Source organism: Beta vulgaris, chromosome 3 (assembly GCF_026745355.1).
Source record: "Beta vulgaris subsp. vulgaris cultivar EL10 chromosome 3, EL10.2, whole genome shotgun sequence".
NCBI classification, from domain to species: domain Eukaryota; kingdom Viridiplantae; phylum Streptophyta; class Magnoliopsida; order Caryophyllales; family Amaranthaceae; genus Beta; species Beta vulgaris.
The window spans coordinates 56131011-56197153 of record NC_079204.1 but is presented as its reverse complement, the minus strand read 5'-3'; the positions used below and the strand labels follow the sequence as shown (position 1 = coordinate 56197153).

Sequence of the window (66143 nt, the reverse complement as noted above, 5' to 3'; positions counted from 1 at the left end):
CCGAATCTCCTGGTTGGAAGGTTTTTTTCTTACCGTTTAGAGGAAAATGTTCCGTCATCTTGGAGCTAATATATAGCATATACTGAAATTCCAAAATTAAGGGAGTACTTAGTAGACTATAGTTTCTAGCCTTTTGCTTTAATTTTTTTCAGTCATATAATTATATGATACATATTGTATAATGAAACTTTACAAGTCATGTTTGTTTTGAAAAATGACACAAAATAAGTTAAATCCTAATGCGAAATGTCTCTGTCAAAATTTATCCTACACTTTCGACTCTTTGAGTGATAATAGTAGCGCTCAGTTTGTCCGTGTGTAAGTAGCTAAGTGTAAAGGTTGATTTTATTTTTAAATGTAAGATGAAGGTGACTCACTTTATGGGGGATAAGGGAAAATCCTCAAATGAGTTTCATGAGATTTAATCCCTAAAATTCAGTGATATGAGGTGTGAAGCGATGTTACTATTTCACCACTTCAACCTCAAGTGCAAAGGTTGATATTTGTCCTCAAATGCATATAAGCATGCATGTCTAGGGTACGTATGCAAGCATGCACAACACTCGTCCAATGTAAAGAAAACTACAAGTATTTTATCAATAAAAGAATGAATTTGACCTCTTATTGCGCTTAAAAGTTTGCAAAAGTCTGTCCTAATCCAAAGAAACCTGGAAATTCTTCTTTATAATGCTATAACAATTCCTCAACTCTTAAAATTGACGATTAATTCATTTGACACTACTTATAGGTTTTTTTTTTTCCTGAAAACAATTTGTACAATGTTGCATCTATGTGTGTGTTTTGTACATATGTCCACACATGCTGCATACATAATTTTACTTGCATGTATGTGGACATGGTTCCACGTGCTTGTATTTGGTTATGCATGTATAAAAAAATATTTTTGTGTGAGTATATGTGTGTAAATGGGAAAATGCAAATATTTATACCTTCTCATTTCGTTGAATATACTTATAATCATCTTTATTTGTGCCTGTATCTCTCTTTGTAGTAATAGAGCAACAAATGAAATTTTATTAATAAATATCAAGTACTTTTTTGAAATAAATACCTAGATTGTCTGAAATTTTATATAAATATCAATTTTTTGTCATTTCTTTTGGAATCACTACCATTTAATAGATTTTTGCAAAATCGTTAGTGACATGTGAAGTTACCTTCCATTAATCTCCTCCTCCACCACCACCACCACCACCACCCAAACCCTATGAAACTCGATCACAACCCTTGCAATCCCCTTCTCTCTCCTAACCACCATTACGAGGTTGTGGTGGTTTCGTAGTTAGTTAGTATTAAGGGGTGGGTCGATTTTTTGGTGGGTGGAGGTGGTGGTGATGGTTTCGTAGGCGTCATACGGCTTAAAAATGCGTTTTATGCACTCCCTTATGCATATCATATTATCATGTAGTAAAGTATTTTTATTATGAGCATGTTATCCCTGTATTATTCATGAGGTGCAATGGTGCATGCCACATACTCCCGGATATAAGTATGCCAAAGATTAAGATAAAGGTAGTGATCTGAAAGGAACCCAAATTCACACTTCACATTCTAGCTAATCCTACTAATTAATTTGTGGATCATAACAAAAGGCTTCAACCATAATCATTTGACACAAATATGCAATGAGAATAAGCAACAATTTTTTTTGGTAGGTATTTAGATGGGATTGTAAAGTGTAAAAAGGAAAGTGATGTTGATATGCAATGTAATGATCATAGAGGCACATGCAATTTCCAACATTAACAGTCCACTTTTATATCCTATCTTTCTAAGATCCTTGCATTGGTTTATTTTCTTCTTTCCCCACTATTTATGCCTTTTACTATAACCTTATCTTTTCATTACCATACATATTGAAGGCCCCATATTTTTTTAGGGATTATTCAAGCCCCATGTTTCTTCACAAAACTTCATCACAAAAAAAAAATATTATCAAAATTTGCTTGTAGCCATTCATGACCATCTTAAGTTCGGCTCTGTTTAACTTATTTTAATCTATTTAAGATCTTATCAGATAAAATAAAATCAGATAAAATAAATAAGATTTCTGTTTAACTTATCTTCACTTATTTTAAAAAAATAAAATAAAATAAGATAAGTTCAGATAAGACAAAATAAATTAAATTAAACATACTCTTAATTTTCTTTAAAAGTTGCATGATACCCACTAAATAAGAAAAAGAAAAAGAAAAAAGAAAAGTAGTAAGACATGTTTATGTCTTTTCAACTGTTATTATTTCACACGGAACTAGTTCCCATAACAACCATGTTCTTTTTGTTTCAATAATGTATGCATGTTTTTTTTTTTTTTTTTTTTTTTTTTTTTTAGACAATGGTGCATGTTTTTTTTTTTTGAGGGAATGTCAATGTATGCATGAAATTATGAACTCATGTTATCATAGATGCAATAGATTGGACTGAGTGTGTTAAGGGAAGAAATAACATACATGAAAATAGTAGGAAATTGATAGTAGGAGATAATTTTTGATAGATGAATTTGTTTAGGGTAAGTTTTCACTTTCAGATTATCGTTTTTACATGTGATAATATATTAATATCAAATATTTTGTGTTTCGACTTTATGAATATTTATTCAAACTTATTTTCGTAAAATTAATTGTGTGATTGATTGGATTATTGAAAGTTGATCTTTTTTTTTTTTTTTTTCTTACTTTATCCTCTCAAATAAGAGATCAAACCACACAATTGGATGAAAAATGAGTTGCATGTTCTCTTTTCTTTCTTCCTCTCTAAGCTACGGTCTCTGAAAAAGAATATTTTAGACAAATAGTGGTTGACTTTGTCTTTTACAATCAGTAGTTGTTTACTTGTTCTATATTATTATTATTATTATTATTATTATTACTCCTTAGTTGGTTTCTTTTAATCAGAACTGACCTATTTCAAAAGTTTGCTATTAATATGACTTATGATTAGTTTCTTTATATTGAGCATTATTGTTTGTTCAATTTTGAAAGTCTTAGTTACGTAGGTACGTGTGAACCATGCGTGCGAGCACATGCACTAAAATAGAAGATGTAAAACAATAATTATGTCTTTGCAATAACTATTCCTGTGTAACGATTATAATACAATATGGGTCTCCTTTAAAGTTGATGATAAAACTCCATTCATACTGATACTATTTTATATAACTATATATAACTTAAATTTGTATATTTCTATCATAATTTTTTTTTTCCATTTTTCATTTGCATGATGCTAATTTTTTTCCATTCTTAAAGGTAAATCGTCAACAAGTTCAGTGAGCGCATGATAAAGTGCAGATGTGTACTAGAACTTGTTTGCAATTTACCTTTTAAATTTGTTTTAGTTTTTGTTGTATCCCCCTTTGTAAAAAAAAAAAAAAAACATGGGACTTGGATACTTCATCTTCCTAACTGTAATCATACCATTTCTTCTTAATTAGAAAAATTCTCTCCCTAATTCAAAACATCTCAGTACACCTATGAAACCCTATAGAAGAGAACTATTATTGATTAAAACTTCCTACCGAATTCTTTCGCTCAACTTAACTTTTCTTGTGACAAGGTGACTCAAACCACACCTATAGCAATTATTGAACAGAGTAAGAGACGCTCTTATATAAGAGTTTTTGCCGCCACTTAATAGTTTTCACCGCCAACACAAATGCGTGGCTACCATATGCTGCTTTCCTTTGTACTTAAAAAGTTGAAATCAACCACCGTCTTACTTTGTCTTCTCATGATTACTAGGGTGATAATGAGTATGACAAACTCGCGAACAGTTCGGGCTCGACTCAGTCAAAAATTCGGCTCGAGTTTGGGCTCGACTCGAGACTTAAACGAATCGAATTGAGCTAAGCAAAGTTCGGCTCGAAAAGCTCGTGAACAACTCGATTATTATATTATACTAATAAATATTTTTGATATTAAAAAATTAATGGGTAATGTTATATGTAGCCCTTAGGGCTACATATAAGCATTAATTATATTTCTTTAAATGGAAACAGTTTGAGAATTCAAGACACATTTTCACATCAACTGAGGTAATAAATGCTTGATTCAATATTTTATTTCCATTTTAAGCACCTTATACATAGCCCTTATAGCCCTAAGTGCTATGTATATCATTTTCCAAAATTAATTTATATTAAAAAATTATTTATATATATTAAAAATTATATTAAGTGCCCATAATCGATCCCGAGCCATGATCGAACCCAAGTTCGAGCCGAACTTGAGCCGAGTCCGAAAACGAGCTCCAGCCTAGTCGAGCTCACGAGCCGAGCTCGAGCAACAAAAACTAATTACGAGCTCGGGACGAACTCGATTCCTCCAAGCTCGTCGAATTCACGAGCTGAGTCGAGCCCATGAAAAGTTAAACGAGCTTGAACCGAGACTAGTGTTATTCGGGCTCGGCTTGTTCGATAAGCACCCCTACTCATGAGTCCATATCTGTCCATAATATCATTATATCAATTCATAATATGTCAAAGTGTTCATATGGTAATATGATAATACCATAACAAACCTTAGCTTATAGAAGAACTTCAGAATATTTTGTAGTAATTCTTTAGATTTTAACTAATATGTAATCCGTTTTGACAAGAATATAATCATTTTCCCCCCTTAGGAGCCAATTTTACAAAAAGATTATACTTTCTATAACTTATTATCTCTATTACATAAGGGAAGGGGGGAGCAACGGTGTCCTCTTTTGAACTGACTTTTTTGCCCCCTTCCTTTTCTAAATTACAAAAGGAATCTCAAGACCAAAATGGGGGTCGAACAAAGCCACCGGAAATTAATTTTCAACAATCACTCAAAAATCACTTATATGAGGAACCTTTACAAATCACTCATAGGATTGAGAAAATCACGTTGTAAAAATCATGCAAATCACTCAAATGATCAGGAAACTTTACAAAAACTAAAAATTAACTTACAAACTAAAACTAATATACTAGGACGTCAATACATACAAAAACATTCACAAAATTCACTTACAAATCATTGTTCTCAATAACCATTCACAATTACATACTCACAAAAATTACCTATAAAAAAATCTGAGAAAAACATAAGATTTTGACAGTGATATCACCATTCGTCATCGGCGATTTGCGAACTTTCAAACAGGTACATAATTCTTTTAATCTTCAAAGTTATTTCACATTAGTGATGTTATGTAGTTGAAAAAATGGAGATAATATCAATTAGTTGAAAATGGCTTTTATATAATTAGACTTAAATTTGATTCAGTTTCATATAAAATCAGAAAACAAGATGTGTATGAAATTTGATTCATTTATGACACTGATGAAAAAGTTAAAATTTAGTTCTTTTTTTAAAATTCCAATATAAATTTTTGCCCAAAACTTTGCAAAATATCCATGTTCAAAATAAATTTTGAAAAACAAAACAATATCAAACCTTTTTGCGATAACTTTTGCAAAAATCCATTTTCAGAAAAAAAAATTACATTAATTTGCGAAAACCATTTCATGCGAAATCAGATTGTGTATGAAAAATTTAAATTTTATTTCACCTATATTGAAACTCAAAGTGTTAAATTTAGAAAAGGAGAAAAATTAAAAATGACCATTTCATGCAAATCAGTTGTGTATGAAAAACTTAAAATTTCATTTCAAATATAATTGAAACTCAAAGTGTGAACATTTAGAAAAGGAGAAAATTAAAATGATGAAAATTTTTAAATATCAATTTGTGAAATCAGAATTTAGAAGTTAAACAAGGAAAAAAAAAACTGAAATTGTATTATATTTTTCGGTTACAATTTTGGGATCATAGAGAAATTACTGAAATCCATATCAAAAGCTATTATAAATTACAAAAATGAATAAAACCAAAAAAAAAAAAGAACATGACGATATTTAGTAAAGAACATCATACTGATTATAAAAGAACATACGCATATAAGACTTGAGAAACAAAAAACTATTCAAAATCACAAAAATGAATAACAACATAAAAAGAACATGGAAGAATCTTATTCATAAAATGGAGGTGAACCTAAATACTAACTTGCATTTTCAGTTTGTTTACTACTTAATATTAGGCCTAAAAATTATAATCGCACGCATCGCGTGCACAAAAGGCTAGTAATGTAATATCGTAATATAGGATTACACTTTTATGAGAAAAATGATTAATTACTATTTCAATGTTTTCATGTTATTAAGTGGCGGCAAAAACTCTTAAATAAGAGCGTCTTCCCATTTTGGCTAAATTGTAACCCTTTTCTTCCCCTTGCGTAGCCAATCTTTCAAAAGGTTTATATTTTAAGGAAAAGAATTTTTATTTTTTTTAATAAGATAAGAAAAAGAACTATTATGTAATATTTCAAAACAGGCCAGATTACATATTTGATATAATGAATTAATATTCCATTGTTCTCACGTTTTCATATAAAGAATGTTCTCATGAAAGCTTTGATATGTCTACATTATTTATCTTATAATTTTCTATATGCCAAAGCAAGAAATAAAAAACTCATAATGCTTAGTTTAATTTCTTTGTCATGAAAAAAATTATCAAAAGAAATTTTTGTCTTCCATCACTTCTTTTTTTCGGGAGCCATCATTATTATGAGTTGTCAATCATGTAATTGAGCCTCACACAATGATCGATATGATAATTTAATTTGGACCATTTACAAGCTTAAAGAAGGTTTCAACTTGGAGTTAATTGCTTGACAATATGTATATTCATTAGTCTGATCAAAGATGACAATAGGTTACGTCAAATCAGATTTACAAATCCTTTCAATTGAATTCATATTTTTATTTCTCATATTTGAATAAAAATTTTATTTCTTGAATCAAATTGGACTTTAGTTATATTCAGATTATATCATCATTCAAAAATAAAATAAAAATCAGATGGTTAGAAAATAGTATTTATGTTATAGTACTAGCTAAATTTACACACGATGCATGCTTATTTTTTTATCTTTTCAAATGTAAATTCTAGCTTTTTGGGCATAAATAAACAAGTGTAACTATTTGAAAATTAGACATTTTTTTTACTAAATTTCTAGGTCAAATCTTTATCACCTAACCCTTTTTTATTTTTATTTTTTACTTATTCTTTATCTTAGGTTTTTAAAATTAAACTTGATGAACGATAAAAGAATATGAAGCTAATTTATTTAGGATTTTTTATGTTGTATTAACATAGTCTTTTGTGTTAAATAAATCATTTCACTTTGTTGATTGATTTAGTTAATTTCCTGTTTTGCTGTAATCTCTGTTACCCGGACTCGGCAAATTTGGCCATATATAGGTGTCGGTACGACACCGACACCGACACCGGTACGAAATACGTGTCGGATCCGGCAAAGTTCACTCGGACACGGCGGCTCTAAACCCTAGAGTTCGAAGAGGAGAAGAGAAGAAAAGAAGAAGAGGAGAAAAGGAAAAGGCGATAACTCACCATGACTCGACGACCGGAGCTTCAAACTCGCCGGTCTTCACTTCAAACTCGCCGGTCTTCACTTCTCTTCCTTCTCTCTCTTCAAACTCGTGTTCTGTACTTCTGTCCTTTGGTTTTCGTCTTTTCTCTTTCTTTTTCTTTTTTTTTTTTTCTCACAAGTCCACGTGACTTTACTTTGTGCCTTTTCTTTTCTTTTTTTCTTTTTTATTTTCCTTCTCTCCTTTCCTTCTTCAGTTCTACTACTTTCTTTTCTTAAAACATTTTTTTTTCTTCTTAACCTATGGCTAAGTTGTTCTATTTATAATATATTAATTTTATTAATATATTATAAATAGACAATTATAAAATATAAATTAGCTAATTAATTATTAAATTTTATATTATAAATATTATTTTCGCGTACCCGTACCCGTGTCTAAATTTCGGACAGAGTCCCCGTGTCCTGATTTTTTGGAATTGTCGTACCCGACACTCGGATCCGTACCCATATCGGATACTCCTAGCCGAGTCCAGGTAACATAGGCTGTAATACTTGATTTTGTTTGTGAACTGATTGATAAGATATTTAATTGATGTAATAATCTTTTTTACTTTTTATTTTTCAGCATAAATATACTAGAATTTTTTCCTTAAATAATGCAAAAGTGGGTTTTAATTCCCAAAATATGTCCAAAAATAAAAAAAATTCCCTGCGTACCGTCCACGTAGGACGGCACGCGAGAATATATTTTTTCTACTTCCAACAAAACCGCTACTTGAAGTAGCGGTTTACTGATTTTTTTTTTATAAACCGCTACTTCAAGTAGCGGTTTATTATGAAAAACGCTACTCCTACAACAACAACGACGACCAAAACGGACGCTGAAATCAACGACTGTTTTTTGTCATTAGCGACGGCTTAAAGCCGTCGGTGATTTCAGCGACTTTTTTTTGGTCATTAGCGACGGCTTTTAGCCGTCGTTGATACGTATTTTCTTGTAGTATTATCCCCAACTCCAGGGTTTTTGATGCCCAGGTAAACCGCTACTCAGAGTAGCGGTTTATATTTATAAACCGCTACTTGAGATAGCGGTTTATGTGTATAAACCGCTACTTAGAGTAGCGGTTTATTATAAATATAAACCGCTACTCTGAGTAGCGCTTTACCTGGGCAAAAACAAAAAAAAAAAAACTAGTTTCTCGCGTGCCGTCCTACGTGGACGGTACGCAGGGAATTTTTTTGTTTTTGGGCATATCTTGGGAATTAAAACCCACTTTTGTATTATTCAAGGAAAAAATTCTAATATACTACATCTTCTATTCAATGTTTCTTTTTTTTTGTATTATAACTTGATTGCTATTAACATTTACGTTAACTTCTTACGTGCTACATTTGAGTTTGACATTGTTTTTCATCTTTAATTTCTTGTATAGTAGTTAATTTACTAATGGATATTTAAGTAAATTTATAGGGGGACGACACAACTCCCCTAGGCCCCCTTTCCTTATATGATACTAATAATAGAGGTAGTGTTTTGTCTTGAAGAAAAATAATTGCTAATCAGATGTGGACTAAGGAACCTACTTTGGTTACCCTACTAGCTAGGTGTCTCTCAAACTCAAACTCATAATCAAAGTCATTGTCAAGTTTGGAACTACTTTTTCATCCCCAAAAAAAAAGAGAGAGAGAATGAAAGTAGAGAAGTTGGGCTAACTATGTAATTAGTCGGATGTATATTAAAAAATAATAATATGTAATTAGGAAAATTTGCACCGAATTAAAAAAACTATGTTTAGGAAAACATATGCATCATGTTATTTAATTTTCTTACTATTAACATGAATTAACATCTTATCATTTGAAAAAAAACAGTCTCAACTCTCAATGATATACTTAAGCATGTCGTGGAACAAAAGACTAAACTTCCTAGGTTAGGAAATTTTGTTCCCTATATTAGGGATACATAAATTAGACCTTTACCCAATTTAACGTGTTAACAATTTTTCTTTCTGACCTAAAACAAAATTTTCATTTCCTTTCATTTTGTATGGGATTTGTCACAATCGTGTTCCATCATTGCCAATCTTTTCTAGGAGAAATGCCTAAATCCTTTCAGACAAGAACAAATTATGTTCCTCCCATTACAATCCTGTAATTAAATGATGGTATTCTTGTAAATAAATGGAGTAAGTGTTTTTTTTCAAAAGAAAAAAAAACCTCTATGTTGTTTTCAAAGAGATAATAGTATTGTGTAATAAATGAGAAATGTTGTATACACAACTATCTATACAAATATATTAAAGGCGTGAAAACATGAAGTTGTGTCACGTGGCGCTCTCCTTAGGAAGTTTTAGTTTATGTAATTCATGTACAATAAAAGAAAATAAGAAATTGCATAGTATAGGGTTTGATCCAAAGACCTCAAGTACATATACTAAAGTTTTAACCACAAGCCTAAGTTGTATTTAGTGTTATTATTATCATAAAGTATTATATTAACAAATGAAATTTTTTCTTATCCCGGACATAGATCGTGCCTAATAACTAGTTAATATTGCATAAAATGTGATAAATAATGCTGTATAAAATAAAGTGCTTTAGATTTGGTGTGGTATAATCCGGGAGGAATTGGGCAAAGCTCCTTCTCAATCTTTTGTTTTTGTTTTCTAAAATTATTTTATGGCTTTCGATCCAATCCTCAATATTTATCTAAGAAAGCAAGAAAATTAATAATTATAAACTAAGCTAAACTATATATAAATAAATAACTACGTCATATGACTTTCTCTCTTCTCCCCTTCGAAATTCGAAACTTCTCTTGTGAGCTTAGAGGTTGTCACCAACCTTTTTGGACGATGATCAGCCTCAATTTTCTCATATGAGTATTTTTTAACTCATATACTGGGTTTCATCGATCTCTTCTGATAAGAGTTTGAAATTAAAAATTGATTTGATATAATAAGTTCGTTGATTGAGATCATTATTGTTTCACAAGTGATATAAGTTCCTCTTCTACAATTTGGTTGAATTAGATTAAAATCAATTCCAAAAATTTAACAGACCAATGACCCCATTTTAGAATTTATTTTATAATGAATCAATGATATTAGAGGCTTAGCAAAAGTGTTGATTTTCAACCACATACTATGATTGTAGTTTAGATGGAGAATACTTTTAATTTATTTGATTCAATTTGTCAATTTGATTTGCATTTGCGAAAAGCCCCCTTCAGTTAAACTACAATCTCAAACATGAAGTGCTTATATAAGTTTGACTTTCGATTGATAAATTTATTTGAAGTAAAAAAAACTTAAACTGTAATAATTACTAATAACACAATGCAAATGTGCATGTCGTCATTTAGCTTAGAGTGAATCTCATCTACATTAGTATGTTTAATCGATCTCTTAAAAAAAGATAAAATTGGCATCAACACTCTAAATTATAGCTCGAGTGCATCCAACACCACCAACTATGACCGATAGCCCAAACACCATCTACTACAAAATGGGGTGCAGTATGTACCAACAACTATGAAGTGGGGTATAGTGTGTACCATAACCATCTTCAATAAGATTTTAGGCTTCCGTCCTCATTTATGATATACAATACACCCCATCGCATAATTAGTAGTGTTTAGGCTACTAGTCGTAGTTGGTGGGGTTAACAATATTGAGTCCAATTTTACCTTAAAAAAATCATGTGAAGTATTAAGGAAACCAAACGAATTACAGCTAGTACTGATTAAAAGGTGTATGTCAGTGTTCTCTAGATCTTATTATATTCATCCAAATATAATCCTCACATACCTCAAATTACATCAACTATGAGACAACACTAGCTTCTATATCAGTAATCATCACCAATCAACAAATTAAAGATTAAGATTCTTTAATTTCAATAAAAAAAACATAACAAAAAATAATTTCTAATTAATAAGACGGTCTCTTATAAGACAGTTAATTAAAAGAACCCCGAACAAAGAAAATACTCAACTCAGGGCCTTCACTATGATCAGGATTAATCATATACAATGCCTCAGAATCCTTAGACCCTACAACCCTTTCAAATCTTGCCCTTAAATAAGTGAATTGATCTCCATCATCTTTCTCCTTCTTCTCATCATCATCATCATGATCATGACCATGATGATCATGAGCATGACCATGATGATGATCACGAGCATGATCATGATGAGCATGACCATGATGATAGTTATTATTATGTGGTGATGGTGGCAACACTCCAGCACCCATTGATACACCATGTAACATATGCATAACATGTAACTCATCATCAGACATTTGTTTCCTTCTAATGGAATAACCCATCTTCCTACCATTACAATAAACAGCCCATACAAACTCTTCCATAACCTTCTTTTTATGTGTTTTATTCTCACTTTCTAGGGCAACTCTTAGAATATCACAAGACATTTCTTTGTAGAAAATGGAAGAAAGTATAGGTAGCTCAGCAACAAACATAGGGATACTATGAGGGTTCTCTTGGATAGCTAAGGTAATCTTCCCTCGCCGCGCCCCAAAGAGGGTGATAATGGTGGCATGATCCGATATCAACGGCCGCCGAAGGTGGTGGGACTTGGCTAGTAGAGCCACCACCTTGCAACCAGAGGTTAGGAGTGGGAATAGCTTGAACATCTTAAAGAGTCCACCTTTTGATGAGGAGGATGTTTTTGAGGTTGATTTTTTAGACTTTGAATCATAATTAGGGTTTGAGTTACGTAGAAGAGATATCAATGAAGATGGGTGTTGAAGTTTTTTGAATGGGATTGAGTGTATGGATGGCATTTTTTTTTGGTTTTGGGTGTTTTTGAAACTTTGAAAGATGTTTTTTTTGGTGTTTTTGAAACTTTGAAAGATGTGGGTTTTTGGTGTTTTTGATGAAGGGATATATATATATATATGTATATATGGTAGTTAGTTGTAGGAGACTTTGTTAAAGTGGAGTTATTTTTTTGGATGAAATAAAAGAGGGATATATAATGGATTTGTAGATCTTGTAATAAGATTTATAAGTTTGTTTTTAGGAAGAAGCTAGGGGGGAGGTACCAAGAACTAAGAAGGCAAGGATGATTGAATGTGCATTTCAATTAATTGGGAACTTTTTATGTAGTAGGATAAAAGAGAGGGGTCCTCCCCTTGAATTAGTAATGGAAGGACTAAAAAAGGTGGCATTTTTTTGAGGTGGGGGTGGAGGTGGGGGACATTATATGTATCATGAAATTAAGATTGATCATTTTTAATTTTTTAATTTTATTTTTTTTTTATTTTATTTTTTTCGATATTGAGAAAATTTGTACTAATTAAAAACTGAAGTATAACCTAATGTTAATACAATCAAATTTGCATTTTTATTTATTTTGAGGACAAAACATTGAGAAAGAAAACTTGGTGGTAGTACATAATATGAAATTGCATGAGATAATATGAGGATCATATATGATATATCCTCCTTATTGATCAATAACCCTTTTTTTTCTAATTTTTTCTCCCTTATGTCTTTTCAATTACAATTGTAAAACTTTATTAATTACTATGACGATTATATAAGATAATTTTATAAAGTAGATAAAAACATACATCCTTCATATATTATTCAGCTCACGAGTAATATAACTTTCTTAATATCCTTAGAAAACACTTATAATCGAGGTTAGGTTGTGGAAATCAAATCGAAAATTTAAGATTTTTTATTTTCAATCCGGCCCGGGTTTGCAAGCAAGGCCCTTTATTATTGGAAGTAGCTGGAGGGAATGGTAGGGAGAATTCCCACCCCTAAAGTACCTCTAACAGAGTCTGATCACACAAATACAAACCAAATTACTAAACCAAGTACTACTTAGTTATCCACTTCTTAGATACCAACTAAATTAGGTGGTTTTAAGATAGCATGCAAAGTACAAGATGTTACTTTCAAGTCATATGCAATATACTGCTTCACCTAGCTAATGACACCCTGTAAAGCTTAATTTCTTCTGGTATGAGATTAGTTCTTGTATCGATGAGAATTCCAATTTCACTCAACAGACAGACCATGCATGTGCCTATAGGTAGTGACCACTTCCTTTATATGCATGGGACCTTAATTATGTACTTGATAGTTCCTTACTTCCCTTTATATATTTACCTATTGCACATTTGCACCTATTATTAACTTTAAACATACATATGAATTATGACATATCTCTATTGATGATCATGTTGAATGACTATGACATGCTTTCTTTTTTTGGGGTTAGTCGTTAAAGCTTGTGCCAAAGTCTTATCACTATTCAATAGTCTTACATACGACTTGATAATATATATATTTCTATTGGAAATAGTTTAATTATCAATTTTCAGTAACATATATCTCTATTATATAAGCCAAGGGAGGAGGTGTGGTGTCCTTTTTTGAAGTGACTAAAATACCCTTTAATAATTTAAAATAATATTTTCTTTTTATAAAAAATTAAAAAATGAGAATCAATGAAACTTGCCATATGAGTACGTAGGTCAAAAATGGAATATGCAATACCATTAATAACAAAGTAGATTGACATAATCAATTCACGAAATCAATTAGAATCTTCAACCAAAAAAAGTTAGCAACATATCGTGATAACATAATATTTCATATTTACAAAGTTCAAACAATATGATTTATCAACATCTATAATTGTTAAAGAATTATACGAAAGTTGCTAAAAAGAAAATATTAAATCATCTACCAAATTTTACAGTGACAGTATTGAACAGTTAAAAATCATTCACCTTTAATTTAAAAAGATGATAGCATCTACAAAAGAACCTCAATAATCTACATCACTATCAAAATAATTTTAGATAAAAAAAAACATGCCCATTTATATATAACTACATAAGATTGTCGACACACACATCGCGTGCATATGCAGCTAGTTCATATATATTGAAATTATCTACAAAATCCATTCTATCGATGTATATTCATATATATTGAGATTATCTACAAAATCCATTCTATCGATGACAATTTATGATCAAAATCCTAGACGAAGTTGATGATTTAAGAGACATGAACTTGTCACGAAAAAGTCGCAAATCTATTCAAATCTTATCTCTTTCAATCATTTCATGACCACTCTGCAACTTTTTCACATCTTATATGGTTTTTCTTATTGATTTTGTAAATAATTTTAAATTGATCAAAATTTGGGCCGCGCTGATTTGAAAATCTAATAGGGGTGCTTAACGCACGAGCCGAACCCGAACTGTACTTGGCTTGGCTTGACTTCTTTATTGTTTAGCTCAGCTCGGCTCGTGAGCTCGACGAGCTCGGTGAGTGAAGCTCGCCTCGAGCTCGTGAGTTTCACTAAAGGCTCGAGCTCGACTCAGTAGCTCATTTTAGCTCGGCTTGTCCGGGTCCCACTCGATCTTGGGCTCGATTTGAGACAAATTAAAAACAAACCAATACAACATCAAACCAAACCAAAAAAATTCCCTAACCAAATTAGTTACTTACAAATATACGTAAAAAACGACAATAGATTTAAAAAGATACAAAAAGAAAGACATGAATTGTTCTACGTAAAAATTTGTATTAAAGGATACGTATTGTATGAGAACTTTTTTAAGTGTTTTAGTTTAATAATAAAATTTTAAAGTGCTTTAAATTATATTAACATAATAATCGAGCATGTTCACGAGCTCTCGAGCCGAGCTTGTCGTAGTTTGGCTTGGCTCGTGAAGGTCTCGAGCCGAATCATCACGAGCCGAGCTATGACCGAACCGAGGCAGAACTTTTCGCGAACCGACCGAACTCATTATCACCCTTAACCTTTACGAGAGTCATGTTCTTTTGGACTTATTTACTGATCAGTTTAGTTCAGTTCATTTTATTATTATTATTATTATTATTATTATTATTATTTCAGTTCAATTAAATTTCGTCCCATTCAGTTTAATTCAATTCAACTAAAATAAATTCAAAAGAACATAGCGTATTTACCAAATACTATCACACCAAATTCGGGCCTATCCGAGTAAAATCGACTTGGGCCTTAATAAACCCTAACTCATATCAACCTCATTCTTTTACCTCTAAAAACTCACACACAAGAAAACTCGAACCTCAAAACCCTAATCGGCGCAATCTAGGAGAGAGAAAGTGCGAAGAATCAACCAACATCCGAACAACATCACTCACCAGCCATGGGTAATCTACCAATCCATCTTCTTCTTCTCCAAATTCTTCATCTATTACATCTCTTCAACTGAAATCTCTGAACTTTTTTTTGTTTTTTTTGAGTTTTAATGGCGGATAATTTGATGATGTTAATCATGTTACAGGTAAGGTACACGGATCATTGGCACGTGCCGGAAAGGTCAGAGGTCAAACTCCGAAAGTTGCTTCTCAAGATAAGAAGAAGAAGCCACGTGGACGCGCTCACAAGCGCATGCAATACAATCGCCGTTTCGTTACTGCCGGTACGTTTTTTTTTCATCTTCTCATAAATCATTGATTTTGTTGTTTTAATGTTTTATTGAAGCTTGTGATTTGAGTTAGTTTTGGTGATTTATTTGATTTTTGGTACAAATTGACTTAATGTGTTTATACATCATTAAAGTTGATGATTATATGTGTTTATGATTTTGGTGACAAATTAATCATAAGGTATTTATTTATGTTAGAATATGTTGAAGGTTATGTTGAGATCTAAGGCTATATGGAATGACTTTTGGTTGGAAATCGCCAATTAGTAGAGTAAGGTCATGAAATTTTAGATTGATGAAATTTTGCACTGAAGGTTGGCAATTATGAAAGATAGGATGATTCTCCGTGTCTTTCAAACTCTGCTTTGTGTCGATTGTGGGCTCGAACAAATTGCTACATGTTTGTTTGGTTCTTTTCACAAATGTTTCCATATTCACACGTGAAGGGTATTGCTTTGTGTGTGATTGAACGGTGATTCGTTGGTTTTCTAGTCACCCTTTCATGGCATTTGAGAGGAGTTAATGGGGAGAATCTCAGTTAGACAGCACATTGTTTTCATTGCAAATCGCTGTATATGGACATCTAATCATGAAGTTTGTTGAAATTAGCCAATAAGCAGAGCAAGGTCATAAAATTTAGAATGGTGGAATTTTGCATTGAAGGTTGGCAATTATGAAACATAGGATGATTCTCCATGCCTTTTGAACTCTGCTTTGTGTCGATTGTGGCCTCGAACAAATCGCTGCATGTTCGTTTGGTTCTTTTCACAAATCTTTCGATATTCACATTTGAAGGGTATCGTGTTATCTGTGTTTGAACGATGATTCGTTGGTTGTTTTATTCACCCTGTCTTAGCGTTTGATAGAGGAGTATAATGGGGAGAATCTCAGTTGGAGGGCGGATAGTTTTGGTTGCGAATTGCTGTATATGCTCATTTAATTGTTGTTAAGTTTTGCTGAAGCTTATTATTTTAACTTTATAAGTAAATTTGTTTTTCGGGTTTGTTACTCTGTGTTGAAATTAGCCAATTAGCAGAGCAAGGTCATTAAATTTAGAATGATCGAATCTTCCATTGAAGGTTTGCAATATGAAAAATAGGACGATTCTCTGTGACTTTTGAACTCTGTGCTTGTGTCGGTTGTGGACTCGAACAAATTGCTACATTTTGTCTGTCTCTCTTATTGCTATTAGCATCACTGTCACACTTGAGAGCAATCATTCTCTGTGTTTTTAAAGATGTATCCTTTTCTTAGTTCTAGCTAGCCCTTTTAGGCATATCGCTGAAGTTCTCTCTAAACAGATTGTTACTTTTGGTTAGAAATTGCCAATTAGCAGAGCAAGGTCATTAAAGGTAGAATGATTGAACCCTGCATTGAAGGTTGGCAGTATGAAACATAGGCGATTCTCCATGCCTTTTGAACTCTGTACTCAAGTCGATTATGACCTCCAAATAATCGCTAGATATCTTTTAATTTCTTATTGACATTTTATAGAACTCAGCGTACTTTTTTTGTTTGTAGTTTGTATGGATGTATTTTGTGATTGTTGTTTGTATAGATGTATTTGTTGTTTGTTTTAGCCTGAGTTGATATAGCGAAAAGAATGTTGAACTCAATGTGTCAAAACAAAACTATTGTCTGAAAGGATAGTGATATGTGATAACATTCTACATAAGTTGAATATACTTCATAGTACTTGGTTAGACTTTCATATTTCTGCTGTCAAGCCTCCCCCCCCCCCCCCCCCCCCCCCCACACCCACAAAAATAAGAATGTACGATATCCTGCTACTATATTGCTGGTGTTAAATTTGATTGTTTGCTTGATTATTTTGTTCTGGTTCTCATTTTGTTACTTCTGATTTCAGTTGTCGGATTCGGCAAGAAGAGAGGACCAAACTCATCCGAGAAGTAGAAGATTATAAACAACAAAATGTGAACTCTCTACACCAATTACATTTCTAGGATTCTAATGTTCCTCTTCTATTTGTTTTTTTAGTATCGATGGTTTCTTACAAGTATTTTACGTTGTGTATTCTCATATCACTACTACTTTTTGATGCTCGTGACCTTTTCTATGCTGTAGTTGGAACCCATCGTTTTGTTTTCCTATCATAGTGACAATTTTGCCTCAATCTCATAGTCACCATTCCACTTAGTAATATGCTTTGATTTTCTTGCTGTTGAATGGAAGTCGACGAGGTTTTTATGTCTCTTCATTTCTGCATTCTGCATAGAGTTCCGATTTAAGAAGCTTTGTTGCTGACGCAATAGTATGACTACAAGTCTGATACGAAATTCTTCGAGAAATCTTTGTCGATGTCATCTGTGAATTGATGCTTCTTTGAGAAATCTGTCTAGTATGGCATCTGTGAATTGAAGCTTCTTTGAGAAATCTTCATGTATTGTGACATTGTGGATTGATGGTTCTTTGAGAAATCTTTGTCCATCATGACACCCTGTGAATCGAGGGGGATAATAAAAGGGAATGAGGGTGATATATGAGATGAAATATGGATTGTATATGTGGTCATAGGCTCATAGCTATGCAGCTACCCACGATCTCCTTAGTAGAAAAAATGCAACAATTGAATATTTTGTACCTCATAAATGATACTCAATTGTCGCAATTTTGCTGTTGAAGAGGAAGTAAATTCATCCCAAAATGAGAATAATAGTTTCCCCTATTAAATTTTCCCCATTACATGATCTACATCATTTCGTTTACTATCACTTAAATTCATCTTTATATTTTGTTAATTTATCACCCATAACTCAAGCATGCAATCAATGTGAAACGAAAAACTGGGATATTATATATGCCATAGTATTAATGAAAAACTCTCAAAATGTCCTTTTTTGCAAATTAGAAGAATAAAGATTAAGTTGTATCACACCCAATATTAAATGAGCTTTTGAGAACTGATATGAACTTATTGGAACAGTTATGAACTTTCTTTTAGAGAACTAACATGAATTTGTTACAATTGATTGGAATTTTATTTACCTCCTTTTGAAAGTTGACTTTCATCTACTCCCTCCGTCCCAAAATATAGTTCCCATTTTCATATTTAGTTTCACATTTTTCTGTAATTTGTCTAGAAAAACCGTGTCCCATCATTTATTTGCTTCTTGAATTTTGTTTTTTCCTTTGTTTATTCAACCAAAATATTACAATTAATGCTCTTTCACCAATTATACTCCATTCTCTCTTCTAAAATCATCTTTTCCCATACAACATTTATTTAAATAAACAATTTTTTTTACTATCCCTACTTGCATAAATTACCGTGAAAAAAGGGAAATGGGAACTATATTTTGGAACGGAGGGAGTATTACTTAAGAGTAATTTCTATAAAAAGTGATTTGTAACCAATGACAATTAGTTACCACTTACCATCAATTTCGCATAAAAATGTCTTAAGATTAACTTTTTAAAATGACCACGATCATTAATGTAATCTAGTGTAAACTTTTAAAGAAATTATATTCTTAGTACTCATGGTAATGAAATTTCATCACAAAACAGGAATTTTTCTATATAAATTCAATTTTCATTACCATGTACCTAATACCACTTTTACAAGTGGTAATAAATGGTAACAAAATCTTAGAAAGAAAATGGATATGTGGGGATGAGATAGCTGATAGCATTACCATGCGTAATGAGTGATGATATATGGAAGTTTCCTTACAAATTTATATTACAATGCATTACTATTACTACTACTACTCCCTCCGTTTCATTTTAATCTACACACTTACACTTTTTACGCATGCCAATGCAAAACTTTGAGGACATATATCTTTAGTTTTGTATTTGTAAAAATTATAAAAAGTACATATTAATAAAATACATGTTATGATGAATCTAACAAGATCCCACATGACTATATTTTCATCCGCTTATAAAGCACAAATGATGGTCAAAGTGAAATTTATGAATAGTGTAAAATGTCAAAGTGTGTAGATTAATATGAAACGGAGGGAGTATTATTTATGACCATTTACCAAACGAACAATTTCAACTAAGGCAGACTATAGAATTCTATATAATATATACACATGTAAGTGTTTGTCTAGTCAAGTACTTAAAAAAAGGGGTTTGTATTCGAGCAAAATTAATGGGCCTTCTTTGCTTGAGATAACCAACAATCCCACGGCCTACTTTCTCTCTGTTTCAGGAGGCTGGGGTTTGCTATTTGGGAGATGAAAAGAGCTCATTTTCCAAATTCTATTATTGCATTATTTATGTTTGTAATTTTTTTGGTTGCCTACCCGTTTGCTCCGATTACATTCGAGTCCGATCCAAGTTGTACACCTGGCTTTGATGGGTGAGTCTCCCAACAAGAGTTTCTGCATACGGTGAGGCTCGAACTTGAGACCTTCCTCAAGCGACATCAAACTACTTACCACTTGAACTAACTTTTGTTGGTATTTTATTCGCACTTCAAAGTTGAAAGTTTGAAACTCATGTGAAAGAAGGAGATAATTCTAGATGCCATTTATCAAAATTCAACCATAGTTGATTGTAGTTTGACTGTGATCTTGCCCTGCTGACCACGGAATTGGATTAATTGCACAAAAGACCAATCCTAAACTTCCAAACCTTCACTCTCACTCAATCTTGAAAAGAAAATCCGAAAGAAGTGTTTGACGACAAATATTAATTAATCAATCAAACTTGATGAATAATCTTAGCGTAACAATCATCTCTCATAGTTTGTCCCTTGGCCATGATTGATGGTGAATTATTACAAATGTAAACAATTTGTCTATTCTATTTATCAGTATTTCCCTCGTCTCAAAATAAATATAATAATTTGACTATATTAGATCCCTTATAAGTCAAGAATCGAACCCGTGTCACATGCCTCCAACCAACTAGATCAATCTTGATTTTTAGACTTTTTCAACTACTTATGCTCCGTTTGTTAGAGTGTAAAACATTTTCCTAAAAAACTGTTTTCCTCTATTTTCTGTTTGACATTGTTTGGTTGGTAAAAGAGTGTAAAATCATTTTCCCTAGGAGTAAAATTACTCTCCCAATAATGGAAAACCATTTTCCTTTCAAAATGAAGGGAAAAGTGTTTTCCTTATCTCTCTTGTACACTCCTCTCACTACCTCCTTAATTTCCCTTTCATTTTCCTTTCATTTCATCATTTTCTTACGTGGAACCAAACAACGGAAAACTAATTCTAGAAGTGTGTTTTCAATTGTAAATTGTTTTCCATGAAAATCATTTTACATTAAAAATGTTTTACGCCCTATCAAACAGAGTCTAATATGTGTATAGAGCTTCTAAAAGATTATAAATATACATAGTTCACCTATTCTCATAAAATATGTTTAATATCCCTTTTGTGTATGCATGAACGTAAACTGATATTTTTGGATTTTAAAAATATTTATCGTCAAAATACTGTGGAATTCGTTGTTTGAAAGATCAACTAAATTTTTTTTGAGACAATCGTTTAGTAATTACGAAATACACAAAAATCAAAACGTTTTGGATGGACCGGGTTCACGATATTTTATTGTGCATCCAAACTGTTTCTATCGCACGAACACTGACTACTCATATTAGAAAAAAAATCGACTATATCATATGAAAGCTGACTATATCATACAAAGCCTACCTATATTAAAGTGATTATATTAAACGAAAACTAATTATATTATATAATTTTCGGTGTAATATTATAAATTATTATAAACCCGATTCATTCGAGTTTCTTTCCCAAAAATTACTCCAAGAAATGCACCCTTCAATCTTCATCATTGGCAGGAAAAGTATAGTTAAAAAACAACAAAGGCAATTACTAGAAGTATAATGTCGCGTCGAGACAGTGGCCCATATTAAAACTTTCGTCAACGGGAAACCGAAAGACTTCTGAGTGATAGACCAGCCAGTTGGGTTAGGTGAGCAGTAGGTAATCAATTTCAATACCAAACAAAATCACCATTAAAAATACATAAAACTTTACACCATAAAACCATTTCTTCTATACTTTTAAGAGGTCTTGCCTGCAAATCCGAGTTGGGTTAACCTAAGCGAGATTCTGATCCGGCTAGAACGCTTTCTCCTTATCTTAAAAAACAAAAATTATTACAGTCCATTACTATGTCATTCTGTTGTTATGAAGTTTGGCCTTCTAAAATTAAGTATACTATTACACGAAAGTAGTATTAGTTGGTATGAGTTTTACATTCTAACTTTTATGTTATAAGTTTAATTGTGATACTTGAAAGATTTCAGTTTAGAAATTAAAGGAGATTTTCATTATCAGCATATAGAAAGAATATAGTATAGTTTATTACATTCTAGGTTTAGAATATTTACGATTATATCGTCACGTAGTATGTACGGGTGATCATATACCAATAATGGTTTTACATTCACTCAAGAGTGTATCATATTTCGTATATTGATTTGATTGTACGTGTGTAGCGCATGACACATGTGAAGTACTTGAGTGAAACGTGTCGTTGTGTACTTTGATGTATAGTACTCTCCTCGATAACGACATCATGTGTGTAGTATAACCTTAGTAATTGTACACACACAAAAATTTATTGAATGGCTAGATATTGGTTGGCCGTATACCACCAAAACAGAAAATTAGTTGCAAGTGGTTTTTTTGTGTGCCTTAGCTTGCATGTACACTTATAGACATTATAATCTAACATTGTTTGGTTTAGTGATAATATGGTATTGTATACTTCTAGACATTATAATCGAGCATCTGCGGTGTGATTTTAGGCTCATGATTGTGCTAAGCATTTTAGTCCATGAATATACGATACACTTCATGGACTTGTAAACTCAAAAACTACTACGTAGTAACAAATAAGAATGCAACATTTATAGTAGAATTTACAGGAATGAAGCCAGAATCATTTGAAAAATACAAATATGACCATTTCTAATCTATAGGTTTCAACACCTTAGTACAATCTACATAAAATACAATCAGCAAATCACTCAGTTTTGAGTAACAAAAGCCAATTTTCTTCCCGGGTGTTTGGTTGAGAGAGTCTTGGAGTAATAAGAGAAGTTTGACTAGTCCAAACCCTTATGAGAGTGTCAGAGAGGATCGAGAGAGAGGTTTGAGCCCAAAAACTAATTTTGGAAAAGTTACTAGTATGAGCTTCTTAAAAGAGAAGTTTGTGAAGTTAGTTGTGTAATGACTATTTTTTTTTTTGATAATTTGGGGCTGGCGATTTTATTTCTGCTCATAAGAGCTCATTGAAGATTTATACAGTTACATCAAAAGGATAATAAGAGTACTGCCTTCACTTTACAATTACAACATCTATTGAGTTTGTTTAAAGCCAGGCTAAAAACTCATCTACCCTTCTTAGTCCTTGTTTTGCCATTGCATCAGCCACACTATTTGCCCCCCGACCTTTGTGTATTACCTCCAAACATAACCAGTGCTTTCTGGCATTTCAAATGTAGTTGAGCACAAAGTTTAAGTTCCAAGGTCCTCCCGTATCTTCATTACACCACCGGACCGCATTGGAGGAGTCGGATACTATTGTAAGCTGATGGCTTTTGATACGCTCACTACTCATTGAGATTTTTATGGCTCTATAAATCGCATAAATTTCGGCCGAATTGATTTCCAACTGCGAGATAGGGCTGGAGAATAGACACAAGAAATTCCCGAGTTCATCGCGGAGAACGCCCCCCACTGCAGCATTGTCAAGACGGTGATCAAATGATGCGTCTACGTTCCATTTGAGTTGAGAGGCTGGCGGTGGTGATCACACTTGAGCGAGTTTTGGTATTGGGTCCGGAATAATGGGGGGAGATTTCACCCGTTTGAGGCACTGTGGGTTCCTCAGCACTGCATTAGCAGAGTATGGAAATTCGTCACCCCATGATTGAATCCACCAGCATAATCTAACTAAAGCCAAGTCTTGCACTTCTTCTAATGTTGAGAATTTTTGATTGAAAATCCTGTCATTTCTTTCTTTCCACACTGACCAGATAATGATGAAGAAAATTGCTTGCCATACTTTTTTGAAGAACTTGTCTCCCCCACATATACGCCATTGATGAAAGGCAAGCTTCAAAGTTCCAGGGACAGCCCACAGCATATTTCACATGCGCAGCCACCAAGACCACATTCTCCATGAGAAATCACAATGTAGGAGAAGACGGGTAGGAGTTTCGGATTCTTTGTTGCATAATACGCAGACATCTTCCTCCATGGGAATAATCCCTATGCGACACAGCTTTGATCTTGAGTTGATTTTTCCGAGAATCGCAAGCCAACAGAAAACTTCGACTCTATGCGGGACAAGACCCGCCCATATTCCTTTTATAACGTCGATAGAAGGAGAATCCGAGCACCTTGCAAGTTCTAGAGTGGCGGATTTCACAGAAAAGACCCCACTTTTGTGAGGGGTCCATATAAAGTAATCATCGGATGATATGTCAAGAACAACCTCCTTGAGAAGTTGGTGAAGAGCTTCTCTTTCTTCAATGTCACGAGGCCTCAAAGCCCTACGCCATGCCAATGTCCATTTCCATACATACCCGTCCCACACACCAAGAGAGGCTATTGTTGCTGCTTGATTTAGTGATAAGCGAAATAATCTGGGGAATAGGTTCTTCAAAGGGGCGCTGCCTATCCATATCTCCTGCCAAAATAGAGTATTCGTCCCTCGACCCACCTTTTTCCTGATTTTATTCGGCCCAAACAAACCAGGTGTTTTAAAACCGCATTGCATATGGCTTTCCAAGGCCCCCCGGAAGCTGGCGGTTTACTATCTTTTACCAAAAAAAACCACCAATAAATTATTTCAATATCTTTAATGGTTATTTCACTTTTTGAAGTAACAATCAGCTCACAATTATCTACCAAACACTCCCACAAAAACAACAAATAAAGCAGCTAGTCAACCAACCAGTGTCTAATAAAATAAGCTAACCGCTATCAACTAATGCAAACAATTAGAGCTTGTTTTCCCAACTTATTTTCAGTTCAATTCAGTTCCGTTCATTTTCAATCAGTTCAGTTCAATTCAGTCCAGTTTTGTTCATTTACAATGATCAGTTCAGTTCAATTCAATTAAGTTCAGTTCAGTTTTAATTATCATTTCTATTAGTTATAATTTAATTGAGTTCAGTTCAATTCAGTTCAGTATAATTCAGTTCAGTTCAGTTCAATTCAATTCAATTCAATTCACTTACAAACAATTCAGTTCAATTCAATTATTTTTATGCCGAATAGAACAAATCCATAACCACTAATAAAAACACAATCTTTATAATTACATAACACATTACCATAAATCCACACTTTCTATAAACTCCAAAATATTCTATTCTACAAAGTTGACCAAGTAGACATAGTTGATCTTAAGTAAGAAACTACCCCCACTAGAGTCAACAATCCAACAATAGGCCCCACAACTCTTCCCCCTTGAACTTCAATAACACTTTCTTTCTTTTTTTTATAAAATTCCCCCAATTTTAACTCATTCTTTCTTCCTTCTTTCCAACAATTCTCTGTCTTTTTTTGCTTTATTCATCCACAAAATCATCATAGTCAAAAATGGCGAACTGAAACTTCATCAATTTTGACCTTTTTTTTTTCCCTTCCAAATTTTCAGTCTCAATCAAAAACTCATACAATTAATTAATCGATTTCATTTGCATTAAATTCCATATACTGATTTTTTTCTCAATCAACGAAAAACAATGGAGGATTTTCGGGAGGAGAGAGAAAATAAACCGATAGAACTAAGAGCAGTTGAAGCGTTAGGGTTAGGGTTTGATCTAACATCGGATTTTAGGTTGAAATTTGCTAAAAAAGAAAGACTTGTTGTTTTAGATGAAGCTCATAAAAGAAACGTTGTTATTCCTGGTGGAAACGTTTCGATTCCTGGTGTTTCTGTTGATATTCGTTGCGATAAAGGTGAACAATTGCGGTTTAAGTCTGATGTTCTTCAATTTAATCAGGTTGTTTATCTTTTCTCTACTTTTTTTTGTAATTTTTTTCCATTAATATGAGTTTTTTGTGATTTATTAGTGTAATATCTGTAATTTTGAAGTATATTTTTGTGGAATTAGTTGGGGATTAATATATGTTGTTTAAGGTTATGATTTGTGTGAATTGTGAGAATTAAATTAGGGAACAATTTAATTTTAAAAATTTCAAGCTAAAATTGGAGGGTGTATAAATAGTGAAATTATCTAATTGTTTATTTTGTTTATGTTATTGGGAGATGAAGTGTATAATTGGAAAACATTATTATATGGTTATGTTTTTGAAGGAATGATATTGCCTCAAAAAAAATGAAGGTGGTAAAATTGCATTTTGGTATGTTTTAATGTTATGCATGAATTAATTTAAGGATGGTAAATACAATGAAGCAATGCCCCCCTTTTTATTATTTAATAAAATTAAGTTTAAGAGATCAATGTGTTAGAAAGATAAAATACTTTGAGAAGTGTTTTTATGGAGTATTGGTGTTAGGGCCTTAGGGGTTTGTTTGTTTGTACTCTTAATGAAACGAGCCGTTTAAAGAGAGCTTGTACAATAGCTCATGGAAATTACTAATAGTCCTTGTTGAACAATTTAGGCATAGATGGTGTTCCGAAACAGAAAAGCCTCTTTGGGGTGGAAATTTTTACTCTTTGAATCGAGTGCCTTAATAGTGACTAATGAAAATTTAAAATTTCCTACTGTTTTATGATGTGTAAGTCTAAGAACTGTCGTGCAATTGGCTTAATTTCATACTACGGGTGTGTTTTCATCATAAAGTTTGAGGTCCAATTATGTCTAATCGGGTTTGATTAGATCCAACTAGTAAACATAAGGTGAACTAAGGGGTAAATAGGCGCAATCAATTGTAATAAGTTCTATTGAGATAAGTTAAGGTGAAGAGAACACACCCTATATATACAAATGGTGTACCTTTTCATAAGACTCCACCGCATGGTTGTCTTGACATGAGGCTGCAAGGCACCATGTCACACATGATTGGCTATATGTTTTCAAGAGTGTCACCAATGCTCGAACCTAAGAAATTCTACTTCTTATTACATGTTATAATCATCAATTCAATGAAAGAAGTTATGCCTTCTGCAACAAATAAATGTTAATATATTAATTTATCCATGAGAGAGAATGAAGAGTAAAACCACTACTGCGACATTTCTTTCACAACCAATTTGATACAGCAATATCTCCTCACATCCCCTCATCTTTGTAACCACCACCACCATTAGGTTACTACTTTCTAACCCTCATAATCATATATCAATCTGACTATCATGCTAATCTCACCCCACTTTCTCTTGCTACAAACCCATGACATGATAAAAGAATCTTATTTTGTATGTGACAAGTTATATTTAAGAAGAAAAGTGTGCACTGCACGAGATCAAACACTAGTTAACAACAAAAAACTGAATTGGCAATCTATTGTGTTTGCATAGACCAAAAACCAAATATTATAGTTATTGATTCTCTTACAAAATTTGTTTCTGATTTTTTTCCCGATTCTGATAGTATGTAGTTCTATTACCTAAAGCAAAGACTTAGCATTATCTTTCTGGAACTGCAGATGTCAGAGTTACTAAATCAAAGATCTTCTGTGCAAGGAAAAGTGCCTTCTGGCTACTTCAATGCTATCTTTAATTTTAGTGGAGCTTGGTTAAATGATGCTGCAGAAAGCAAACATCTAGCTTTTGATGGTTACTTTGTTGCTTTGTACCACTTGCACTTAATGGCATCTGCCATTGTTCTCCATGATAAAGTGAAAAAGTCTGTTCCTTCACATTGGGATCCTGCATCATTGTCAAGGTAGCTTCTCCTGTGCAGTTACTTGTTTAGCAGGTGGAATCTATATGTTAGATGTGTATTCATTTGACTCTGTATATTCTATGGGATATCAATGCATGACATATCTAGTTGTGACTGGTATCTAGTTGTGACTGGTTACTGGTTGGGGGTGAAGTTGCACGTAGGCCGTTATTGTACCCACCAATGGCGGGATAGTTACTCAGTGTTTCATTCTGTCCAAGTGCCACATGAATAAAAATCCCCAAATTGGATGGTGCTTAGGATTCACTATTCAGCTTAGGTTAGCATGCTGAATCAATGAGTGATGAGGTGAGCTTATAACAGTTTCTGCTCAAAAGATCACTGATTTCTTTCCACTTCTATGCAATTTCACATAGACAGTTCTTGCCACTTATTATTCACCCTGATCTTGAATTTTTGAGTAGCAAGTGAGCTTCAGAGTCCAGTGATGGTTGATCTCACTTTTCTTGGCCAAACTTAATAAAAAAGATGAGGTTGTCTGCATGAATCAAGAAATTATGTACTGTGGTTGTCCATAGAATCATCTTCGAGTATGAATTCTACCTAGTGCTGTATGCTATTGTGAACCCATTATCATCATATCCTTTTTAACTCCTTCCATTCAAGTCATCTTTAGTCTCCCTCTGGCTTCTTCTGAAATCCTTACTAATCCCACCTCTCTATCAAAGTTAAATATATCTCAGAACTAACATTAATATTTTATTCACTTCCATGGTTTTGTGATTTTAGTTTTTATTTTTATTTTTTTTTATGTTTGTTTAGTTTGCTGCACCAGTTCCTGATCTCACTTGTTAGGCAGGTTTATCCAGAAATACGGGACACACATTATCGTCGGCTTGGCTGTTGGAGGTCAAGATTTAATTTGTGTCAGACAGACCCCTTCATCAGAAATCCCACCTGCTGAACTCAGAGCGCATCTGGAAGATCTTGGAGATGCGCTATTCTCTGATGAAAAAGATCCACTATTACAGCGAAAAGCTAGGGACGGAAACCAAAAGGTACAGGCTCTAGTTGAAGTGCTTATCAGCATTTTCATGCTTGAAAGGTTCAATTTTGCGATATGACCTGACTTTCCTTTATCATACAGGCTCCCGAGGTCTTCAGTCGGATCCTGCAGACCAATAGCATACGGTTAACGAGTGTTGTAGAAACATCAAATAAGGATGTAAGTATTTATATAAAAGCTTGAGTTATAAGCTTCCATTATATTATTATCATATAATAGTTTCTGATAACATCGTTAATTATGGACAGGGACTCTCTGTTATACGTTCACGAAGAGGGGGAGATGTTTATCTGCATAGTCACTCCCAATGGCTCCAGACAGTGCCTAGCCACCCTGATGCAATTCTCTTTAAGTTTGTTCCTATTACATCTCTCCTTACTGGAATCCCAGGCAGTGGTTATCTTAGCCATGCTATTAATTTGTATTTGAGATGTAAGTTTTCTTTCTACTCTGTACCCCAAGAAATTTTATGTTTAGTTAATTCTTTATTGATAACAACAATCCCCTTCTCGAAAAAGAAAAGGAATTTTTCTTACACCAGAAGTCTGTTCTTGTCCCACCTATATTCTTGTGCCTACTAGTCATTAGATATCCTGATGGATTTAACTATTGTATGATCTGAAATATAATCTATTTCATTGCAGACAAACCTACTCCAGATGATCTGCAGTGCTTTCTGGAATTCCAAGTTCCAAGACAATGGGCACCAATGTACAACGAGCTTCCCCTTCAGCATCAAAGAATAACATCCTCATCATCTATCCTTCAATTTAGCTTATTGGGTCCTAAAATACATGTTAATTCCACCAAGGTACTCCAATGTCTACACTTTCGGTTTTATTTTGTAATCTTCTGCCTTTTTTTTTTTGAGTTTTTTGTCAGAAAAAACCTTTTATAGTCACTTTTTTGCGAATAACAACATTTTATATATTTTTTTGTAACTTACAACCTTAAACAAATCTTTCTTTGCAAAATGAAACCTTTTTCTATTTTCCGTCATTGACTGTTAACTTTCCCCATTAACCGTGCTTTGGTTTTCTTCCTTCTCCTTACGATTCATTCATCCTCTTTTCCCCCCTTTGTTTCCCTCTCATTTCTCCTGTAAAACCCTTGGCTCTCCAAATTTGTTTTTTCTCACCAAATCTGAAATCTTTCTTTCCCAACAATAGATTAAACCTATAATGTCAATCACAGCACAATGTTAAATCACTCTACCATTCAAAGATAGTATAAGAAACTATTAAGGTATATGATGTACTGCAAGAACATACCCGTATTGTCCAGGGTATATAGGACCTCCCATCTTTTCTGCCTTATTGACCAATTTATATAATATTAGATGCCAATTAACTGTAAGGTTTCTTTTTCCACTTTCCATAGTTTGATTGAATTTAGAAAAATCTCGGAAGCTTTTCTTAATAATTCCTGCTAAAAATGAATCTACCCCTCTTAATTTTCGGGTTATTGTCTTCTCTGGTTTTATCTGCAAAGTCTTGTGGCCCAACATCACTTCTGCAAGCATTAGGTGATATCTCCATCTTAGTTGCCAGTCACTCCTTCAAAGAATTCTGCCGGACAGCACTCTTGTTTGTAATAACCCTCTCTTGATCTGAGCGACTACTCAGATTTCCATTTCCATGTGTTGGCAAAATTGGCTAAATATGTTGTTGGGGGAAGAAAGATTTCAGATTAGGTGAGGAAAAACGAATTTGGGGAGCCAAGGGTTTTACAAGAGAGAAATGAGAGGGAAAAAGACTGGAAAAAAAAGGAGGGAAACGAATTGTAAAAGAGAAGGAAGAAAACCAATTAACGGTCAATGAGAGAAAGTTACCAGTCAATGACGGGAAGTAGAAAAAGGTTTCATTTTGCAATATTTTTTTTGTTTAAGATTGTAAGTTGCAAAAAAAAATTTAAAGGTTGATTTTCATAAAAAAGTGACTATAAAAGGTTGTTTATGACAAAAAAAACTCTTTTTTTTTTTATCACGTTTTAACTCGTTTCTGTTATATTTCTCTCTGGTTTAGGTCTCGAGTAGTGTGAAACCAGTTGTAGGTCTTCGCCTATACTTGGAGGGCAAGCACTGCAATCAACTAGCCATCCATGCTCAGCATCTGACAACCCTGCCTAATTCTATGACATTTTCATCACCTCATGATCATTGTCAATGGCGAGGTTCTGATGATTTTGATCCTCAAGGCCAATTCTTAGAACGGATTAGATGGAAGAGGTTCTCAAAAGTCTGCACATCTGCGGTGAAGCATGACCCAAACTGGCTCCAGGGTAAAACAACTGGGGTTTTCTTTGTCACTGGAGCACAACTCATCACGAAAGGGAGGTGGCCGAAGACAGTACTTCACCTCCGATTGCTCTTCAGTCACCTACCCAACTGCGTGATCAGAGATTCTAATTGGGCTGCCGCCCCACAATCTTCTCACAAGTCTAGCATCCTCATGACATTAAGCACAACTTTCACCTTCACTCAGAAGCAAAACAACAGCCCGCCTAAAAAGTTACCAGCTGCACTGAACTCAGGTGTTTACCCAAATGGCCCTCCAGTTCCTGTCAGCAGCCAGAAGCTGCTCAAATACGTCGATACTTCTGAGGTGCTACGTGGTCCTCATGATGCTCCAGGACATTGGCTGGTCATAGCTGCTAAACTTGTGACAGAGGGAGGTAAAATAGGTTTACATGTAAAGTTTGCTTTAATAGATTATACAAATGATGTGTAAATTTTTGCTGTACATATATGTCATTCGATAAGGTGTTTGCAATTATTTTGTACGTCTTGAGGTTATCTTTATAAGAAGTGGTGATTGTGTGAGGGAAATAGTACCATAAGCTCTGTGTACAGAAAAATTAGAAATTGTGAAATTTTGTCCCTTCTTTTTTTTCTTTTTTATTGAATGTGGAATAATACATCCTTAATTATTGCAATAAGTCCCAGTTACCGATCTTCCCTAGGTTCGTCGACCAAATTCTTAGTTCTCTTATTACCCAAGACGCCACAAGGCATTGATCCGGGGAAAGAAAGGGGCCGCACTGGAGCAATCTTGGAGATAATTGAGGGTTTGATTGACGGGAAAAAGACTGTTTTTAGGTTAACGATCTGGCATAAGTGCTAGAATTAGAACTTCTCATTTTATTCCCCGAACTTAAGATGAAGGATCCCATCTTGGGGGAGTTAACGAAAAACCCCAAGATTGATCGTAGGCCTCGTGTATAAAATTCGACAACTTCGTCAGACTGCTCCAAGTTGCTTCTTGAGTAGATCTTCTATACAAAGAAACCTATACAAAGAAACTTACGTAGTATTATTACCCATTTCTAAAGTCTAGTCTGCATTTGATCAAATGACGATGTGCAATTAGGGGTTCAAGCTATCCACTTCAATCACATAAAAGTCCTATACTTTTGTGTAGAACTTCTACATAGAGAAAGTCATTTTTTTATCCATATGAATTACAAAAGCAGTACAAAAAAAGAGAGGGGAGATTTGAACATGTGACCTGTCGTTCATAATATCTCAATCTTAATCACTAGGACCAAGACATCCTTGATTATAGAGAAAGTCATTTAGTAGTATTACCCATTCATATAGTCTTATTTGCATTCAAAGTTCCAAACAAACGACGATGTGCAGTAAGGGACATGTAACACATGTTGTAATTGACGCGCAAACTCTAGTATTCATGACCCATTTCATGCGGCATATGATTTTCAGTTTTTCACATAGATAAGTCTACTTTATACTTTCTGTTGTTCGTTCTTTAGGCTATTCATTTCCTTATCTCTGGACTCTGGTAGGTAGGGGTTGATTTTTATTGCTCCTCGTTTGATTGACAGAAATTTATGTAGGTAATAAATTTTTTCATGATTTTCTCATTTGAAAAGTACTCCTTCTGTTTCAAAATATAAGACATTCATGTTTTACGAAAATTTGCTTTGACCACACATATCTCTCAAATACGATAAGTAAAAATTATAAAAATTATACCGTCGGATTTGTCTTAAAAAATACTATAATAATATTATTTTTTAAAATTTTATATCAACATAAATTGAGAGTAATTAACGGTCAAAGTTCGACCTCGAATATCGTGCGTGCCTTATATTGTGAAACGGAGGGAGTAGTTTGGTTGACAGAAAGTTGAGAAAATGGGTGTAATGAAAATTCTTTAAAAATTTGAAATTCGCACAAAATTTAATTACCCACTCCCCCAGCCCCTGGTCAATCAGTATTCATGGGAATTGCAAATTTTTTGATGTCAACCAAACAAATTTGAGCCATTTACTAGAAATTCATAAAGTAATTTCCTAAGAAATGAAACTTCCTACATGAATCAAATTTCCGTATATACTAAACGAGCATTGTACATATATAACAAGAAATAGGTATAGTAGGATAAAAATAGTGAACTTATATCAAGATATTGAATTAGCCAAACTATTGTCTCAAGAAAAAAAAAAATCAAGGACATGGATTGTAATATTTTTGTTCTAAATTGCACGTCACAGATGATTCAAAAGGTTTAGCCATCGCTGTCACGTAATCTAAAATTGGAAATTGGATTTTCTCTCAATTCTTTGTTTTCATTTGAATTATTTTGTTTCGGTTGAATGAAAACTTGGTTAATCCTTTTACTTTTCATCTTGTTGCTTCCTTCGTATAAATTACGTCTATATGCAGCAACGTAGTAAGATAAGAATGGCAACAGGTTAGACTTGGACCAAATTATGCATAATTCGACTCCGATCCTACAAGAAGTGGAATTTTAAATCCGAGTTCGACTCTGACACCGGTTCTGAAAGTCCGAATCCGACCCGACTTAAAATCCGAACATCCGACTCCGAATTCGAGCTGACTTAAAATCCAAAGATCCAACTCTAAACTCGATCCGACTTATTTTTTTGCCCATTTTTTATAATAAAATAGTCTTCTATAATACATTAATCTAATCATTACAATTTATTCTTATAATCATATTAAAATCTTATATAGTACAAATAATCTAAATATTACTATTATTTTTAACAATCATTTGTAAAATGGGAAAATCCTATATAATACAATTGGTTGAAAATCCAAGTCAGGTTATACATAAATAACACATTAACATAAGTAAGAAAAAAGGATTGATTCAGAGTCGGATTCGGTTACCAGATTATTTTATGAGATCCGACTCTGACCCTCCTCCGACTCGGAGTTCGGAGTCTGATTACTTTCTTATCGGAGGCGACTCGGATTTTTTTCCTTCGGATCGAAACGGACTAAGGTCGGATCCGAAATAGGTTGTCATCCCTACTTATAAGTTGTGTCGCACCCCATAGAAAGGTTTTCGGCGAAAAATATGACCAGGTCCGGTGGAGCCATAAAACGGTCAAAATTGAAGGCTAAATCACGATTTTAGACGTCCTCGAGATCTATGCACCAAATATCGTGGGATGCCTCGAGGGGACAGGGGATGGTATATTAAGGACTTTCACGACTTTGAACGATCATAAGAACAACTTTTACGATCGTTTCAGGGTCATTCCATGGTTGCACCACAAAATCATAAAGGGTGGTTTGGTAGCATTCTGGGGGTAATCTATATGGTGCGAAGTACCCGAGATGCATTATAAGTCGTGCCGCACCCATAGGAAAGGTTTTGGCGAAACATATGACCGGGCTCGGATGAGCCCTAAAACGGTTAAAATTGAAGGCTATAAGTCTCGATTTTAGACATCCCCGGGACCCGTGTACTAAATTCCATGGGATGCCACTAGGGGACATGGAATGGTATATTAAGAACTTCCACGATTTTGAACGGGAATAAGAACAAATTTTACTACCATTTCGGGGTAATTCCGTGGGTGCACCACAAAATCATAAATAGGTGGTTTGGTCGCATTCCCAGGCAATTCATATGGTCCAAAGCACCTAGGATGCATTATAAGTCGTGTCGCACCCCATAACAAGATTTTCGGTGAAAAATATGACCGGGCCCGGAGGAGCCCTAAAAAGGTCAAAATTGAAGGCTATAAGTCACGGTTTTAGACGTCCCCGAGACCCGTGCACCGAATGTCGTAGGATGCCTTGAGGTGACATGGGATGGTATATTAAGGACTTCCACGACTTTGAACGAGCATAAGAACAACTTTTACGCCCGTTTCAAGGTCATTATTCCGTGGTTGTAGCAAAAAATCATAAATGGGTGATTTGGTGGCATTCTGGGTCAATTCATATGGTGCGAAGTACCCGATATGCATTATAAGTCGTGCCGCACCCATGGAGAGATTTTCGGCGAAAAATATGACAGGGCACAGATAAGTCCTAAAACGGTCAAAATTGAAGTCTATAAGTCACAGTTTTAGACGTCCTCGGGACCCGTGTACCTGGGATGCCTCGAGGGGACATGGGATGACATATTGAGGACTTCCACGACTTTGAACAGGCATAAGAACAACTTATACGACCATTTCGGGGACATTCCATGGGTGTACCATAAAATCATAAAAATGGGTGGTTTAGTGGCATTCTGGGAGAATTCATATGGTGCAAAGCACCCGGGATGCATTACAAGTCGTGCCGTACCCTATAGTATGGTTTTCGGTGAAAAATATGACCATGCTCGGAGGAGCACTAAAATGGTCAAAATTGAAGGCTATAAGTCATAGTTTTAGACGTAACCGAGACTCGTGCACCAAATGTCATGGGATGCCTCGAGGGTACATGAGATGATATATTAAGGAATTCCACGACTTTGAACGGGCATAAGAACAACTTTTACGACCGTTTCAGGGTCATTCTGTGGTTGCACCACAAAATCATAAATGGGAGATTTGGTGGCATTTTGGGGCAATAAATATGGTGCAAAGTACCCTATATGCATTATAAGTTGTGCCGCACCCATAGGAAGGTTTTCGGCGAAAAATATGACAGGGAACGAATGAGTCCTAAAACGGTCAAAATTGAATGCTATAAGTCATGATTAGGGGTGTTAACGAGCCGAACCGAGACCGAACATGTCCAGGCTCGGCTCGGCTCGAAAATGTTTGAGATTGAGCTCGGCTCGAGCTCGAAGCTCGTCGAGCCTAAAAATCTAGGCTTGGCTCGAGTTCGAAAGACTCAAACCCGAGCTCGGCTCGAGTTCGGCTCGAAAACAAAAAAATTCAGACATTAAAAAAAATTCGGCAAAAAATTTATTCATTAGGCTTTTGATAAAAATATAGCCCAACATACTTTTGCCAAGATTAAACTAATATGAAAGTCAGGTAATGCCCATTTAATAAATAGGCCCAACTTCCATTGAAGTTTGTTACTCTTTATCCACATGGCCTTTTAATGCAAAAGGTTCACTCTTTCCTTTCCTTCCTCACCAATGTACTTCACCGATGTGGGACACTTGCAATTTCGTATGATGTAGCTGTACCGCTCTAGCATGCATTTTGTTTTTTTTTTTTTTGCAAGAGGCATGCAAGTTTATTTTTTCTTTTGTAATATGTAGTTGTTGACTTAGTGCCACCTTTTTGTAATATTTTTTATATATATGATGTATTCAATGTTTATATAAATATTTTAAAATAAATGTTTATATAAATATTTTAAAATAATTAAACTAGTTAATTAAAGACTTTATAAATAGTCCAATAATACAAATAAGACATAATTTAAAATGAAGTTTAGTAAAAGGTAGTAAGATTTTATAATGAAAATGAGGTTGTTGTTCACCTTCTATGTCGATGTGGGACATTAATATCTTATATAAAAAATATCTAAAATACTTTCGAGCTAGGTCACGAACTCTCGAGCCGAACTTAGGGAGGCTCAGCTCGACTCATCGAGTTCTCGAGCCGATCCCGAACTCGAGCCGAGCCCTCCCGAGCCGAACTTTGACCGAGCTATGACCGAGCCGAACTCGAATAGTTTGCGAGCCACCCTGGTTCATTAACACCCCTAGTCATGATTTTAGAAGTCCCCGGGACCCATGCACTGAATGCCATGGGATGCCTTGAGGGGACATGGGATAGTATATTAAGGACTTCCACGACTTTGAACGGACATAAGAACAAACTTTATGACCGTTTCAGGGTCATTTCATGGCTGCAATCGCTGCACCACAAAATCATTAATGGGTAGTTTGGTGGCATTCTGGGGCAATTCATATCGTGCGAAGCAGCCGGGATGCATTATAAGTTGTGTTGCACCTCATAGGAAGGTTTTCAGAGAAAAATATGATCGGGCTCGGATGAGCCCTAAAACGATCAAAATTGAAGGCTATAAGTCACGGTTTTAAACGTCCCCGAGACCCGTGCACCGAATGCCGTGGGATGTCTCGAGGTGAGAGGGGATGGTATATTAAGCACTTCCACGACTTTAAATGGGATAAGAACAAATTTTGCGACTGTTTCGAGGTCATTCTATGGCTACACCACAACATCATAAATGGGTGGTTTGGTGGCATTTTGGAGCAATTCATATGGTGCGAAGCACCCGGGATGCATTATAAGTCGTGCCGCACCCAATAGGAAGGATTTCGGCGAAAAATATGATCGGCCAGGAGGAACCCTAAAAAGGTCAAAATTGAAGGCTATAAGTCACGGTTTTAGACGTCCCCGAGACCCGTGCACCGAATGTCATGGGATGCCTCGAGGGGACATGTGATGGTATATTAAGAACTTCCACGACTTTGAACGAGCATAAAAACAACTTTTATGACCGTTTCAAGGTCATTATTCCGTGGTTGTAGCACAAAATCATAAATGGGTGATTTGGTGGCATTCTGAGTCGATCCATATGGTGCGAAGTACCCGGTATGCATTATAAATCGTGCCGCACCCATAGAGAGATTTTCGGCGAAAATATGACAGGGCACGGATGAGTCCTAAAATGGTCAAAATTGAAGTCTATAAGTCACGGTTTTAGACGTCCTCGAGACCCGTGTACCGAATGCTGTGGGATGCCTCGAGGGGACATGGGATGACATATTGAGGACTTCCACGACTTTGAACGGACATAAGAATAACTTATACGACCGTTTCGGGACCATTCCGTAGGTGCACCACAAAATCATAAAAATGGGTGGTTTGGTGGCATTCTGGGGCAATTCATATGGTGTGAAGCACCTGGGATGTACTTAACTGTAAGATGTAAATTGATATGACAAATCATGTACCTGTTCTAATTAATGAAAAAAGATCTTTTTTTGCTGGCAATTTTTTTAGTACTAATATAAATTTATATCAAACATAAAAGTTAATTAGTACCCTAAAATTGTGATTGATATCTGATATTACTGCCTTGTATTTGTTAGTACTAGTGATAAATAATGGTCAACACTCGCTATAAACTCCTTATTTTCCTCTTCTAATATGAAGTTGTGGGATAGGAAAATTGTTGTTGATTTACGTACTTAAAAAATAATTATTAAATGATGTATTGATTACATATGCCAAAATTATATACAATCCAATGCCCTAGAATTTATATTTTGAGTCTAAAATATATCATTATTTATAAACTACTTAAAATGGACTTGAATTTGAAGTTGTGCTCCATGCTAGGTTCATTGCAAGGACAAGTGAACTTGATTTATGGATAACTGTATGCATGTGTTGTCCGTGATCACCAGTGATTTTCTTAATTATGGATGATATTTTTCTCACATTTGAGGAAAAAAAAGAAGATTTAATTTGAACAATTTGCCAGCTTTTGTATGGATTAGAATCTACTTTCAAGTAAAAAATACTTTGGATATTATTGATTTTACACTCTGATCTGATTTTCAAAGTGAATAGCTTTTGGTCAAAAAGCAATTAGAAAGGGAAAATATATATTTGCTGATATTGATGACATTTCTTTTTGTTATATATATGTCACATATCAAAGAAAGAACATCGCAAAACTTGAAAACTTTGGCATGTTGATGTTGCATGCTCAAATAGTAAACATAGTAACTTTTGAGGTATTTAGGTTGCATGCTGTATGATGGTGTATTGATGCATGATATGTTGTCTACATGCTTATGGCTGAGCATCATTACAAGCATGGTCTTAAGAGGAAGAAGACATTGTAAATTTGTGTTGTTTAAATAATGTTGAGCTCTAAAGTTAGCCACAGTGGTGTTTTGTTTTACTTTTAAGCGCGTAAATTAAAAAATTATATTCTATTCAAATAACATGGTTCATGGCATAATAATTTATTGGGTAACTTGTATTTAAAAAACCGACAATAAAAAAACTGAAAATTACTATTTTTTGGTTTTCATAATTTTCTTTTTAAGTTTAAGAAAATCGAGATGTTATGACAGAAAGCAATAGCGAACAAGCCTAATCGGTGGTTTACACATAAGCTAAGTTATTGGCCAAGCTTGCCAAATTCCTGATAGTTGGATGGTTACAGTATCGACAATTCGACATAGTGATCTACAAAGTGTAAAAAAATTTCAGGAGTTTGGATTACTAATGCTAATTATTGCTCTTGAACCTTTTTTCTTTTTCTTCCTTATTGGTAGACCTAGCAACTTGAAAAAAGCTAGTTTTAACAGTTTTTCTAGTATCATTGCATGGGTTCAAATCTCACATTCCCATGCTATCTTCATGATTATTAAAGCCAGACAGGTCCACTTTTTTGGATGTAAATATGATTGCTAGTTCTAATTATTGTACATGATATTTCTTGTCATAACTTTGAATTCTTAGGTTTGGAGTTTTGGACCATGAAAATTTAGAAACTTTTGAGGGATTTTTTAAATTTATTTTCCAGATAATCCTGATAAAAAAATGATAAAACACTAATCGTTAGTGGAAATCTATGTCGGAAAAAATAATTTAATTAGTTTCGTAGGAATAACAATTCCCTGTCCAGAATGGTAGAAACCGATTTTCGCTTTTTTTTTTCCCACCACAATTTGATTTGGGTCCCCAAAATTGAGGAGATACAAATGGGTGTACATAGAAAATGTTAATGACATAACAATGAAGCAAATTAAAGCAAGGATTTGCAATTATTTTTTCCTTGATAGATTAAAAGCAATACACAAGTACAAAGATTACAAAGAACATTAGCCTTAACACTTCTCTCTGGCTCCCCAATCCTTTCTGATGTCAAAATAGTAAGTGGTATCCAAATAACAGTTGCCATCATCATCCACAAACTGCAAATAATACATGCATACACCAAAATTAAGTGAAACTAATCCAACATCTTTGTTGTAAAAAATAATTAAGACCATGTCATCATAGATTAGATAGATTTGGTAAACAAGTTAACCGGATCGAGTTAATATAGTTCGGATCATATTCAAGTAGTGAGTCATTCGGTTTTATCAGGTCATATTAAGTTCTTGACGATATATAATTTATAATATATTTTAGCTATATTAACTTTAGATTCGAGTAAAAATTTGGTTATTTGGTTTAGGGTATTATTCGAGTTTGAGTCGAGTTGTTTAATTTGTCCATTTAGATATATACGAGTCAATTTTGTCAATTTCGAAGACAAGCTTTACCTTAGATCGAACAAGAAAAGGACCCCTTGCAAAGAATCCAGAAGGAGTAGTTCCTTCTTCTAACTCAAATGTATATTGCTCTTGTCGCGGGCTAAATGTGCCTATCAACTTCTTTGTTTGGTGCACTGCGAAATTTCCAATATCTAAGTCAACATATATAAACCGAAACCGAAAGAATTATAACAAACGAATAAAAATCATAAAATAATAGCGAATGCAGTGGCAGAAGCATGTAGGATGTCAGAAATAAAATGTAATATAACTAGGACTTTTTCTTATCCCTAATTATTATATGAACTATTATGTTGCGGATTGTAATAAATAAAAAAAAAGGATAAAAATCATCACCCTTTCACTTTCTTAATCTTCAATTTGTATATTTGAACATTGATAAATTAAATTAATATAAGTAGAAGACTTAAAATATCTAGTACAAAATTTGTTAAGTTTGAACAGAAAAGTCAAAGTAGTGCAACTAATTGGAAACGAAAGGTTATAAATTTACCTCTGATTCCAGACTTCCAAACCATGTAGGTGTACGTAAGGTTTTTAACAGCCTTTTTGGTCACAGTAAAAAGAAATTTGATGCGGTATTTACTTCCTTCTTTGAGGGTAAAAAGAGTGGCCTTAGAAGTTGTAGGAAGAAATGGAATAGTCAACACTACATCAGTACGGCCAGGAGAAAGAACTGATAAGCTCAAAATCTGCACTTCTGGGGTGCTGTTCTTATCTGTTAATACATGTAACAGGAAAATGTCAAACAAAAAGAACAGATATTTATCATAACATTTTGCATTAGTTTCGCTTATTTCAGTTTAGTTCAGTTCAACCTATATATATGAAGCACGAAAACTTTTGTTTTCGAAATTCTAGCACGTTAACATACTAAAAGAAGTCCGAAAGTGGCGAAGACTAGAGATTTTTTCGTTTATGAAACCTCAGTCATTTTCGTGCTACATAGGGTTGATTTATGTTAAAAAATGTTTAGCATAGTCAATTATTTTCCAAGGTTTTAAAATAGTAATAAGGTAAAATTAATTAGTAAATTGAAATTTTGATAATGAGAACAAATAAAGTAAAGCATAGTTTAAAGTTGTTTAATTTATATTATTACCTCCAATATCTAAAAGGTCATTGCTTTCTAGAAGCTGTTGCTTCTGATTGCTTGAGCTTTCATCACCCTTCACAATAGCAACACAGAAAAAGTAAGCAATAGATACAGCACACAAAAATCTACAGTATGTGCACTTGAGAAGTGTTTAACTTCTTGTGTGTAGTTTGCATGAAAACAATTTGAAAATTATATTTTTGTGTAGAATAATAAACTATAGGAAAGAAATTGTACCAAAGAACAAACCAAAAACAACTTTAAAGACATATAAATTAGTGGTAGCTTGTTTTTCCCATGTAGTTTCCTCTTCTAGGAAGTAAAAATGAAGTTTGGTGGATCATATAATTAAGTAAATTCCGAAGTTTTACTAATTTAGAAGGACTAGGTAAACAACTGCCTGTTTTGTGGGAAATTATCAACTCAACAAATACGCGGTGTGCACTTGAGAAGTGTTTATTAACTTCTTGTGTGTGGTTTGCATGAAAACAATTTGAAAATTATATTTTTGTAAGGAATAATAAACTATAGGAAAGAAATTGTACCAAAGAACAAACCAAAAACAACTTTAAAGACATGTAAATTGGTGGTAGCTTGTTTTTCCCATGTAGTTTCCTCTTCTAGGAAGTAAAAAGGAAGTTTGGTGGATCATATAATTAAGTAAATTCTGAAGTTTTACTGATTTAGAAGGACTAGGTAAACAACTGCCTGTTTTGTGGGAAATTATCAACTCAACAAATACGCGGTTTTAAATTTTTTTGAAACTTGTATTTTCAATGTTTTTTTATATAAATCAAACATGCGCTAAATGTTTTTGAAATATGATTTCTTTCCAACCAAACACAACGTTAAACACGAGGAGATAGACTCTGACCTTATCATCTTTGTCAAGCGCTTTGTCTTTTGCACTATCTTCATACTTCAAACAAGCATCATCATCTTGCTTTACGACACAATTATCTTCACTATGACCAGTAGTTCTTTTGCTCATTTCTTTGATCAAATCTTTGCAAATAATATCGGCATTTTCGGCCTTCAACTCGCAGCTTATGCTCTCTATGTTATCATCAGCTTTATGCTCAACTTCTTTGTTAATGTTAGAAGAAAGAATAATCCCAGGATTTTGGGAGGAACAAATAGTTCCTACAACAGCTGACATTGTTTTTGAAGTTATGAAAGTTACAATAACTCACACTTAGAATTTAGAAACACAAATATGATGAAGTGATGTTTTTGTGTTATGGAGCTTAAGGTTGAAGTTGGCTTGTATTTAAAACAATAGGAAATAATAAATTTAATAGTGCACAAGTTATGATCATGATGAAAGCATATGACATGTGGGTTCAAAAGTTAGGGAAATATGGTAGCTTTGGAACAAAGGCAATTAAGCGGCTAAAGCATCTAACATGGGATGTGTAAATGATTTTTCCTGTGGAAAAAATTTACTAAAACAGAATGCCTTATCAAATATTCAATGAATTAGAGGTGTTAAAAACTGGGCTCATCCACGGGTGAAACCCGTATGCGATTCAAGACTCAATCTGTTTCGTGCCGAGAGTGGTTGGTTGGAAAGCCGATCCATTCAGACCCAGCGGTCACTCGTGTCCAGTTGAACCCGTGAAATTAGTAACCCGATAGTATAAATTAAGGGATTGTACAAAATAAGATTGAACTATGCATCATGCTAACAATAATAGACTTAGTGATGTCGAAATTGGTATTCTTAAGATAAAAATATACTCCCTCCAATTTCTATAGATGTAACATATCGACTTTTGACACTATTCATCCAATATATTTTGACCATTAATTGTTATTTATACATAAGAAAAAATAAAGTCATGTAGGATCTTGTTTGATTTGTCACGGTATACACTTTCCAAATATATATCTTTTATAATTTTTACTTTTAAGCAATTAGAGATACTTTTATACAATAAGAGATATTATTGATTAAAGTTGTGCTTGCAGAAATGTGAAAAGTCCAATGTCACGTCTAAAAACAGAGGGAGTATTATTTCTAAGATCTCCCCCCTTCTCATATCATCGATAAGTTAATTTTCGTTCACTTTAGCGACTTAGATGTCTGAATTTCCAACTTTGACATCACTAAGTATATTTCTGTTTACATAGTTCACTAGTTTATCTATTTTTGTATAATTATTTCTTACTTTGGTCTATTATATTCGATGGTCTATATTTTAGTTAACTTTTGAAAGTCTATTATTTGTCTAACCAATTAGGCAAGTGATAGGAGGACAACATAACTTTAGATGAACATATTGCTCAAACTCTATCTTATAGAGTTATTTTACAATTTTAGAGGATCCAAACACTTCTTTTTTTTTTCTAGTTGTAATGTTTTGGTTTTGCAATAATCATTGACTTACTTTGACTCTGAATTTGTGAATAATATATAATACAAACTTTAACGTACAGGGTATTATTGTTAGATTTATCTCATTATATATATACAAAAATTCAAATTTTTTATAATTTTCTCATATTAATAATTAGTTATATTGATAATAAACAAAGTTGTATATTGCTTAACAAACATAAAAAATAAAATATTGCGTCAATTAAAAAAAAGATTTTAGGTAGTGGTAGAGAAAGAGAGTTGTAAAAGTAATTAAGGATATAATAATACATTTACATGATAGTTAGGATAATTTTAAGTAATTTCAGGTGATAAATAGAAATTCATGTAGTAAAATGTGAAGGCAACACATTACACATTATATTAGAAGTACGGAGGATGATGAGTAGCATAGAGTGTGCTGCAGAAAAATGAAAAGTTAGGTAGCAATCCCAAGACAAATTCCCTTGATTAGTTACTATGGTGATTGATCAATGACAGGTTACCAGTGAACAAGTGACCCTAATGATGATGGAAAACCCCAGATTAAAGAAATAAAGTTTAATACTTAATAGGGGGTCCATTTTCTCATTAACTTTTCTTGTAATGAGAAGCACTTAAGAGGTTGTTTAAATTATGTCATCCATTTGTTCTTAAAAACTAATAACCTCTGATTATCTTTACTTGTAAATGGATTTGGAGATCTTACATCTTTTGCATAAATATTCTACATGAGTGGTTGGGGCTTGGAGGTATACTTTAAAATTGTATTGTGTATTATTAAGTGGATTTTGCTTTTCTTGTGTAGCTATAAGACAATAATTATTGGACAATTAGGTTCTTATTAAAAATTATTGAATTTGCTAAGGAGGGTTCTAGTTAGCTACTAGTCAAGAGAGGATTCTCTTCCTAGATCATCAATGATTAATTTGATGGGTATTAAAATAGGAGTAAATGATAAGGTATTGATATGTTGCTTTACTATTTACATAACTATAATAATGGTGAGAGTGAAGGATAGCTTAATTGGTTATAGTTTCTCTTTCGATTTCAAGAGATGTTGGGATCGATTATCATCTCTTTGTTCTTATGGCCTCTCTAACATTAAAAAAAATACAATGGCAATAAATAAGCCATTTTTTATTACAATACGTAAAAGTTAATATAAAACTACATTTTTACCCGGTGTTAAGTTTGCTGAGAAATAGTTGCCAAAATCCTCCCTTTGAAGTTTGATCTCCCACTAACTATAGTCTATACTACTGTCCAATTATTGGAAAGAATCTCAATCCTTTTCAACCCCTACAAGGCTACAAAAGCTACTAAAGAGGCGTATGGTTCGTGAAGAGAAAAGGAAAACGGTATGAGAAAGGGTTATAAAAATGGAAGAGGTTTCTCTTAGATTAAAAATGTTGTTTGGTTAGTAACATCAAAGAGAATGGAAAATTATTGCTATTATTATTTATACTATCTTTAATATTATTATGAATAAAATAATAAATAAAAATAATAATAAAATAAGAATGATTATAATAATTAATAATATAATAAAAATATAATAACAATAATAATAACGATAATAATAGTAAATTTAATAATGAATATAATATTATAATAATAAATATAATATTATAATAATAAATATAATAATAATATTAATAATAAAAATATAATAATAATATTAATTGTAATAATAATATTAATAATAATAATAATGTTGATATAAAATATAATAATAATAATATGAAATCTAATAATATTAATAATAATAATTACTATTATAATAATAATAATGATAATAATAATAACAATAATAATCTCTATTACATAAGGGAAGGGGGGAACAACGGTGTCCTTTTTTGAACTGACTATTTTGCACCCCTTTCCTTTCTAAATTACAAAATACTTGCTTGATTAGCTTCTACTTGATTAGCTTATATGAGAAAAATTAAAGTTTCCTCTTATTATAACTTTATAGAAATAAAATACCTGCTTGATTAGCTTCTACTTTCACTGATCAACAAATATGTTTCATGTTATTATCATTGACGACTACACATACATAGCTTTTTATGCACGCGATGCGTGCGATGACATTTTTAGGCCTAATATATTAGAAGTAAAAAAAGAAATGAATTAGTATTTAAGTTCACCTCCATTTTGTAGAAATAAGATTCTTTGAACTACAATCAAATATTATTTAAAAACACTTTAATAAATAAGTATAAATAATGAACAAATAACGGTATTTTATTTCTATAAAATGCTTTGCAAAAATCATTTCATGCGAAATCAGATTGTGTATGAAAAATTTGAAATTTCATTTCACCTATAATTGAAAATCAAAGTGTTCAAATTTAGAAAAGGAGAAAAATTAAAAACGACCATTTCATGCAAAATCAAATTGTGTATGAAAAACTTAAATTTCCTTTCAAATATAATTGAAACTCAAAGTGTGAACATTTAGAAAAGGAGAAAAAATTAAAATGATGAAAATTCTTAAATATCCTGTGAAATCAGAATTTAGAAGTTAGACAAGGAAAAAAAACTAAAATTGTATTATATTTTGGTTACAATTTTGGGATCATAGAGAAATTACTGAAATCCATATAAATATATAATATTACAAATGAATAAACCAAAAAAAAAAAATGACGATATATAGTAAAGAACTCATACTGATTATAAAAGAACATGCGCATATAAGACTTGAGAAACAAAAAACTATTCAAAATCACAAAAATGAATGACAACAGAAAAAGAACATGGAAGAATCTTATTCACAAAATAGAGGTGAACTTACATACTAACTTGCATTTTCAGTTTGTTTACTACTTAGTATTAGGCCTAAAAATATCATCGCATGCATCGCGTGCACAAAAGGCTAGTAGTAATAGTTGTATGGTAGAGGGATATGGGTAATCCCAAATCTTGGAGGAGGTAGGGAATTAATCTAAGGAGAAATGGGGTAATCCTGAAAGGAAAAAAAAGGTAAAGAATTTGAAAAAAAAAGCACTAACGAAACATTCACAAAGAGAAATAAGGAACTTTATTCCTTTTTTTGAAATTTCTCAACCAAACGCCCCCTAAGAATATTACAAAGAATACTCCCATCATAGATCTCTCTCTTTATTTAAATAGTACAATAATTTGTAAAGACTAGGGACAGTTATATATATATATATATATAAAGATCGACTTTAAGTTTGTAATAAAGGACTAAGAAAAATATGTAATCTTTGTAAATATTTTCTGATATAATTATTTGTTTAAAATTGTCTACAAGATTTTGATTTTTTGCATTATTTATATATTAACTTCGACTATAATATTTCTTTTAGTTATAGATAAAATATTGTTAGATTAGTTTTAATATATATTTGATAAAAAAAATATCAATTTTTTATAATTTGAACTAATAAATAGTTAAAAAGATTATAATAGTCAAACTTGTTCTTTCAATTCATAAGTATTATAGGTACCTTAAAACAGAAGAAATATATATAAATATAGATCGTCAAAAGAGTGACCAGTAAGTATTACCCAAGTATTCTCGATTGCTCACTGTCCATAATCTCTTTCAACTTGTAGCCATGATGCTCAAAACCAAAGGTCAAAGGCAAATATTTATTTGGCTGAATGTTTCCCTAGAAGATCTATTATTTACAAGATTGCAGCTTGGGTTATAGTGGAGTAAATCATACTGGCTCGATGAGCTCTTTGTACTTACTTTTGGTGATTTACTCTATAGTACAATTACCTTAATAAGTTAGGTTAAGGGTGCATTCTCTTCACCTTAATAAATTTACTCTATATTTATTAACAAAAGAATATAGCGAAAATAGGATAAAATTAAATACAAATAGTACTATACTAATGTTATGAAACTATTATCTTATTACGTGCTTATGTTGAAATGATGATCAAACGACTTATATTCTGTAACAAAAGGAAGTAAAATTTATACCTTGGAACATTTACAATAAGATAATGCCTCTTTCACTACCATTTTTAAACCCCGTCATGTTCTCTCTAGTCTCTCCATTTGAGATTCAAGAGTGGGAACTTGAATCTTTTACTTTAACTTGTGTTATTGTTCCCAATTCACATCATCGAATAAGGAGATATTTATGTTACTTGGATTCTCTGTATTACTTCAGGTATTCGTGTCGGATTTTCGACACTCGGACATAAGTAAGACACTTAGACACTTCATTTTGGGCAAAAATCTTAAAAAATTTCAAAAAAAATCGAGTCAGATACTTGAACACGTACCTCAGTATGTATAACATAAGGAGAGATTAATTGAATATAAATTCTAGATTTAGATATGCATCATTTAGAGCAACATTCGCATGACACTACAATTCAATGTTCATTGACAGTTGACCGTTGACCGTTGTGGTCCTCATCAAGTGTTATTATGACAATAGGGTACATGCTTTAGAAATCGAATCTCAATTAGACAGTAAGCATGAATATGGGAAGTCAACAGCCTGGACTGTGGCCTGTGGGACACAAATACAACGCCCATCATCCCCCCTCCCCTAGGTAATTCGATCGTGTACATGGGACTTGGGAGTATGGGACCATAATATACATCATGTTGATCTTGAAAACGCATAAAATTCAAAATAAAAAAATATATACTCCATTTTTATTCAAATTAGAATATGCAATAAAAAATGTATTTGTATGATGATAAATCAAGATAATGTAATGAAAACATTAATCAAGAGAAAAATATCTTGGGTGGACTGGATTTATAAATAATGTATTGTGGATTCAAACTGACTTTATCACATAAAAAATGATTAATATTAGGAAAAAAAATGACTGTAACTGACGTAGGAAGGGTCGACGAACAAGCTAATCGTCAAAAACATGCTTAATAAAATACCTTCTTCAGTTTTTTCACCATATACGCATGACAAATTTTTTTTTGCACCATATACCTTCACAAATTTTCAAATTCACCATATACCCCACTTTTCCGAAAATACATCCACTTACCAATGAGTCAATGACTAACAGCGTTAACGTTCGTTAGTCATTAACCCCTGATCCCTCTCTAATCCTAATTAACTAACCTAAACCTAAGCCAAACCCTAAGTCTAACACCTAATTTATACCCTAACCACCCATTACCCTTTCCCCCCACTGCCCCACCACCCCAGTATCCCCCCCTCCCCATTACTCTTTTAAAACATCGAGGGTATATGATGAATTTGGAAACTTGTGAATATATAAGGTGCAAACAAAATTCATCAAGTGTATATGGTGAAAAAACGTACCTTCTTGGAAAGGAAAATGGGACAACGAATACAATCCACCACTATGCTATGAACTACATGCTTTTTTAGGCCATCCAGGATCGTTTAGCATCCGAAAACAACACTTTAATAATTTTCGAAATTTATTTTTAATTAAATTTCATATTAGGGTTTTTGGTTAGAACTATTTAAATGCTTTTGAGCCGTCATTAAGCTTAACTTAAATTTTGATAATAATACTTCAAAAGTTTCTCTTTTCTATGAACTTATTTGACATACTTATTAATTAAGACTGGCCCTTTTATTATTACACAAACTTCCATTTTGTTATTGGAGTTTGAAGTTTACAGCAAAAGGGGGGGCTTATGAGTATTCCATAGGCCATAGTACTATTAAGCAACATAAATACATACTAAATCACAATAAGTGATCAGATACCATGCAAGATAGGACTGAGTAGATATGGCCTGTTTATAGAGGTTGAGGGCGCGTCTGAACAATGTAAACATCATTGCCAACCAAGCATCCTTCCACATCCTGAGGGCACCCGAATTTCCTCTCTAGGAAAAAACCTACTGCACAGAGTCGCTGACCAAGCTGCCTTCTATAAACAGGATCAACAGTCAGCGGTTTCTTGCTATAATCTACAGTCAAATGAATAACTTCGCCATCAGCAGGTCCCGCTCTGCCCACCAGCATTTCTTCACTGAAGTTTGCAAACGCCAACGTTTTCACAGACCCGTCGAATTTTCCAGAGGATAGGCGCCATGGAGTGCCTCGGGTGCCTGAAGCTAGTGTTTCACCAAGACCAGGAGCTATCTCAGCCTCAACCACATTTCTGTCATTGTCAGTTGGGGAGAGTGTGTGAAGTACAAATGACAAAGTTGGAGAAAGCATTTCTTGGACTAAAACTGCCATTTGGGCCTTCTTTTGGGCTACCCCTGCTGCCCGCCGACTAAGAACTGCTCGTCGAGTGTATAATGAAGCCCAAACCCTACTTACGGCACTGTCAAAGACTGTAGGATTTGAAGGGCTGACATTTGGAATAGATTCATAGAGCCCAGCAGCTGACATTCCAGCCAAATCCTCTACATTAGCACTAGACCGAACAATTAAACGAGCAGTGCTTGGAAAGATTTCTGCTATGCTCTGAATGATTTCTTTTGAGAGCTTCAATGAACATATCAGTTCTTGAAGCTCGGCACACAGCTTATCAAGGGCACCATCTGCAACCTGTGCAGTTTCTATCTGTTCTATATAGGACTTGTATGTTTCCAGAGACTGGTTAGCCTCTAATGCCAATTCCATCGAGCCAAAAGGGATAACTGCTCCTGCAGGGGCCTTGAAAGAAGCTGGAACTCCTTGCTCATTGTGAACTGCCATAAAAGTGCATACAAGTTAGAAGCAATCATATGCAAATGGGTCTATAAGGGTATTCCACAGCATAGGGCCCCAAAATTTGGAGGGAAATTTCTTAATGATGCAAACAGAAAAGCTAAACCTGTTAGTTTTCTCTGATTTCCCAAGGTCTACTTATTAAATCTTTTGATTAAATAATTAGCGTGGAGTATATAATGTAATCATAGGGTAGTGTTCAGTTCAACTTATTTCGACTTATTTCATCAAATAGGTTCCTATAAGGTCCAATAAGTTTATCCACAAGTGCCAATAAGTTGACTTAAGTTATAACAAGTCCAATAAGTTCAAATAATAATAAGAAGTTCAATAGGTTCAGATAAGTATAGATGTCAAATTCCCGGCAAAAAAAGTTCAGATGTCAAATTGAGGTCATAGAAAAGCGTATCAATTCTCATATTTTGATGTTCCAATTATAAAGATTAGCACAAGGCCACCAATTTTTTTGAGAAGACCCTGCTTACGATACACAATATTCCAGATGCATGGATTTTGTTGTTCAATCCAATGATGGAAAAAAATGTGCTTGACAACAAGAAGAAACAAACTACACCTTTAGCAGAGGCTTCTGAAAGAGAAGATAGACGTCCACAAGCAGCAGCTTTAGCCCCACAAGTATGTGGCGTTGCATCAGCAAGCAGGATGACAGCTTCAGATGGATTTACCTGAACCAAAATTCGGGCACTAATCAATAAAATTACTCCGCAAAGCAAAATGGTGGTGGATATCACCTGAAGCAAAGTTATCTCCATTTTATCAACATTTTCACAATGAAAACTCCAAGCTATGTTGCTCGGACTTTTCATTTCACCTCAAGTACCCATGTCCGACCCTCGACACTCGGACATGGATGGGACACTTTGACACTTCATTTTAGGCCAAAAAATTGAAAAGTTCCAAAAAATAGCCGAATCAGACAATTGGACACATAACCATGCCGCACATGGGTACCCGAGTCCGAGTAACATAGACTGCAAGTCCTTCAGTTCACTCAAAGCTTAGGAATACAGACATCAGGCAAAGTAAGCAACATGGTTAGACCTTGCTTACCTGCGGAGCTACGCTCAGGGAGGCGGAAGAATCATCAGACTCAACAGCCTCTTCCGTAGTTAGATCCCGATTTGGAGGAATGTCTACGGTGGGCTCATGATGCGTTTCACCTGGGCTACATGGCTGTACATCCACCCCTCCTGAGGAAGCTTCCATCCTAGATGGCATTACAAGGACCCTTTGAATTACAGAGTACTAGAAAATAAAAATCCTAGAGTTTTCAGTTCACACTTTGCAATTTGAAAAATCATCAGTGGGAAATTTTGATGGACAAAATTTATACTAAAGAATTATTCCCTTCATCCCGCATTGCTCTTTACACTTATCATGATACATATATAAGAAATTAGTTGTTTGTATATCAGTTGTTATTTTGTTGAAACAGATGTAATAGGAGTTAGTGGGGTATGTTTTGTTGTTAAAAATTTGATTTCATAAGAAATAGTGGATATTTTTTTTTTATGAGAGAGTGAGTAATACCCTAATTTTAGTAGTGGGAAAGAAATGTATTGAAATATTAGTGGGTTCTTTCCAAAAAAGGGAAGTGTATAGAGTAATGTGGGTGAACGAAAAGGTAAAGAGTAATGTAGGAAGCTAAATCATTCGAACTGAGGGAGTAAAAAAAAACAGTTTGTTAAGGGCCAAATTCCGGATGATATTACCTGACATACTGTCCATTAAGTTTCTCAATATAAGAAGCTGAATCATCATCTTCGCAGGTCACAAAGGTAACCTTCTCCTGTGAATTAATATTTGTATTGTTACTACCAAACTCAAACATCTACTATGAAATAGAAGATGAACAACAAATACAGCAAAACTCACTTGTCGAGCTCGGACACCAAGATGGGATAAGTGTGGTAGCTCTTGTAGAAGTATCACACCAACTATATTAGTCCCTGCAGCCGTCACCTGCCAAATATCCCTAATGTTACACATACAATTCAGGGTCTTCAATACTATGTGCTAAACACATTCAGAGATCTTTCATACCTCTTCATCTCCATCAGCTCTGCGAACCACAAGAATTACAGGCCCTGTTACAGATGAAGGAAGTGACCCAGGTATTATGCTGTCAACCTGCGTTAGAAATTATAACATACAAGGAGATCCACTGTTATTTAAATATAATAGCTGTAAATGCTAAACCCAATTTCAGGGAAAATGTTACGCTACAAAATAAATGAAAGATCTTCAAGTTATAGTGCAAAGGCAGCATTCTACTTAGAACCTGTATATTCTGTATGTTGTGCCAAGTTTAAGATAAACTTGGACAAAAACAGCAAAAAGGTGGTTATTTATCTTCTGTCCATCAGACCTCCAAATTGAACTTTAGAAACTGTTTCAGCATAATCATCATCCCTCGTCAATAGGATTCTTGATTCAGGCTTGGTTAATTGGTTTGGTTAAACTCCTTAGTTGTTGTAAAAAAAATCCCAGATCACTTCTAGAGTACAAAAACAGGAAGTAGGAAGTCAGCTTTAGAAACATGCTGATTCTTATTCATTAGCAAAAGCATTGAGCTACAACGAGTTGTCTTAAGAGGTGAAAATCCATAAGAAGACGCCACAAGGGCAAAGAGAGACAAACATTAGGAAGCCATAATTCAGTTCCATAAGGTGCTCCCATATTTTAGTTAACAGGCATTCGATTTCAGTTATTGAGCTCTCAGCATTTACTGAAATGTGTCCTTTTTGTTTTCTAGTTCAATCAGCCATAAATCTGAACTAAGGGTAGTCCATTCTCACTGCAGTGCAGTTCTAAAATCAGTTGATGGGCTCACCTTCAACCAAGAGCTAGACATACCTCGCTTCCTTATTCTAAAACTAATAATTCCATACTGAATCCATATTTTATTCAAGCACTCATAATAATTTACAGGACCCTACTAAATAAATGATATAATACAATATAAACTAACCTGAACAATCGTTCCATAAGCAGATCCGGGAACAATAACATCCCAACCTTGAGAGTCCAAAGACTGTCTGACCGCTTTCAGAAGAATGGTACAAATTTTAGAGACCTGAAAAATTACACTGGAGAGTAACATTGAAGGGAAAGTCAGTAACATAGCAATCTTCTAAGACAAAAAAGGATATGATTGGGTGGGAGCGTTTCTTGCATTGATTCCCCCAAAGTTACACCTAAGTCGATCAATTATGTTTCCAACATGATAAATCATCTATTGCTACTGAAAAGGTTCTTCTTACCCAGCACGAATCTCAGCCTCTGTGTATGTCCTCACACTATTTTCAGCAATTCCTAGAGCTCTTCCCAGCATCTGCGAGACCCAAAACCTTGTCACTATCAGAATCTTCAATTAGCATTTTAGCAATATATAAACGTTTATTCTCTCTATTTCACTTTAGCATGTTTCAAGAAATACAAATACAATGCCAGATTGCCAGGAGGTGCATCATATCTCTCTACCTGAACTTTTTGTGGGAATATCTCTAGTAAGGAATCAGAATATTCTTCAGTCAGCCTCCGCGATCTATCAAGGGTCGCTTTGAGCCTTAAAGCCCAAATCCTCTTACTTTCTTCATTTCCTTCAATAAGATGTTAAGAGAAGCTTATCACACAAACATGAAAAATTTCCATCTCATGACTTACCGAAAAACAAAAGACAGAAAAGTTAACAAACCTTCCTTCTCAGAAAGACCTTTATCCTTCCACGCAATGAGTTCATTCCCAATGGCAATGCATTCCTCCGATTTCCAGCCTGAGAGTCCCAGCTGACGGATTCCAATAGTAAGGGCATCAAGCGGTTCATTCCATGATGTAACATTCTTTGACTCCGCTCTTGCAGCAAGCCAACTTGCTCCTCCCAAAGCCTCAAGTGCATTGAGAAATCTGGAATAAAAAAGGCTTAGAAGTCACTGTACAACTCGGTAAGGAGGTTTTGACTTTTGAAGAGGTGGGAGGGAGCAAGGTACTAAAGAAACTTAAGATAGAAAGATTTTTCAGCTTTGTTTCCTATCCCGAGTCCCGACGTACCATCTCAGATTTTCAGACATGTACTACCATCAATATTGCTTGGTTAAAAGATTGCCCATATACTGCTCTTAGAATAACACCAAGCAACAACCTAAGCCTTTTTGTATTTGACCACTCATTTACCAAACCTTTCCATTTTTTGGGGGGGTGGGGGTTGGGGTAAGGAAGAACCCTTAAGCAAGATTAAAGGGACCTGCAACAGGTGTGTTCAACCCTTAAGATGATGAATGTATGTAACTAAATGAAGTATGTATCCAACTGCAACACTTTACAGTTAATTCCCCACACTATTGTTAAACCATCTGCACCATAGGCATGGCCATAAAAGTGTAAACATATTCCTTAAACCCATAGCGATGTTCGTCAATAGCACAAATAACTGGAGTACAGAAAGAGGATACCTGCTCAAAAGAACAAACGAATAATCCTCAAGGCCAATCTCACAAAGACGCCACTGCACGGGCAAAAAAATCACAGAAAGAAGAACCATCAGATACTATCCCTGGATATGAAATTGAACATGAACAGAATTGATAAAATGTAACCTTTTGACGTATAGCAATTGATGCATCAGGGGCGTCATTCCGAAGGCCGCTTTCAAGACCCTTCATCAGTACATCCCTAAGAGAATTTAGGGACTGCATGACCTTGATTAGTTTATCTACTTTTACACCTGACCCTTCTGAATCATCCAAACTCTGGAAAGGGGAAACAGAAAGATTTTTTATCACCAGAATCGCATAGCAATTTGAAGAGCACGTCATTGATAATTAACAAAGATGCTTACATTGTAAACTCATCATTCTAGCTCTTTTAGCATGAAGAAGACAGTATAATATAGTACATCAGTTCTGAAGAAATCTCCAAAAATATATATCATCTTCCAAAGTCGGGACTAAAAAGCGCACCTCACTTTGTCCTCCCATAAAATCAATTTACGTGAAACTCAACAACTACCTGATATTTATCCATGAAATCATGATACTCTAGTTCCAGCCTTCAAAATAGTACTACTCTTGTTTACACTCATAGAGTATTAAACATCTTGAACAATTAAGGATCTATGGTTAATCAAAGTGAGATCATTCTGAGTTTCTGACTCATTTGCATATAACTGCTATAGGCCCAAAGCCCCAAACTACCAACAAGCAAATAAAATGTGAATAGTATCAGAAAAAGGGAAACGAAAGGTACCTCAAACACCAAATATATACTTCCTCAATACATGGTTATACCAAAAAGGAGATTAGTTACATAACCTTGGAAAGCTTTCTCAATTTGCAAGAAATTAGAGTGTCAATGCAAGTGAAACAGATTCCTGAGAGAAGACTCCCCATGAAGCATGAAAGAAACAATTTGTTGGTTGTCATGATATACGATCTCATTTTGGTTTAGCAAATTTCTCTGAATTTATCTTATTTCACTTTGATGGGCGGATTTCTTGGAAATTATATGTGCTAAAAAAAGAATTTGTCCACTTCTGTTTTCTTCAAGTGGAGAACAGAACTCATAATAAGATAAGCTACATATCCAGAAAAGACAACACAATAACAATATTATTTCATAGAAGCAAAGAGATCCTCATCAGCTACATGTTCTCTGGTGCTTTGACAACAAAGATATAGTCGATGTAAAGCTCCATATATTAAATGCTTAATACTTTAGCATCTAATAATGTGGAACCACAAGCTATTTCAGCTAATACGGGTGATGATGGACTAGACAGAAATTCTCATGTCCATAATAATGATAAGATATCTGAGCCAACTAGTCACTTCTAGAACCAATGTCAATATACACTTATACAAGCACAAATCACAGGTCCACAATCTAATTGGCCAGGTGGGGCTAAAGTTTAAAAATTATGGAGCCAATATCCAAGGAGAACTACAAGTTGGATGCTGAAATGAAGAATTAGATCACACACATGTATCACAGTGAGTAAATAAGGTTTTCTCGAAGAAAATCTTAAGCTGGAACATACCTTCTTCTGCTGCAAAAACAAAGTGAGAGCAGACAAGCCTTTTTCATCCAAAGACTCTTTAATTGAGTCCAGCTGTTCAACAAGGCTGCAAAGTCGAGAAGGCCACATTAGGAAGCTTTCAAACTCGAAGTATCCAAAAGGCCTTTAAGTTTTAATGGCTAGAGGGAACGCTCTATCTAAGTATCTAACTAATGAGTTCAATAAAGGTTAAAAAAAAAAAAAAACTACAAAGACTGTAACCTGTAAAAAAAAACCTAGTGTTCTCTCATTTGAGATTGCTGGAAAAATCTCAAACGCATGTGAGAAGAACATTAGACACATAACATTCCAAAAAAAAACAGAAAGAATCCGCAGACTGAAACAAATCTTTTCTTATCAAAAGCTAATTATCATGATTTTACTGAAATGTTGAAAAAGATAGAAAATTGGGGCATCCCATAACAATGAATTCAACAATCACAGCACCGAAAGCAAAATGGTTTACTCTAAAAAAGAAAAGATTAGAGTAAATGCGTGCATGCTAAACCAAAAATCATAAGCCAGACTAGACAATAAAATAGACCTTCCAGCATTAAAGAAATCCTTCAATTCTTCATGAAAAATCTTAAATTGCTCCACAAATGCATCATTAAACTCTCCAGGATTTTTGGTAATTCTTGCCAGCATAGCTTCTGTAGCAACCAAATCCTCAGGTCCAGCATTTCGGTGGAGCTTGTTCTGTATTGTATGCTTAATTTCTTGCTGGAAGGAAGAAAAAGAATGATAAAAAAAGGGTCACCATGTACAATCTTGAGTAAGATCAGTGTGGTACGGAACAAAGTTGAACCTTGAAGTCATGAGGGATATCATTACGATGAGCAATATCTCTAATTCGAGTCAAAGGAACAGATGCAGTAAATTCAGCTTTAAAAGATGGCAAGGAGGGGTGAATCTTGCGAATAACAAGCCTTTCCTGCACAATAAGATGAGGCACTAATAAGCATCACTGCACACAAAAGGCTAAAGGAGCACTTGCCAGAGCATATACACCCAGGACAGGTAAGTTAGACATCATTCAGACAGGATGAGGCAAACTGGCCCAAACAGAAAATAAACTGAGTGTAAACTTCATACAATAGGCCTTCCAGCTCATTTATCCAGGGGCCCGGGCTATGATTCTGAATTTATGTTCTCACTCTTCTTTGCCTAGGTTTCAGGTTTGTTAATATAACCATTTTAGCTATATATAAAATGTCTAAAGGCCTTTTTTGTGTGTTGTAGATCAAAGGTTGATGATGCAGGGATCAGAAAAAGGATCTTCTGAGGTTTGAGGAGCAAAAGTAACAAGTACTTTGAGATGAGAGAAAGAGTGGTCAAAGTTCAATGTTGAGGAGCCAAAGCAACAAGTATTTTGATGTGGAGTACAAGAAAATGAATGCATTAGAAGTTGGATTATCTAATGTGCCAAGCGCCAAACATCAGTAAGCACTTAAGCACAAGTTAAGCAATACAAAACATAACATTAATATTTTACATTAATTTCTATGTATAGTGCCAAAGATTACCCAAAAGCAAATACAACAAAATTTCCAAATAAGTGAAATCTTATACTCCCTCTGTTTCACTAAAATAGTTGCACTTTGACTTTTCAATTTTTACGCTTACCAATGTAAAGCTTTGAGCACTAATTTTTTTATTATGTATTTGTGAAAAATATTAAAGGTTGATATTTCGAAAATATGAAGAATCTAACAAGATCCTAAACGATTATATATTTCTTCACATATAAATTACAAATGATGGTCAAAGTAATATGAAGAGTAACCATTTTAGTGAAACGGGGAGAGTATCTTGTTAGACACAAACACATACATAATTAATTGAGACTTGCAAGTCGGAAGTTTACTGTATTCACAATCAGTATGAAAAATCTCAACCCAGATCCACATAAGAGGTTTAAAAGAAAAAGAAAATGGCAGTAGATAATAGAAGTTATCTTTTGAACATATGTATATATGAATATATGATCAACCTTACCAAGTAGGAAGATGACAATGATAGTACGGGAAAGAAAGGCTTTCGACACTTCAGCATTATAGCATAAAATCAACAACTACCTGCGGTGAGGTATCTCTCCTGCAATAAATTCTTTCCAGCTCACGAAAAATGAGCCTCGAGATCTCAGCATGCCTATTTGGTCGATGATGGCCTCCATCTTCAAAGCACGGGATTTGACCAGTGTTTATCCACTGCATGACGGGATAACAATCGATTATGAATTCAACAAGGTGGAATAAGACAACATGATGTTAGCCAACGGAATCATATGACATACCTTAAGATATATCGCTGAAAGAGTAAGAGCCTCCAAGTGGTCATTGTTTTCCAAACTTCCAACTACTAGCTCACGAACTACTTCAAGCTTGCAGACAAAAGACATGCAATATTAGTAAATCTCATTGACATAAATTGAATTTAGGTCTACGTGCATCAGTTTTTTAAATCAATATAGCTCCTACTTTATTGAAGAAATCAAATGCTGAAAGAGGTATATTGGTTATCTACATATACAGTCAAAGAACAGAAAGATAAATCTTCAGTTGTACAGGTATCAGTCCTACAGCACAGTACCTATGCGTCTATGCCACCACTCCCTTTAGCACACTCAACTAGCAGGATGTACAGGTGTCATTCCTACTGGAGAGAAAGAACAAGGGAACATTACAGGAAAGAGAGATATCACCCTATATTTCAATTTGTAGCGTACGAATGATGAGCCTCCTGTACACCAGAAGGCAATACTCCCTCCTTTTCAACATAGGCCTTTTAAATTGTAGCTTGCCATTAAGGACCCCATAGATCCAGAAAAAGGGAAGGTCAATACACTAAAGATATTGCACTAAGTGCTTATAAAGGAAATAAAGGGTGAATTGTGAAAATTTGTATTAAAATACTGCATGGCTTCTAAAATTTATGCATAGGCCTTCTATTATGAGTCAAGGGAGTAAATAATTTATATTCGACCTTATTAATCACATCATCCATTTTATGCATCTGTTCAGCAAGTCTACCTTCATAAAAGTTCTCAAAAGTAGGCTATGCTTATAATGCAGAGTGTCCCTGAACCACACACCTTGGTGGATCTTGACACTGTGGCAAGGACACGTGATAAAAAGAGTTGCGTTTGAGACTTAAACCCATCGACGTGACCAGATGCATGTCAAAAGGATATTTTACGCTATGGGGTATGTGTTAGACTAAATCAATCCCCATACAAGAGTCACTCAACTAAAGTTGTTATATATAAGCGCTTAATCAATATTTCTAAGACACTCAGGACAGGCGGAATAGAAAGTGGAAGCAGTGAATCATAGTACCTTCCGCCACCAATTTCTGGCATTCTGGTCATCTTGAACCAATTTTAGAGCCAAACCTTCAAGACCAGAAGTGTCCCATCTTCGATCACTTTCTCTATTGTGATGCTCATTGGATCGCATGAATGAGGCAGCCTTCCCCTGCCACTGCTCTACAAAAGGACTCGTCTGGGCTTCTGAATCTGTAACAGTAGCATCACTAACAGAAGGCCGGTTATCAACCAAAACCTCAGCCAAGCCCTGGTCATCCTCGGATTCAGCAGGCAGGATCTCAAGAGCCTCAGCTGTCATGTTCCAGTGACAAAACAATGTGAATTTTCCGCCCCCTGGAATTTGGAGCTTGCGGTTGTCACCAGATTCCCAATTCAAACTTTTATCCTTCCCCATGATTACAAATTTGAACTCCCCAGAGTCTCCTCCTTTCAGTTCCAAATCTAAAACCCATCCATTATCTGTCCAATTCATCGTCACTGGTTTTTCCCATGACCCCATTTCTTTGCACGACCCAAAAATTACAACACACTCTCCAAACTGCACTTGATGCTTCAACAAGATGCTTAACTGCACCTTTCCATGTTCCCGTCTTGACCTTGTTTTGTTATTGTTCATTATCTCTTCCTCCTCTCTGCCACCACAGGCAATTCAACTTAAGAAAGTTATATTACATATAAGAACATATCAAAAAGAGAAATAAGACGAAAAGCGTAATACCAACTTTGGCATCAAATTGTAATTTTAGTTTAATCCTCGAGCTTAGAGTTACAAACTAGAGGGGGAAAAAACCCCTCAAGCAATTGAAACTTTGATGCAGAAAGGCCTATAAGTCAATCTAGTTCAACTTCTATCTTAATGCAATCTTTATTTCCTTACTATATCCTTCATTTAGTGCCATATAGCCACATGGGGTTAAAAGATATTTTTACTGATTGAGACTATTCCTTCATCAGTCATCACCCCCATGGACTACCGGCAAATGTTCGAAATGAGGCAGATTTGCACTCATTTGATAAAATAAACAGCTCCAAATTCCTACAAGAGTACAAGCTCAATAAATCTAAACTTAAGAGTTTCAATACACAATCAGCTCAATAACTCAACAACCAACATCAGTGTTACCTGATTCGCCTTTTGAATTTGCCAATTCGCCCAAAATGGGTAAAAAAAATGAACCTAAACCAACCATAATTCGTTTTTCTCAATTCGCAATTCGCAATTCGCAGGGGAATTAGGGAATTAGGGAATTAGGTAACACTGACCAACATAGCGGATACCAATTCAGTATACCATAATCCCAAAATGTAATCATATCAACAAAATGTTATTCCTCGTACAAACACCAGATACAGCACTTTTCTACATATACTGCATACATAATAGTTCAAAGCAAAGTAATTTTTTTCTTCTTTCTTTTTTTGGAGGATGGGGGGAGGGTTGTATGGAGAGCCACATACGAGAAAGATGTAGACAGGATTCGATCCCATGCCTCGGTTAGTACAGTTACCACCCCACCCATTAGACTTAGAGCTAGCTAACATTCACAATGAAAAATGCTAGTAAAAGTCCAACCTTTAGACAGAAAAAATGATTTATCTTGTTAGTTGTGGAAGCAAAACAAATTCAAATACATTACTCCCAAATTAATAACAAAAGATACTTCTTTTCTTATATAAAGATTAACATATATAACATTACTTCCAAATTAATAACAAAAGACACTTCTTTTCTTATATAAAGATTATCATATAACATTATCAACCAAAATTTAATCAATGTACACTCCACAATATCTCCATTTCATAAAACCTTATTAATAAATTCAATATGACATAAACCCAGGATCCCCACACTTCATTAAGACTTCCCAAAAGTTACTATAAATAGTAAATTCACTTCCATCACCTAAGCTAATACTTAACTGGGTGACAAAAATTACTACTTTTAGTAACTTCAATGAAATACCCAGCTAAAATAAGAACAAATTTAAGACAATTAAAGTAATAAATAAAGAAATATACAATGAAATTCTCACCTAGTTTGAACAGAGGAAATTCCACAGAAAATTTGAGAACGAGAAGTTGTTGAAGAAGGAAGCTTGAAATACAAAGGTCTCAAAAATCTGGAATTAGGGTTACGAAAAGAGGTAAATTGGCGTTGAATTTGCTGCTGAATTTGGAAATTATTGCTGTAATGAAGACACTTCATCACACCAACAGCATCCATTTTTTTGCTAAAAATAGAAACTTTTGCGAAAATTAATAATAAATGAGTGACTGAAGTAAGTGAAGTGAGTGAAGAAGAAAAATAGAGAAGTTTAAATCATTGAATTATGAAAGTGATGAAATGAAGAAGAAGACGTAAATAAGACGGTGAAAACAAATCTCAAGAACATTGATAAAGTATTATTAATGTGGAGAAATTGCTAAAATTGCGCACCATTCAAAATATCATTAATGTTTTAGGGGTAAAGCTATTTTCGGGATACCAACTGGAGTTAGCGTGAGTGGTTAAAGGTCTCTCGTTTTTAAATCAAGGGCTCGGGTTCGAGCTTTGGATATGGAAAAAATCCCAACGGGAAGGTATACTGCCTTTTGAGGTGTTTATGTAAACTTCCGCAGGAAATTAATCCACTCGTCGAAGGCGGTATGAAACTCATTGTAGTAGAAAAAAAAAAGTTTTTTAGGGGACCATTTCTTCATTTTTTTTGTGTCTTTTTCTTTAAAATATCTACATTAATCGACTCAATTGTCCAAAAAAGATCTATATTTTTGTAAGTACCACTTTTGTTCCCAAGTAGGAAAAAGGTGGAATCCCAATCTCACTCACATTGATGTTTAAGTCATAGTACTTTACTATTAGTATGTCGACCAAAAGCAGTGGAATGAAGCTCAATGGTAGTTTTTTTTTTCTCATTTTCGGTTCAATAAGGGTGTATTGAGTTCTTTTCAACTTATTTTTCTTTATCTGAACTTATCCGAACTTGGAGTATATTTTATCAGTTTGTCAGATTTTATCTGAACTTATAAAGTTGTATTTTGTGAGTGTGGCAAACCTTATTTTATGAACCGAACTAACGTAAATTTATTTGAACTTTATTAATCCTTATTCAACCTCATCTAAACTTTTTTTTTCTTACAAGGACTATAGATAAGGTGAACAGAAATACTGAACAAATCCTAATTTGATCGATTCAAGTTATAATAAGATGATTTTTAGTTTTCATCATTTTGGAGACTATCGATTTTGAAATTTGGGTCATACAGTACTTGTTTTAATGCCGAAAACATTTGGTTTGAAGATGCTATTTCTAATTACTTGCTTTTTTTTATATGTATGAAACAAAACACACACCATATACTCTATAAATAGCAAATCTTATTAATATAGTCATTCATAATGAAACTGAAAACATTGTCTAAATCCAATAAAAACATTCTAATACTGACATTATACTTCGCCATTGATATTTTTGGAATGAAGTTCTCATAATAATCATATAGTACTTGATATGGTGGTAAGTTTTATATCTCACTAGAGACACTCAGGTTTTATGGATGGGATTCCCTTACCTTTCCCCAACTGACAAAAGGTTTTGTCTGTGTAATTGGGCCGGATTAACCTGTGCGAGCTTGCGAGGTGACAGCCTAGTAAGGCACTTTTCCTCATCAATCTAAAAATTTGAAGTTCTCATAATTTTTTTGGTTGAATGGTTTTGATTCAAAAAAATTTAGGTTATTTGGCCTTGAATGCATAATCTTTTGTTCAATATCTTTTTTTTTCATGTCGGTTTTATATCTGTCGTTTTTTTTTTACAAGTCTAATATTATGGTCTCAAGTAATTTATATAATTATTAAAATTTGATACATAGTAAGTTCTTTTTGATATATTTACATGCTTATTGTCTGATAATTAACTATATTGAGAAAAATCATATTTATGCCATAGCACTCTTTTTCCCGAGAAGGAAAAAGGATGTTCTCACTCATATTGAAGTTAAATCATATGAGCTCCACCAAAGCATGGGCCCAAACACTCTTCACAATTATATATGCATATGTGTCAAAGTTAGTAAAGTAAACAAGGTGTGCAGCGAGCCCATAAGATAGCATTACAAAGCTAGAAAAAGAAATTCACTTCACTTTTTGCGTTCTTTAACTAGTTTTCCTTTTAATTCTGAGCTACTCTCCACCTAATGACATATTTCATCTATTAATATTTTACGTTAATAACACTAAATATATAAGTTTGAAATCACGGAATTAAATAGTATACATGTAACATAGCATTTTCTAAACTTTTTATATTGTATTGTATGTGAATTTCATGGATTAAGAAGTACTAATAATGAAGAACGCCACGTAACATGGTTCCTTGTTTAAGACTGCCTTTTAATATATTAGTATAGATTTTAACCGATGTTAATGATAGAAAAAGAAGCATGGACCCAAATAGTTTAAAATTCTCATGTTATATGGTACGCATCTCAAATAGGAGTCCGTTTCGGAAATCTCATGATAAGAAGAATTTACATCTGCACTGTCCTAGCACATAGACCCTCATGCAGATGTCCAATAAGCACCCCAACACCCCCTCCCCCTCCCCAACATTGAAATTGTGCTTCCACCAAGATTTGAACCTTGTTTCCCATGTGGGATGGAAGCGAAATCTAAACATGTCATTGAAGAGTGTTTGATGTTTCAAAATAAGGCCCATTTACAAAATAGTTTTGCAACTCATGAAAAAATATAATATATAAATTGATGAGTAATAATAATTTATTAGTTATTTTAAATACATATAAAAGTACTTATAAGAATAGCGTATATATCTGATTATAGTATTTCAGTATCAACTGCTTGCACTTTATATCATTAAACAAAACCAGTCTTTCAAAATCTTAGCCTTATCTCAAGTCTCAACTGAAGTAAAACGAATTGATATTGCGACAAAATTCATGGAGGGAACTTTGTTTTCACAACATATACAATTATCTTACCATTCCAAAAAAAAGGTACTCTCTAGTCTCCATAATTAATCTCATTTGCTAAATGTCGTCCTAGATTTTCCTGCTAACGCCCTGTATAAATACATATACATGTATTTATACTTTAACACTCAATATCCCACCCTCTTTCACCCTCCCTCACTCTCTTCACTCTCCATCACTCCCTCACTACATCTTTTTCATCAACAAGGATCTCCCATCAAAAACTCCGGCAATTTTTCCGGAGACAATAACTCCGACAACTTTTTCGACTAATTTTCCGGCCACATTATTGCATTATTAATATTAATGAAATTTTATCTTTCTTTTAATACACAAAATCGGACTATATTGACTTAAAAAAAAAAGTGTCCAGGCACCTAAATTAGGTTCCCGAACCTGTGGTCAGGCACCTAAATTAGGCGCCCAACCACAGTTAGGTGCCTGTATCTGTGGTTGGGCGCCTAATTTAGGTGCCTGACCACAGGTTCGGGCACCTAATTTAGGTGCCTGTACCTGTGGTCAGACACCTAAATTAGGTGCCTGAACCTGTGGTCGGGCACCTAATTTAGGTGCCTGGACACTTTTTTTAATCAATATAGTCCGATTTTGTGTATTAAAAGAATTATAAAATTTAATTAATATTAATAATGCAATAATGTGGCCGGAAAGGTTGTCGGATTTATTGTGCAGGAGATATTGTCGTCGGAAAGTTAGCCGAAAAATTGTCGGAGTTCTGGGACAGTTAGCCGGAATAATTGCCGGAGTTATTGTGGATGAAGGAGATGTAGGGAGGGAAATACAACCCATGTATATAAATACAAAAATACAGGACGTTAACTGGAAATTCTAGGGCGGCGTTTAGCAAGACCCACAGTATCAACTGCTTGCACTTTACTTGTTTTTATTTTTTTTATGGCGTGTAAGAGCTGATAACGCCTAGATTTGTTTTATATATATATATATATATATATATATATATATATATATCTATTTGGTTGTATTAGTTTTAGGCTGAACTTTTTTGTTTAGTTAATGTAAGTTTTTCGTTTTTTTTTTTTTTTTTGACAGGAAAAACGGAGTTGAAAAATGAAGATATTTGCATATAGAGTTATCATGTTCTCAAGGTTCTAAGTAGATGCCATTGTTATTTTGAGGGTCGTTATGTTGGAAGTGCTCCATTGAGTGAAGATTGGTGATAATATGCATCAACTAAATTAATATATTGTGTTGGTGATAATGTGCATCAACAAAAGTTTAGTGGTGAGAAGTGCATCACAAATCAATTAAGCAAGTCCATGACACGATGGATGTTTAGAGATCGAGTTGTTGAAAAACCCTAAACTTTGAAGGAAGGGGG

General features: G+C 34.0%; 5 protein-coding genes and 4 non-coding genes across 11 annotated transcripts; 6 read left to right on the top strand and 3 right to left on the bottom strand.

The window, feature by feature from the left end:
- Positions 1-11203: 11203 nt before the first annotated feature.
- On the bottom strand, positions 11204-12847 carry LOC104889712 (protein MIZU-KUSSEI 1). The gene has a single exon (XM_010675000.4). It carries the CDS (start codon positions 12249-12251, stop codon positions 11403-11405), a length of 849 nt encoding a protein of 282 aa, XP_010673302.2. The 5' UTR covers positions 12252-12847; the 3' UTR covers positions 11204-11402.
- A 2634-nt stretch (positions 12848-15481) lies between these two features.
- On the top strand, positions 15482-18051 carry LOC104889711 (40S ribosomal protein S30). The gene is made up of 3 exons (XM_010674999.4): positions 15482-15639; positions 15774-15911; positions 17785-18051. The coding sequence occupies exons 1-3, from the start codon at positions 15636-15638 to the stop codon at positions 17829-17831; spliced, it is 189 nt and encodes a 62-aa protein (XP_010673301.1). The 5' UTR covers positions 15482-15635; the 3' UTR covers positions 17832-18051.
- Positions 16187-16318, top strand: LOC125496178 (small nucleolar RNA snoR86). The gene has a single exon (XR_007272878.1). It is a non-coding gene; the product is annotated as a small nucleolar RNA snoR86 (small nucleolar RNA).
- LOC125496175 (small nucleolar RNA snoR86) lies at positions 16537-16667 on the top strand. Its single transcript, XR_007272875.1, has one exon. It is a non-coding gene; the product is annotated as a small nucleolar RNA snoR86 (small nucleolar RNA).
- Positions 16953-17083, top strand: LOC125496179 (small nucleolar RNA snoR86). Its single transcript, XR_007272879.1, has one exon. It is a non-coding gene; the product is annotated as a small nucleolar RNA snoR86 (small nucleolar RNA).
- Positions 17253-17382, top strand: LOC125496177 (small nucleolar RNA snoR86). The gene has a single exon (XR_007272877.1). It is a non-coding gene; the product is annotated as a small nucleolar RNA snoR86 (small nucleolar RNA).
- Positions 18052-25365: 7314 nt separating the features above from the next.
- LOC104889710 (MACPF domain-containing protein At1g14780) lies at positions 25366-31706 on the top strand. The gene is made up of 7 exons (XM_010674998.4): positions 25366-25893; positions 27504-27742; positions 28563-28761; positions 28851-28928; positions 29018-29201; positions 29414-29580; positions 30794-31706. Exons 1-7 carry the CDS (start codon positions 25633-25635, stop codon positions 31496-31498), a joined length of 1833 nt encoding a protein of 610 aa, XP_010673300.2. The 5' UTR covers positions 25366-25632; the 3' UTR covers positions 31499-31706.
- Positions 31707-39735: 8029 nt separating this feature from the next.
- On the bottom strand, positions 39736-42784 carry LOC104889709 (rho GDP-dissociation inhibitor 1). The gene is made up of 5 exons (XM_010674997.4): positions 42241-42784; positions 41373-41439; positions 40764-40988; positions 40259-40383; positions 39736-39904 (listed from the first exon to the last, which is right to left on the bottom strand). The coding sequence occupies exons 1-5, from the start codon at positions 42523-42525 to the stop codon at positions 39818-39820; spliced, it is 789 nt and encodes a 262-aa protein (XP_010673299.2). The 5' UTR covers positions 42526-42784; the 3' UTR covers positions 39736-39817.
- Positions 42785-49207: 6423 nt separating this feature from the next.
- On the bottom strand, positions 49208-62220 carry LOC104889708 (phosphoglucan, water dikinase, chloroplastic). Of its 3 annotated transcripts, none has more exons than XM_048640060.2 (19): positions 61831-62220; positions 59805-60426; positions 58763-58849; positions 58545-58676; positions 57275-57400; positions 57011-57189; positions 56449-56533; positions 55010-55162; positions 54866-54918; positions 54112-54320; positions 53898-54007; positions 53678-53748; positions 53386-53503; positions 52458-52544; positions 52290-52376; positions 52127-52203; positions 51456-51621; positions 50968-51079; positions 49208-50374 (listed from the first exon to the last, which is right to left on the bottom strand). In XM_048640060.2, exons 1-19 carry the CDS (start codon positions 62019-62021, stop codon positions 49470-49472), a joined length of 3570 nt encoding a protein of 1189 aa, XP_048496017.1. In that variant the 5' UTR covers positions 62022-62220; the 3' UTR covers positions 49208-49469. The 3 variants fall into 3 exon arrangements, with proteins under 3 accessions (XP_048496017.1, XP_048496015.1, XP_048496016.1); XM_048640058.2 differs by having other exon boundaries at positions 53898-54016; positions 61831-62219; XM_048640059.2 differs by having other exon boundaries at positions 51465-51621; positions 53898-54016; positions 61831-62219.
- Positions 62221-66143: the final 3923 nt, after the last annotated feature.

Bases quoted from the DNA above. Each gene is read 5' to 3' on its own strand.
- LOC104889708 (XM_048640058.2), bottom strand. From the start codon at position 62,021: ATGGATGCTGTTGGTGTGATGAAGTGTCTTCATTACAGCAATAATTTC. The intron at 54,919-55,009 runs GTTACATTTTAT...TTGCCCGTGCAG, and splicing joins CAATTGCTATACGTCAAAAG to TGGCGTCTTTGTGAGATTGG. The intron at 51,622-52,126 runs GTAATATCATCC...AATGCCATCTAG, and splicing joins CTTAATGGACAGTATGTCAG to GATGGAAGCTTCCTCAGGAG.
- LOC104889709 (XM_010674997.4), bottom strand. From the start codon at position 42,525: ATGTCAGCTGTTGTAGGAACTATTTGTTCCTCCCAAAATCCTGGGATT. The intron at 40,989-41,372 runs GTAATAATATAA...ATGTATTAACAG, and splicing joins TGACCTTTTAGATATTGGAG to ATAAGAACAGCACCCCAGAA. The intron at 39,905-40,258 runs GTAAAGCTTGTC...TATTATTTGCAG, and splicing joins CTTTTCTTGTTCGATCTAAG to TTTGTGGATGATGATGGCAA.
- LOC104889712 (XM_010675000.4), bottom strand. From the start codon at position 12,251: ATGCCATCCATACACTCAATCCCATTCAAAAAACTTCAACACCCATCT.
- LOC104889711 (XM_010674999.4), top strand. The intron at 15,912-17,784 runs GTACGTTTTTTT...TTCTGATTTCAG, and splicing joins TCGCCGTTTCGTTACTGCCG to TTGTCGGATTCGGCAAGAAG.
- LOC104889710 (XM_010674998.4), top strand. From the start codon at position 25,633: ATGGAGGATTTTCGGGAGGAGAGAGAAAATAAACCGATAGAACTAAGA. The intron at 25,894-27,503 runs GTTGTTTATCTT...CTGGAACTGCAG, and splicing joins ATGTTCTTCAATTTAATCAG to ATGTCAGAGTTACTAAATCA. The intron at 29,202-29,413 runs GTAAGTTTTCTT...ATTTCATTGCAG, and splicing joins TATTAATTTGTATTTGAGAT to ACAAACCTACTCCAGATGAT.